The following is a 72,089-nucleotide window of genomic DNA, read 5'->3' as shown; positions in this document are numbered from 1 at the left end:
GAGTGAAGAAAAAGACACAGCCAAAGTACAAGACATAAGTGAGAGAGAATCAAAAGGAGATGCAAAATTGAAAAGGAAAAGAATACTGAGCAGAAGATATTCTGGTCCAGAATGGGCATACACAGCCACTAATGATTGGTCAGACGAATTTCTATCTCTCAGTCTTGAAAACGAAGAAGCAGAACGTCACTTTGGTACTTGAAAAGTGAAATTTCATGAACATTACCGAATAAGACATTGACAACCTGATTGACTTTTGAACCGGATAAGACATTGATAACTTGATTGACTTTGAAACCAATTTTGAGACAAAAGCTGCTAATCCGATAAGAGACTAAGGGGGTCATTCTGACCCCGGCGGTCTCCCGCCGGTTTCCCGCTGCCCTGCAGAATCCTCCATGGCGGCGGAGCGCGCTCCGCCGCCATGGGGATTCTGACACCCCCTACCGCCATCCTGTTCCTGGCGGGTCTCCCGCCAGGAACAGGATGGCGGTAGGGGGTGCCGCGGGGCCCCTGGGGGCCCCTGCAGTGCCCATGCCAATGGCATGGGCACTGCAGGGGCCCCCGTAAGAGGGCCCCACAAAGTATTTCAGTGTCTGCTATGCAGACACTGAAATACGCGACGGGTGCCACTGCACCCGTCGCACCTTCCCACTACGCCGGCTCAATTCTGAGCCGGCGTCCTCGTGGGAAGGTTGATTTGCCCTGGGCTGGCGGGCGGCCTTTTGGCGGCCGCCCGCCACCCCAGGGCAAATCCCAAAATACCCTCAGCGGTCTTTCGACCGCGGAGCGGTATTTTGGTGGGGGAACTTTGGCGGGCGGCCTCCGCCGCCCGCCGAAGTTAGAATCACCCCCAAAGGGCCAGATGTAGCAACTCAAAAATTTGCGAGGTGCAAAGTGCGAGTCCATGCGACTCGCAATTTGCACCTCGCAAATTGGTATGCAGTACGGTGTCTCAGACACCGACTGCAACTCGCTATGGGGTCGCAATGACCCACCTCATGAATATTCATGAGGTGGGTCGCAAATTGGGGCCCCATAGCGAGTATAGGCACTCGCAAACATGGAGGCCTGCTGTCGTCAGCAGACCTCCATGTTTGTGACTGCTTTCAATAAAGCAGTTTTTTTTTTTTAAGTGTAGCCCGTTTTCCTTAAAGGAAAACGAGCTGCACTTAAAAAAAAAAACGAAACCTTTAGTTTCGGTATTTTTTCAGGGCAGGGAGTGGTCCCTGGGACCACTCCCTGCCCTGAAAAAATATTATTGGGTCCATTCACAAAGTGGAAGGGGTCCCATGCATACCACTCAGACTCGCAAATAGGAAGGGAACACCCCTTCCTATTTGCGATTCCGAAATGCATATTGCGAGTCGGTACCGACTCGCAATATGCATTTCTGCATTGGGAAACGCGTTTAGCGACTCGCAAACGGCAATTTTTGCCTTTTGCAAGTCGCTAAAAGTTTCCTACATCTGGCCCTAAGCTGCTAAAGAAAACCGTGTGAACATTGAACTCGTTCAGCTTTATATATATCTGCAAATCTGATTTGATAAAGTGTCTTCAACTTTCTGATTCTATATAGATCATGCAAGGCAGTACTACAAAAGGACATAAAATGAAATGCTGTAAATACATGTGTATAGGTCTAATAACTGCATGTGTACTAATAATTATATCAATAGTTCTTGGAATGCATGGAAAGAATGAAAGAGATGCGAATGATGCTTCTACTTCTAAAACTACTACTGAATTAACTACTTTGCAGAAACTCGAACAAGATGACAAATATTTACACAACAAGAAAGAGCTCTCCTCGAACGTCTTCTATCGCTTGCTAAATGAGTATGTTGAGACAATGGATGCGAAAGATTGTTATGTGTGCACACAAATACCTACCTCAGTAATAGAAGGAGTGACATATCATAGCAAGCCTCTCACGTATGGAATTTCATGTAGTTTGTTACTAACCAGATTCTATAACCAGGAGTATATTCAATACATTTATTCCAATCAGGACGTCGTATTTTCATTTATCCCCATAATTGAATATTTGAGTAAAACAGCAAGAGATTATTATATAAAATTAGTTAGAGGTTTCTTTGAACCACTGTTGCCTTTTCCTATAGTCCACGCTCATAGAGACAACCTTACATGCTTACTTTCACCCGTAGAAAAGAGTTTTTTAGATCACACTGAAGATAGAAGGAAAATGGTAAAGGAGAAATTAGAAAGGGAATTACACAAAAGTTCATCTGTAGATAACTTTGATTTTGCCGCATTAAAGACACAAGGGAAATTAGCTTTAGATGCATCACATATAGGGAAACTTTGCATATATAGACCTAGATCATATTATGACACAATCTTTGTGGGAACGAGTGAATGTAAACATACGTTTTCGTTTCAGGCTAAGTGGACGTTCATGCTAAATGGACAAGACCCAGCTATTCCAGGGGTATATTATATTTGTGGACTTAACGCCTATTATCATCTTCCTAAAGAATGGTATGGGATGTGTTATTTGGGAATGGTATTTCCAAAGATTTATCAACTGGATGACTTAAAGAAGTTTCCAAAGTTGTCTGAATCACATCGCATTCAGAAAAGGGAGACAGCTTCTGGTGTGGTAGGAGATATATTTGAAGCGATGATTCCTTCCGTAGGAGACATATTGAATTCAATTAAAATACGAAAGTTGTCTACTATTGTGGATAACATGCTGACAAAATTCTCAGGAGCCATAATCCTGATTGATGCTGAACTTGCTACAGAAAGAGCTATGACTCTTGAAAACCGGCTTGCTTTAGACATTCTTTTAGCAAAGAATGGCGGCGTTTGCAAAATGCTTAGTGCACGTCACTGTTGTTCTTATATTCCGGACAACAGTGGGCAAATTAGGAAAATGCTTACAAATTTAACTAACGAGAGTGCAGATTTGAAAGAATTTAAAGAACCAGGAGTATGGGAAAAGGTTGGAAAAGGATTTGCTTCCGTGAGAAATTGGTTCAGCAACATTTGGAACGGAATATTACTGAAAATAGTAAAGGGATATTAATAATATTAATTTGCTTATTAGGTATTTGGGGAATATGGAAAGCTATTAAAATATTGAAATCAAGAAGCAAAAGGAGAAGAGAAGAGAAAGAACAAAATAAAATGGTAGAAATATACAGGGAAAAATCAAAGGGAACAAAAAGGAAGAGGGAATTGACTGAAGTGCCAAATTACTAAAACAGAATTTTAATGAAATAAAATTTGTGATGGAAGATTTGATGTGATGACATAATTAGTCATCAGAGGAGGGATTGATGAAGCAGAAAAGGAAAGGCTAACAAATATTCATATGTCATGTAACGAAATCGTATAAGGTAGTTTGATTTTAGCAAAGAAAAATAATGTTCGTGGGAAAATGTGCCCACTAGGTAGTTCGCCATTATTATAAATAAGCTTAATTAGTCATGAAGAATTGACAATGTAGTAATCCGTCATAATTGCAGATGTATTCCATGATTTTCTTGTTGAAACTGTTTTATGCTTAGCTTAAATTTAGCAGAGGCTTTGGCCTAGTTTGCCTGGTCTCAAATTTAACTGCGTGGTTTTCACTTGTATTAACAAAAACATATTTTTTTACTTTAAGGTTGTATTTTTCCAGTAGAAATAACTAATACACTTATCTCAAGGTTTCGTGCTGGGCTGGTTTCATCCCCTTTGAAGCAAGGTCAGTTTCTGCAGGTGCAGACAATAAAGACTCTGATACAGAAATAATTGGCAAACTTTGTTGCAACTTGTGTTCCAAGGCTCCAAGCACACCTTATGCATAAATGAGTACTAAGAGAAAGACACTATTCATTGGTCAAAAGGAAGCCACCCTATGAACCCTCCAATGGAAGACCCTGAAGAATTTGGAACGTTTCTTACTTAAACCCACCGGACAAAGAGAAGTCAGCCATTTTCTTTGATGCCATTTTGAAGCCAGATTCAAGACGCCATTTTAAATGACCCTTTGATGCCTTTTCTCTGTCGCAGAGAAAGAGACTTAAAGAATTCTCACCCTAGAGACTTTAACTTTAATTTTGCCCCGTCTTGTCCATGCAGTAACTTTTGCCCCATTCTCCTTGCTGCCGCAAGGAAACTTGCTTTAACTTTGCCCCTTTGAAATCTGCCCCATGCTGATCGAACCGGTACCTGAAGGACGAAGACTTTTCCTTGAATGCTGATTGTATTTGGTAAATATGAAAGGATAATTGTATTATGCATTGTGTTTTCCTTCTTAGGTACCAACTGCTCATTTTTACAGAACCCAAGTTAGAAGTTTTCTAAATTTGTGTTGACTAAATTCGTTTTGCATGAAGCCCCACATGCCAATGCTAATTAGAGGTTAGTTGAGGTATTCACTTGATGCACCATGCTAAATTGAAATCTTGTTATGCTGACCGATGTATGCAATTAGTCAAATTCAGTTACTTATATTAGTGATTTGTATTGCTATAACCAAGTGCATTATAATCCAGATTTTGCATAGATTGCATTTCTTCCGTCGCTATGGACAGCTAGTAATATTCGTATACGTATATCATTTGATTTTGAGACTTACTTATATTGTGTTAGCTTTGTTAATATAGGGAAATAAACTCATTAACTTTAATAAACTGGTGTGGTTATTCATGACTGAAAGGTCATGGTGCGTCAAAATACTGATTGTTATTGATTCTTAATGTGTTGTTTGATCTATTAATTGAGTATTGGGTATTGATAATAATGGTTATTGATTACTGAATTTGAGTGATCCGACTATTCTTGGATGAGGAGAACCCAACTCGGTTAAAAGGTTCACCGACCTCCAGCGTGTCCAAGTACAAGTAATTTATAAAGACTGGACGCGCTATCAGACGTTGACCGTTAATTCCAGTTTTTAGAGTTGTGTCCAGATAAGTACCTGAAATGAGATGAAAAGTGTAAGAAATAGTACTTTCACTAAGGCCACTTCTGCAGGGATACAGCTGATTCACAAACTCCTAGTACAGAGATAGCTAATGGTCTTAGTGATGAAAAGATTGTGCGCACATGAGTGGTGTTTCGCCAAAGTATGGTTCGGATTTAGCAGCTAATGCTATAAAATGTTTCACTTTGTGAACACACCCTGTCACTTTTGTAAACTGATATAGTGGGTTAGTACCGCACCTGCGGGCAAAATGGAGTGTGAGCAGTACTGGTGAAGCATGTTGCTGTCATCACCGCTTCGGTATTGGGAGGGCATTTGAGTCCACCTCGGAGTTCCCCTTCGCCTGCTCAACATCCCAAGAGGGCATTGTGTGCCCCTCCTAGGTAAACAACTTACTGGGGTGTTAATTTTCTCTTCTATTGTAGGCTACCAGCTGTGGGCTGCAAGCTCACCGAAAGTGGTGGCCATCCAAATCACCTTATTAGTAAACTACCACTAGGGCCTAAAGGCTGTCTCGCCACTGTTGTCAGTGTGACAACCCCTGCATAGCTTGAAAACAATGCCTGGAAAATGAATGTGTGGGCTTCAGTCAATCATATTATATTATTGTATTGTATTGTAATAGTATTTATATAGAGCTTACTACCCCTGACGAGGCGTCAAAGCGCTTTTCGGTGAGTAGCATCCTACTCTGGAACCCAACAAGAATTAGTGATGGATTAATATCGGGAAATAATGAGTTGAGTATAGTTTTAGTATTATTATGAGTTAATTTGAGCCGCAGATGTGAGAATTTGTTAGTTAGATTGACTGGAGTAATGGAGGGGTGGAGGAGGAAAGAAATCCAGAAGTGTTAATTGGGAGTATATCCTTCATTTACTCAGCCCAAAGGCTTGGGATGAGTAAAGGGGGATGGAGGAGGGAAGAGTATGTGGAAGGGTTAGGGAGAGCATAGTAGCAGGGTGAGATAAATGAGGGAGAATTTAGTAGGGTTGTGTGGGCGGTCATGGTAGTAGAGTGAGGTTTGGTGAGTTAGATGTGGAAGCGGAGGGAAGAGCTTAGGTAGAGTTATTTAGGAGATGAAAGTAGTAGAAAGGATTTGGGATGAGTCAGAGTGGGAATGGAGGATAGTTTGATAGAGACATGACATATGATGATGGGTAGATAAGTGTGATAAGATGAGAGCAGGAATTCATAGATATCTAGTATAACAACCCACCCAGGAGCCATGCAATGACCCACAAACATGCCAAGCACAGAAACAACATATACACATACATGCATACATATATATATATACATGCACACATACACACACACATACAAACACACATGAATACACACACATATGCACATACAATACATAATTAGAACCATGGGTAAATATACTTACTCAAACAGGTTTAAAGAGTGTGTGTATTTTATTGTTATGACATAGTAGCGATACATATTTTCTAAAGAACTATACATAACTAGAAATATACACATAATCAGAAAAAATAATATAATGTTTTTATATTGCATTTCATACTGTACTTTCGTTGGGTTTAACCCCTTAGCTGCTGGGCCTTTCCCACCCCAGTGCTGAACCCTTTTATGGCTATTTGGGGTAGTTTGCACTTAGGCCTTCATAACTTTTTGTCCAGATAAGCTATCCATGTGAAATATGCGTCCTCTTTTCCAACATCCTAGGGATTCTAAAGGTACCCAGAGTTTGTGGGTTCCCCTGGAGGAGACCAAGAAATTAGCCAAAATACAGCAAAAATGTCATTTTTAAAAATAAAAAAGGGAAAAAAGGCTGTCGAAAAAGCTTTATGTTTTTTTTTCCTGAAAATGGCACCAAGAAAGGGTTTGCTGTGCTAAAATCACCCTCTTCCCCGCTTTCAGGAACAGGCAGACTTGAATCAGAAAACCAAATTTTTCAACAAAAGTTTGGCATTTTACTGGGACATATCCCACTTTTACTATTTTTGCATGCTTTCAGCCTCCTTCCAGTTAGTGACAGGAATGGGTAGGAAATCCGTGCTGGATCCCAGACAGATAAAAATTTCTGAAAAGTAGACAAAATTCTGAATTCAGCAAGGGGTCATTTGTATAGATCCTACAAGGTTTTTCTACAACAAATAACAGCTGAAATAAAAAAATACTGAAATTGAGGTGAAAAAAATAGCAATTTTTCTCCATATTTTACTCTGTAACTTTTTCCTGCGATGTCAGAATTTTGAAAGCAATATACCGTTACCTCTGCTGGACTCTTCTGGTTGCGGGGATATATAGGGCTTGTAGGTTTATCAAGATCCCTAGGTACCCAGAGGCAATAAATGAGCTGCACCTGGCAATGGGTTTTCATTCTATACCGGGTGTACAGCAATTCATTTACTGAAATATAAAGAGTGAAAAATAGTTATCATGAAAACCTTTGTATTTCCAAAATGGGCACAAGATAAGGTGTTGAGAAGCAGTAGTTATTTGCACATCTCTGAATTCTGGGGTGCTCATATTAGTATGTGAATTACAGGGCATTTCTCAAATAGACGCCTTTTTTACACACTGGCTTACATTTGGAATGAAAAAATGTAGAGAAAGACAAGGGGCAATATCACTTGTTCTGCTATTCTGTGTTCCCCCAAGTCTCACGATAAAAATGGTACCTCAATTGCGTGGGTGGGCCTAATGCCCGCACCAGGAAACGCAACATGGACGCATCACATTTTACAGTGAAACCTGACGTATTTTTTTTAAAGTGCCTAGCTGTGGATTTTGGCCTCTAGCTCAGCCGGCACCTAAGGAAACCTATCAAACCTGTGCATTTTTTAAAACAGGACACCTAGGGAAATCCAAGATGGGGTGACTTGTGGGGCTCTCACCTGGTTCTGCTACCCAGAATCCTTCGCAAACCTCAATATTTGTCAAATAACAATTTTCCTCACATTTTGGTGACAGAACGTTCTGGAATCTGAGAGGAGCCACTGATTTCCTTCAACCCACCATTCTGCCAAGTCTCCCAATAAAATTGGTCCCTCACTTGTGTGGGTAGGCCTAGTGCCCGCAACAGGAAATGCCCCAAAACACAACGTGGACACATCACATTTTCCCAAAGAAAACAGAGCTGTTTTTTGCCAAGTGCCTAGTTGTGGATTTTGGCCTCTAGCTCAGCCGGCACCCAAGGAAACCTACCAATCATCTGCATTTTTAAAAACTAGACACCTAGGGGAATCCAAGATGGGGTGACTTGTGGGGCTTCTACCAGGTTCTGTTACCCAGAATCCTTTCCGAACCTCAAAGTTTGGCCAAAAAATCCACTTTTTTCTCACATTTCGGTGACAGAATGTTCTGGAATCTTAGAGGAGCCACATATTTTCTTCCACCTAGCGTTTCCCCAAGTCTCCCGATAAAAATGGTACCTCACTTGTGTTGGTAAGCCTAGTGCCCACAACAGGAAATGCCCCAAAACACAACATGGACACATCACATTTTCCCAAAGAAAACCTGAGCTGTTTTTTGCAAAGTGCCTAGCTGTGGATTTTGGCCTCTAGCTCAGCCGGCAGCCAAGGAAACCTACCAATCATGTGCATTTTTTAAAACTAGACACCTAGGGGAATCCAAGATTGGGTGACTTGTGGGGCTCTCACCAGGTTCTGTTACCCAGAATCCTTTCCGAACCTGAAAGTTTGGCCAAAAAAAACACTTTTTTCTCACATTTCGGTGACAGAATGTTCTGGAATCTGAGAGGAGCCACAAATTTCCTTCCACCTACCGTTTCCCCAAGTCTCCCAATAAAAATGGTACCTCACTTGTGTGGGTAGGCCTAGTGCCCACGACAGGAAATGCCCCAAAACACAACATGGACACATCACATTTTCCCAAAGAAGACAGAGCTGTTTTTTGCAAAGTGCCTAGCTGTGGATTTTGGCCTCTAGCTCAGCCGGCACCTAAGGAAACCTACCAAACCTGTGCATTTTTGAAAACTTGACACCTAGGGGAATCCAAGATGGGTGACTTGTGGGCCTCTCACCAGGTTCTGTTGCCCAGAATCCTTTGCAAACGTCAAAATTTGGCCAAAAACACTTTTTCCTCCCATTTTGGTGACAGAGAGTTCTGGAATCTGAGAGGAGCCACAAATTTCCTTTTACCCAGTACTCCCCCAAGTCTCCTGATAAAAGTGGTACCTCACTTGTGTGGGTAGGACTAGTGACCGCAACAGGAAATGCCCCAAAACACAACATGGACACATCACATTTTCCCAAAGAACACAGAGCAGTTGTTTGCAAAGTGTCTAGCTGTGGATTTTGGCCTCTAGATCTGCAGTCACCTAGGGAAACCTACCAGACCTGTGCATTTTTGAGTGGGTAGGCCTAGTGCCCGCCACAGGAATAGATCACATAACGCTCAATGTTGTTCCTTACATGAGGCAACTGTTGACCGCGGGGTGATCCATCCCTGACGCAGGCACTAGGTACAGGCACTCAAGTGGGGTAGTGTTTTCATCAGGACAGGTGGGGAAACACTGGGTGATAGGAATTTTGTGGATCCCAGCATATTCCTGTAGTTTGTATGACAGAAATGCAAGAAAAAATAGAGTTTTTATTCAACATTTCAGATTTGCAGGGTATTCTGGGTAAGAAAACTTTGTGAAATCCACACAAGTCACAACTCTGTGGACTCCCCTGGATGTCTAGTTCCAGAAATGTCTGGGTTTGGTATGTGTCCCTATATGGCCACCGAGCCCAGGACCAAAAACGCAGGTGCCTGCCTTACAAAACCAGTTTGTTTTGTGAGAGATAATTTTGATGTCTCCACAATACAATTTGGGCAGTGGAATTTGGGGCTGAACTAAATTGGGACACTCCCAAGAGAACACTCTCTTTGTGCTTGCTGCCGCATGCACCTGCTCTCTGGGTTAGGCTAACCTGCTATTTTCCTGTTGCATAAACTGTGCTTGCGAAGGGACAGCAGTCCTGTCCTCATCTCCTCTCTCCTAATCACTGGAAGAAGAGTTATCGAATGGGACCCCTCCGACTGAAAAATCACTCCCAGAGTCTGCGCCATTGTCCTATCCCTCTGATACTGTCTCAGTATCTGCTGTCTCAGTCTCTGATCCTACGTCAGAACTGTCCTGTATAACCAGAGTGAAGGCTTGAGCAGCAGTCATCCAATGAGATGCCATCTCTGCTAATCAATAAACTGTTGCTCTAAAACACTAGCCTACGTAGACAGTCACAAAATTGCTGGTGTGTGTGTGTGTGTGATACGTGCAACAGTAGAAGTCGCCTTACCTTCGCTTCTTCCCTCAATCAGCATGTTCTTTCAAGACACTCAAAAAAAGACACACTATTACTCCACCTTGTCACATACCAATCATCACAGTCTTCAGCGCCTCTAGCGCCCATTCCAACAATCATTATTGGTGCTCCCCTCCCATTACTTCCTCCTCGGATTCCCTCACTACTACCCAGCAAAAGTGCCCTTCATCTCTCCATAGCCCCCCGCACATACATTTAATTTGCATTATAGCGCAGGCAATGGCTGACTTTACTAATCTACTCAGCTATTTACATAAAATACAGATTTGATCTTTGCAGTAGGCATATAAACCTTCTGCACTACTTTATGGCATCAAAACTGCCACTAGACAAAAGTCTGATCCTTTTGTAGCAGAAACATAATCACAAGACTTGCTTGACTTTTTTATTGCTGCCTAAAAGCCACAGTTGGAACGCGTCAGTTGAAGTATGTGCATTGCTTTGAAAACGCAAGCTGTAACTGCAAGACAACTGCTGGTGAACATATATATATATATCGGCCCCCAGGGAAACCATACAACTATTGAAAAAAAATGATTGCCCCCACAGGGGGTTGCCCTGCTCATGGGTGACCCCCTGTCCATTTATTTTATTTAAAAAAAATTGTTTTAAAAAATATATATTTTTAAATCCCTGGGGGGCGCGTTCGGGCACAATTGCACGCCCCAGAGATACACCTACCTTTTTAAAAACAAAATATGCCCCCGGGGGGGCGGCCGTTTGCCGAGGGGGCTGACCCCCCCATGTGAAATCTCTGGTGTCGAGTGCGGTTTCCTGGCCCTCGATCACAGCTGTGCTGTGATCGAGGGCCAGGAAACCAGTTCAGGAAGGCCTCGTTTGAAAGGGGAGAGTCTACCCTTTCAAACAAGGATGGAGAAAACAGATAGTTTTCCGTGTCTTCCGGGGTATTTAAAATAATCCTCAGTGTGATTTACCCGAGGATTTTTTAACCCCCTCTCTGGTGTCGGCCACTGGCTGTGAGCCGCACCAAGGAGGTAGTGTAGGCGTCAGCCAGTGGCCGATCACCTACAAGACAAAGTAGGGGCTCACTCATAGGGAATTACCCATTGAACGGGAGCTGTTCTTATCTGTTGCGTCTCACAATATAGGAAGGACTAATATGATTTGCGAAAAATGCCTATTGAATTTAAAAGATTCAACCGCCTTAAATGATGTAAGGAGTCTATCAAGAAGTGATGAAGAGTAGCTTATAGGCATGCAGCCCGTGTGATGATGATAGCAGTAATCTATGGGCACACACTGGTTATAGACACTTAAAGGCCCTAGGTCAGAATCACAAATAAGAAATATAGAGAAAATGAGGCAAACAAACATGGTAAGTCACAAATCAAGGAAGCTATGGCCTAAGTACCAGCCCAAGCAAACAACAGTGACTCCTGTCTATCGATCAAGGTGTAGGGAGGTGGGGCTGGTGCTAGAGAGCCCGGTTTCAAGATAGCGTTCACTCCTTGATGCTCTGCCTGCCGGGCAGACAGTCCGTCAATAATCCATCCATATTGCCAACATTTTCATCTGATCTGCCTCTATGGTGTCTCCCAGACAGAGTGGGCTGTCGATCAATCACTGTTGTCGACCCATTCCCCAGGGAAGAGGTGTCTCGAGGGCTGCATCCTGTGGCCTGCAGCTGGGGGCGTGCAACAGAGGCACCTCCTCACAGAGGCAGATGAGCCGCAGGGCATCAGCAGGATTTGCACCTTGCCATGCTGCCAGTGTGGATGGTTGAGGTGGCGGCTACTCCGTGCTTCTAATCTCCGTGACTGGAGGACTGTGCTGCTGGAGCGCCGCTGAGTCACTAAGATCTGCTTTGACGAGGAAGCCTCCTCTGCCTCAGATGAGCTGCAGTGTGATCTGATTCCACACGGCGGGCCACAGATCATGGCTGCCACAGCCTTTGAGGTAAGGTAGGAAGTGCCTCATGGGCGACCATGTATGCTCTGAGATCTAGTGTTATAGGGATTTTTTGCAGGCTGATTCGATTGACTGAGGGTCACTGGGAAACTGCATGGGGACTGGCTGTACCTTCCTGTCTGGTTGAGCCTGTGGTGGCTCAGCGCTGACTAGCCCTGGGAGGTATTTATCTGAAGGTTGGACCCAACGGAGGACGGACATGAATGTGGTGCCTATTGTTTGCCACATGGTTTGCTCATTCCCCTCTGTTACTCTGCAGTGAGGCAGGACCAGTTGTGCCCTGACATGATGTCTGTGGAAGCCCCACGAATGGTGGCTGCCATGCTGGAGAAGTGGTGGATCTTGTGGGGTGCTGTGCGCCCGGTTGTGCCAGCAGTGCAGGTGATGGTATCTTGTCCTGTTGCTCTGGACTTACTGTGGTGCCCCTGTGGCCTTTGCACTTGCCAGCTGCACTGGTGCCCTTCAGGGGTGGTTCTGCCCCAGGCCTGTGGTCTTGGGTGCTAAGTGCTTTGATGGCTGTTTGGAGGGCAACTAGCAACCCTCCATGCTGCTGTTAGTGGAACCGGGAGTTCAGCTGGACTCTGGGAGCTGTTACTGACTGGCTGCTCTTGAGTTCACCGTGGGGAAGCACGATCAATGACAGGCAAAACTCATATTTGAGAAAAAAAGACCCCCATGACTAGCCAGTGTGGACATGACTGAGCATCGGTCCCTGGATGGGGCCTACAGCAGCACCAGTGCTGACTCTGACAATAGCATCCTCTTGTCTGAGATGCTACACAATATGTGCACTATTGATCACAACATCAACATCCTCACTAACAGACTTGACCTAATGAATGACAAGATTGATAATCTTAGTCAACTAGAATACAGAATATCTGACCTCGAGGACGACAGCATAGAGTGGAATGATGGAACAAATAGGTGCTAAGGACGGAAAGAGTACTGAAGGTCATCAAGGCCAAAAATGAAGACATGGAGGCCTCCTCCAGGAGAGACAACATCAGAATCATGGACCTCCCCAAGCCCACTGCAATCTGCAAAATCAAACTCCACATAGAGGATATACTGAAGTCCATATTCAGCGATAAGCTAACTAGCTTGTTCTTGTTGAACATGAGCACCGCTAGCTGGGCCATCGACTGCCCCACCCTGAGGCAAGCTTTCTCCATTCCAGGACATGGGGCACTATTTTTCAGATTTCGAAGGAGATGAAGGACATTCAACATCAGAGTAATAAGATCTCCATCTACCTGGATATCACACTGGCTGATCAGACTGCACAGAAAGACTTTTTGCCTGCACAGAAGCTACTGCTCGAAGTGGGCTTGCCATATGCCTTATGTACCTGGCCAGATTGCTGGTCATTGTGCAGGGGGACACACTTTTTCACATAGGCCTTCTGATAGTGCTGACGTTGTCGCCGAGGGCCCTGAGAGTCACCTCTGTGATAATGACTGATGTTGTATGAATCCCTCTCATGGTTACCAGGTCGTTTTTGGTTACTGTCATGAGCTGGCTGACCGTTGTCTGAGATGCTTGACTGGGATCTGTTTTCACTGTCTGCAATGCATGCCATATAAACTCTCATATGTAACACACACTTTGATCTGTCCTCTGCTCTGCTCTTACTTTGCCACCTGGGGAGTGTTTACCTCACCAGCAGGCTGCTGTTTGCCAGCAATTTGTGCCCTCCTGTTTGTACCTTTTCAATTAATGTTCAGTGTTTGTTATCGAATGTGCTGCCTCTGTATGGGTGACTCAACTCTTGTATAATTGCTATGTTGGCCCTGGTTTTTTGTCCCGGTCACGTGGTTGGTTCTCATTTGGCACCTGCTGGTTCTTCCTGGTGGGAGCCTCGAGTTCTCTATTTGGGTTGACTGGAAAGGGTATGCCTCCCCCGGTTTTGGGGTACTGAAGTGGGTGGAAATGAGAGGGTTTTCATTTATGTTTCTGTTGTTACACTGTGTGAATTTGATACTCCTGTCTCTCCAACTAATGATAAAGAAACCCAGTTTAAGAAGCAACGTAAGGCCTGGCATTTCAGCCGGTGGTGTGTTTCTCTATTGGTTCCCTTTCTTACTTTAGATTTAGGACGCCTTGTAGGCAGCTATTGTGCTCTAAAAATGTCATGATTGTTTGATTGCTTTTTCCCAACACAGCTGGGACATTTTTATTTCAGTATATTTCAGTATATATTGCAGTCTATTTTCAGGATGGTAACTGAGCTCGGTTGTGACTGGGTGCAGATCCCCAGTCAGTGTCCTATTGGGCGCTTCTCTCCCCTTGGCTGCATCTGAAAGAATGACTGGAACTATGCTTATGTTGTGGAACGTGTGTGGTGTCAGTGATCAACAAAAGATTAGGCAGGTGTTTGCTTACCTCAAGAGACATAGGCCCTCATTACAACGCTGGCGGTCGGTGATAAAGCGGCAGTAATACTGCAACAAGCCGGCGGTAAAAAAAATGGAATTATGACCACCGCGGAAACCGCCCACACAGACAGCCACTTTAACACACCAACCGCCACGGCGGTAGCAACAAGCACGGCAGCGGTAACCGCCAACAGCCAGGCGGAAGACAATGTACCGCCCACACTGTTACAAGAGGCCTATCCGCCACCTTTTCCAGGGTGGTACCAATGACATCAAAAGCACGGCGGAAACAGAACACAGAAGATCAGTCAACAACAAGCTTTATTCGATCAGTGATCATCAAAGCAATACATAATCAATAATACCATAAATTAATATAAATATAAATATAAAATACAATTCCATCCCAGAAGCATGACATCACATGGTGACACCACCTAAAAGAATAAAATACAAGTCTATCCTAAAATCATAAAAAGGAGATCACCTCCTCTGGCCTTGTAAGTCAGGAGGGGCTTATTCCGCTAGTTTTTACTGGTGAAGATATTCCTTATGCGCCATGCTGATAATAAGTATTTACTGACAGAAATTATTAGCATTTTAGTGGAATCACTTTATAAAATTCTCAGTGCTAGTGCACATTCCCTGAGTCCCATTTCTCGACATAAATCACGGATCCACTTAGATCTTGGAACCATGTATGCAGGGCAAAAGAACATAAAGTCCGCCACTGTTTCAGAGTTAGTACCACAAACAGGACAAGTATCATTAGTCACATTTGAATCCCATCTGCGCACTACGGTCTTCAAAGGTAAGGTCCCAAAACGAAATCTGGCATATAGGCTTTTACCTAAAATATCAGGTATAACGTCCAGATAAGGTTCGAACCTTGGGTACCATTTGATGTCAATAAATGAATTAGTTAGACGACCGCATGATTTGTTAGTAATTACATCATTCCTCAAGTAAGACCAATAAACACACTTCAGTGCTTTGAGATGGGCTTTCTCGAGTTTGTGAGGGTTCTCCCAGTAGTCTCCTAACCCCAATGTCTTAAACCAGGTGGATACGTGCTTGACCCACGGAATAGAAGCTGAATTAGTAGATGTTAGCAGATCTAAATGCGAAGCTTTGTAAATGTCTAGTTCGGGACGGTCCATAGCCTGACCCAGTACATCAAAGGTCTTAGATTTATCAGGTCGGCTATCCGTTTGATACCCAGGTCCAAGAACAAGGGGATCAGTGGGGTACTAGGAGGACAAGCACAGAGGGCCCTTGCGAAACTATTTTCCCCAAGGGTAAGTCTGTTGGAGTCGGAATATCCCCATACTTCTGCACCATACACGGCGGCTCCCTGTGCCTTTGCTGCATAGATCTTAATAGCTGGGGTGACCATTTTTGTGGTAGTGCTCCTATAGAAGCGCAAAATGGATGCTGCACTATGCTGGAGAAGGCCAATGCTTTTATTAATCTGTTCTTCCCAACGTAAATTGTCGGTTATTCTTACTCCTAGGTAATCTATGAGGCTGACCTTTTCCAGAGGATCACCATTAAGATGGTGCACTTCTTCTGTTTCCCAGAAAGCAACACCATTAGCTTCGTTTTCTTGTGATTTAGCTCTAGTCCATAATCCTGGCAGAATGCACTGAATCTGTCGGTAAGGATTTGCAAACCCATAGGAGTCTTTGAGATTAGGAGCGAGTCGTCAGCAAAGAGAAGTATGGGGATTTTCTGGGTCCCTAAGGTGGGGGCATCGCTCTGGCAGGTCATCATGACTTGTACCATCTCATTGATGAAAAAGGAGAACAGGAGCGGTGCCAACACACATCCCTGGCGAACACCCCTATTTATAGCGATTTTGTCAGTCAGTTCGCCTAGGTTACCCCAGCGAACTTGCGCGTAAGTATCCTCATGCAAACGCTTTAATAAGGAGACTAAGGCCCTCATTCCGACCCTGGCGATTTCAAACCGCCAGGGTGGAGGGCAGAGGAAGCACCGCCAACAGGCTGGCGGTGCTTCCCGGGCCATTCTGACCGCGGCGGTAAAGCCGCGGTCAGAAAAGGGGAACCGGCGGTTTCCCGCCGGTTTTCCCCTGGCCCAGGGAATCCTCCATGGCGGCGCTGCTTGCAGCGCCGCCATGGGGATTCCGACCCCCTTCCCGCCAGCCTGTTCCTGCCGGAAGAGGCTGGCGGGAACGGGTGTCGTGGGGCCCCTGGGGGCCCCTGCACTGCCCATGCCACTGGCATGGGCAGTGCAGGGGCCCCCTAACAGGGCCCCACAAAGATTTTCACTGTCTGCTTAGCAGACAGTGAAAATCGCGACGGGTGCCACTGCACCCGTCGCACCCCTGCAAATCCGCCGGCTCCATTCGGAGCCGGCTTCCTCTTTGCAGGGGCTTTCCCGCTGGGCCGGAGGGTGATCTTTTGGAGATCGCCCACCGGCCCAGCGGGAAAGTTGAAATGACCCCTGCGGTCATTTGACCGCGGTGCGGTCTTTGGGCGGTTTCTGCCCGGCGGGCGGTGCCCGCTGCCCGCCGGGGTCGGAATGACCCCCTAAGTTACTAGAAACCCCTATTCTAGATAGCACTACCCACAGTTTCTCCCTTGGGACCAGGTCGAAGGCAGATTTCAAATCAACGAATGCAACATATAGTGGTTGATTAGCAAGAATAGTATGTTTCCAGTACAACACAGCTAGCCTGAAGACCTGGTCCACTGTGCTAATTCTGGGTCGGAAACCTGCCTGGAGGGGTGATAGTACCTTGTGTTCCTTGGCCCATTGCATTAATCTGCCGAAAAGTTGTTTGGCAAAAATCTTTTGTAGATTGTCTATAAGACTGATCGGCCTATAGTTTGCTGGCAGATTGGCATTACCCTTTTTGCAGATAGGTATGATCTCAGCACCCTTCCAGGTTGAAGGGATCTGACCCCCTTCAGAAATTTTATTGGAAAGTACATTGATATACCAGGCCCATATAGAGGGCTTCGATCTATAAAGATCCCCTGGAATCCCATCGGGTCCAGGAGCCTTCCCAATTTTTAGCGAGCGAATTGCCAATGATGTTTCTTCTACGGAGAACCGGATAGGGACCTCGATGTCTAGGCAGCCCCCTCCCAGTTGAACAGGTGGGGGTACAGTGTCTTGGAGGAGATCATGGTCTTTTTTCGTGCCATGGTTAGTGGGAACCTCTGGGATGTCGATTTTGCCATAGAGGGAAGAAAAATGATACACCCAACTTTCTGGTTGGATGTGGTTCATAATAGTAATTCTACCCCCACGCTCTCTTTGGGGTAACATTTCCCAGAATAAGCCATTGTTGTTGGATTTGGTTGCTTTTACCAGCTCCTGCCAAATTGAGTCCTCCCAGGTTTTTTTAGCTTATGAAATGGACTCCTTGTATATACGTCTGGTCAGCTGAATATCCCCTATGGACCCTTTCATAATAGCACTCTTTAACCCTAACTTAGCCCTGGAGCATGATTCGTCGAACCAAGAATTATTAGACAGGGTCCCTCCTTGCGATCTTACCCTACTCTTTCTATAGAAGATATCTTGAAGTTTGCCATCCATATTTCCATGAATATGGAGAATAAGGATGTCTTGGGGGTCATGATCTTGGTAGGGTGCCAAATTGTCTAAGAAAGATGAATAAATTGCATGCAACAAGTAAGGATTGTACACCACCTTTGGCCATCTGACCTTCATGGATGATTTCTTCACAATAGGAGTAGGAACCATAGTGACTAGGTTATTGGCAGATCGACAGAATATATCCCCAGAAAACGACAGTAGCAACGGATAGTGATCGCTCTCACTCCTAAGATCAACCTTCATGTCTCTAAGCTGTGGCCACAGTCTTACATCGACCAAAAAATAGTCTATTATACTTGTACAAGTGCCTCGTTTAAAGGTGGGGGCAATATCGGGGTCAGAGGGCATGCGGACATTGCAGGCCCTAAGATCATGTTTCAAACAAAGTGTGGCCAATTGAACTGCTACGCGGGTACGGGGACAGTAGCGATCAGAATTCAGTTGCGCAATCCCCCATATTAGATCCTCCTCCATGGTTAGGCCACTTAATAGTGTTGATGGTTCGAATGTACAGTTTACGTCCCCAGATATAACCAAATGACATGAGGGTTGAATGGTATTTAAAATCTCAAGGAGCTGAATTAGGGTCTGGGATTCTACTCCGCGTGAAACTGATCGAGCATAAACATTGATGAGAGTTATAATAAAGTTCTGGTGAAATATTATTTGCAACCCCATCAAATCGACACAATCAAATTGTAAGATCTTATAGTCACATTGTAGTCTTTTGTTCAAAAGAATTAGCAGCCCCCCTTTTGCACGACCTGGTCCTTTTTCTGATGGTTGGGCAGGGACATTGAAGGAATGAAACCCATCAATAGTAATCATGTCCTCGGCCCAGGTTTCCTGAAAGAGGCAAATATCTTGGGTTTTTATATATGAGCACCAATCCTTGTCGTCCAGTTTTCTCCCAATGCCGGCTAAGTTCCAAGACAGTAATGATAATCCACCACTGACATCACACGTGGTGCTAGTTAATTGTGGGGCATCCTGTGGTATTGGCTCGATAATAGGGCTCAGGGATGGCTCCTCGATTTTGTCCCCACTGGGAGCTTCTAGGCATGTAGGCAGTCATACAGGCTATGGCAAGATGGTATCAGCATACCCACATAGAGTAGTATTATTAGTTGTTTGCACATTAGTTTGGGCCGGGAAAGCGTCGATTTCCCCAAACTCTAAATTGATACCTCCCCTTTTCCCTTTGAGCCAAAATGGGCAGGTACGAAAATCAAAAGCAGTGAGATGGTCAATCAGGGAGTTATCATAGAGCTCTATGGAAAGGATATCGTAATTAGACTCCAGGGGGCTTAGCCGTATGGCATTTGAAATGTCCGAACGTACGACTGATAGACAGCCCCGTTGGTTTCGAAGCCAATAGATGGCTTTATTTATCCTGGACTCATGGTCCTCTTTCACTCCTAGCGGCAACCTGGGAACATTGATCATATAAAGGGGGTGATTCTGACCCCGGCGGTTCCTTACCGCCGGGGCCAGGGTCGGCGGGAGCACCGCCAACAGGCTGGCGGTGCCCCGCAGGGCATTCTGACCGCGGCGGTTTTGCCGTGGTCAGAAGTGGAAAACCGGCGGTCTCCCGCCGGTTTTCCGCTGCCCTGGGAATCCCCCATGGCGGCGCAGCAAGCTGCGCCGCCATGGGGGATTCTGACAGCCCATACCGCCATCCTGTTCCTGGCGGTTCTCCCGCCAGGAACAGGATGGCGGTATGGGTTGTCGTGGGGCCCCTGGGGGCCCCTGCAGTGCCCATGCCGATGGCATGGGCACTGCAGGGGCCCCCGTAAGAGGGCCCCACTTTGTATTTCAGTGTCTGCATTGCAGACACTGAAATACGCGACGGGTGCCACCGCACCCGTCGCACCTTCCCACTCCGCCGGCTCAATTCTGAGCCGGCGTCCTAGTTGGAAGGGTTTTTGCACTGGGCTGGCGGGCGGCCTTTTGGCGGTCGCCCGCCAGCCCAGTGCAAAAGCCAAAATACCCTCAGCGGTCTTGCGACCGCGGAGCGGTATTTTGGAGGGGGGAAGTCTGGCGGGCGGCCTCCGCCGCCCGCCAGACTTAGAATGACCCCCAAAATGTGTTAGGCCCATGTTTATGTTTTTGGCTTTTTTTCAGCAAGCTGGAGGCAGTAAAGGCTCTCTGGGAAAAGGAAGGATAAATGGGTTCAGAGGTAGATGCAAGTGGCCCTCTAAATTTCAAGGGGGAACACCCCCTACATATCTGGAGTTACCAAGTTCTTTGAGCCTTCCGGGTCCCTGCAGACTTGGTGGAGGAAGGGGGCATCTGGTAGGGGCAGCACAGTTTGTCGGGCGGCCTTCTCAGGGAGAAGCTGTATGTTGCCCAGCTGAGCGTAAGTAAAATTGCCTACAGTGTCAGTTCTGGTTTCCCCTTGCTTTGAGTAAGGGTTAGCTTGTAATCCAGATACTACCTTTGGTTGCGAACTCCAATCGGTTTTAATGGCTTCGCCTCTCCCCCTTTCCTCACTTAAGCAACACATACATCCAGATAAATTTGCCGGTCTTTCCTGAACAAAACGTGTCAGTCGCTGCACCATACTCTTGAGTTCGTCTACTCTCAGCAGGATGAGAGACATATTAGATTCCAGGGAATGTTGGACCAGCTGGGGTTTGGTTGTTAGAATAGGCGGAGGATTATGGATCCTGGCGTCTGGGGCTTCTATCAGAGAGACATGCATCCTAGGTATAGTAAGCTCCTTGAATAACGGCTGGAACCGGTTGCTGCAGGGGATGTTTGGAAGCACATTAATCACAGGACTTAGCGGAATGGGAGCAAGAGGCAGACTTGCCTCTTCTGTTTGAAGTAGGCTTAGATTAGGAATGCAATCCTCCATTGCATCCTTTGCTTCACAGACTGGAGGAGGGGTTGAGGGGAGCGCATTGGATGGAACCCTTGCTCCATTAGGTGGAGGGTTAAGTTCTAGAACTGGATCCTTGTTTTTCTCACAAAAAAAGTCTTGGATCCTCTTGGGTTGAGCCGGGACCTTCTTGGTACCTACAGTGCAGTTTAAAATGGCCTCCACCTCCTCAAACAGATGGTCTATCTCCTCAAACGGCTTAAGCCCACCGCATTTTGGCTTACTGGTTGTCTTGATGGAACGTTTGCTTCATCCTGGAAGGATGGGTGAGTGGATGCCTTCTTCCACTGGTTCTGGAGGGGGCTTTGTGCCCAGTGTGCTTCATTCTGGCAAAGATGGAGTCAGTGGATGCCTTCTTCCACTGGTTCTGGAGGGGGCTTGGGAGTGCAAGGTCACAGTCTCTCACCTGGGTGTCAGACCCACACGATGTGCAGGATGCATTACAGTCCATGGAGGCAGGATTACACACTGCCTGCCGGCGGAAATGGCTGCTCAGTGGTGACAGTGCCGGTGCTGGTGTTGGTGCCGCCAGTGGTGGGGGGAGGCTCCAGCCCTTCCCCTGCAGCCTTGGATGGCTGCCCACTGGGGCTGCTGCTGCTGGCAGCAGTGCTAGTGATGGTGCAGGTGGCGGTGCTGGTGGCGGTGCTGGTGTCGGGGTGGCCAGTGGTGGGGAGAGGCTCCAGCCCTTCCCCTGCAGCCTCGTACAGCAGCCCACTGGGGCTGCTGCTGCTGGCGGCGGTGCTGGTGCCGGTACAGGTGGCGGTGCAGGTGGCAGTGCAGGTGGCGGTGCTGGTGTCGGGGCTGCCAGTGGTGGGCAAGGCTCCAGCCTTCCCCTGCAGCCTCGGACGGCTGCCCACTGGGGCTGGTGCTGCTCACGGTGGTGCTGGCAGCGGTGCTGGTGGTGGTGCAGGTGGCGGTGCAGGTGGCGGTGCTGGTAGTGGTGCTGGTATCAGGGCTGCAAGTGGTCGGGGGAGGCTCCAGCCCTTCCCCTGCAGCCTCTGATGGCTGAAGCGCCACGGTTGGTGGTGGGGGCTCAGAATCAGTCCCAGCACCAGGCCCCCTGTCCTTCCTGCCTGCAGAGGCAGGCCCTTTTTCCCTTGCCATCTGGTGGTGCCTCCTTGCCATCTGGTGGTGCCTCCTTGTCCTTCCCCTTGTAAGCTGGTGGTGCCTCCTTGCCCATGCCAGCTGGTGGTGCTTCCGTGCCCTTCCCCTTGGCAGCTGGTGCTGGCACACTGCCAGTGCTGATGGGTGTTTCCTTGGAGCCTCTCACACCTGCAGTAGCTGCCGGTGTGAGAGGCCTGGGTGCCTGAGGTGCTAGCCTGAATTCTGAACACCCTGGCCCGATGTGAAGGACGGGGGGAAGGGGTAGGGAAGAGGTCAATGGCAGAGAGGAAAAGCTTCTTAGGCACACTGGGGCAGGAAGAGGGTGAAGGTTTGGGAGTGGAGGAAGAGGGAGTGGTTGTTGGAGAGGTCTGTCTGCTGTGTTTGGGTGCAGGTACATGGGCTGGATGCTGTTGTGAGGTGGATGGCTGTTGGGTGTCTGACTGCTTGCGTTAGTGTACTTTGGGAGGAGGGGGCACAGGCACAGTGGGAGAGGACACAGGGGACGTGTGCATGGATGAGGGGGTGGGGCCTGCAGGTGAGGGGCGTGTAGTGATAGGTGTGATGGTGATGGAGGCAGTAAATGTGGATGTAGTGCATGCATGTGTGAGTGTAGACGCTACTGGGAGGGAGGTGGACGAGGAGGAAGAGGAGGACACAGTGGAGGCAGTGGATGTAGGTGTGTCTGCATCTTGATGGTGTTTGTGTGAGTGCCTGTGGGATGATGTGTGGTGCTTGTGTTTGCCTGAGCCATTCCTTTGTGTTGTCTTGGGTACATGCTGGTCTGAATGTGTGCTTGGGATAGGTTGGGGTTCAGGGGAATGGGACTGGGCAGAGGAAGTTGGAGGGGGGAGGCTAGAGACAGGAACAATGGCTGCCATCAGGGAGGAGGCCAGAGCCTGAATTGATCTCTGTTGGGCCTCCGTGCCAGAGTGAATGCCCTCCATGAATGCATTTGTTTGTTGCAACTGCCCTGCCAGCCCCTGGACGGCATTCACTATTGTTGACTGCCCAACAGAGATGGATCTCAGAAGGTCAATAGCCTCATCACTCAGGGCAGCAGGGCTAACTGGGGCAGGGCCTGAGGTGCCTAGGGTGAAGGAGATGCCCACCCTCCTGGGGGAGCAGGCACAGGAAACTCGCTGAGGGGCTGCTGGGAGGGCAATGCTGATACGGGGGTGGCGGCTGTACCGGTAGTTGGGGTGGCCACAGAGCTGTCTGCCACTACTATCGGAGGAGGTATCACTTTCCGAACTGTCCCCTTCTGTCTCTGCCATGGTGCTCCCCTCGCCCTCCGTCCCACTGCTGCCCTCACTGTTGGTGGATTCGACCTCATGGGCCCTGTGGGATGCAGCTCCCTCCGTCGTCGGTGCCTCTGCTCCTCTGCCAGATGATGCTAATGCACATAAGGACAGGATGACAAAACAAAAAGGAGGGGAAGAGACAGAGGATACACTTTGTCAATGGCAGCAACAACACCACCATTGGCGTACATGAGACACACACACACACACACACACACACACAGGGAACCTCCCTACGCACTAGACAATGCACTACCAGTCACAATGCTAGTCACCAGGCCAAGGACAATAATACCTAACACCAATTGCAGCATACCTGAGACCCACAGAGCCCTGCCCAGTAGTGGATGCCCATTAGCTTGGTTGGAGGTCATCAGCCCCTGCCCAACATGGAACCTACCCTGCAATGTCTGGCCTGGCCTAGGGGCACCAACAGACCCACATCCCCCACCCGAAGGCCACTCCACCACGCACAAGTAGTATAATGTGAAACTGTACTCACCCCCTTGTGGCTGCTGTGATGCCCTCAAGGGCCCATCCAGCTCCTGATAGGCCACTACCAGTATACTGAACATCGGGGGGGGGGCAGGATTCGACGGGCACCCTTTCCTCGTTGGGATTCCATCCCCAGCTGGGCCTCCGCCGTCTCCCTTGCCCAGCGTCTCAAGTCCTCCCACCGTTTGCAACAGTGGGTGCTCCGCCTGCCATAGACCTCAGGGTCCGCATATCCTTGTCGATGGCACGCCATATACCCTTTTTCTAATGGGCGCTGACCTGCAGAGAAATACACATAGAAAAAAGGTATCAGTCATACCGTCCAACCTGTTACACTCATGGCTCACCACATCCCTCCCATCTCCTTATGCACAAACATTGCCCACCATACATTCAGCACGCTACCCAGGACCCCTCAACTATCCCCCCTTACACGAGGCCCTCACATACAGCACTCCATGTATTCATGCCCCATGCATTGTGCTCACAGTGTACTCACCTGTTGGTCTGGAGGCCCATACAGCATTCGGTACTGGGGTAGGACCCCATCCACCAGTCTCTCCAACTCTGCCGCGGTGAAGGCAGGGGCCCTTTCCCCATTGACACGAGCCATGGTCGGTTCCAGACACAGGTCACAGCAGCACATGCAGTGTAGGTCCTCTCCTCTTGAAGGTCAGGTAGCAAGTGAGTGAACAGATAGAAAATGGCGGTCACGTCCGCGGCAGTGCGTACCGTCACCGCCGGCGTACATCACCATTGGCTACTGTAACCCATAGAGCCCAATGACAACCAATGAGGAGTTGCTTGGCAGCACTCGACCGCCTCCTGCAACGGCGCACAATGTCAGCAGCATTACCTCATTTCCACATGTCCATCTACACTGGACAGGCGGACGCCATTTCAGGGGGGCAGGCCATGGCACCTAACTGAGTCACAGCACACATAGGCACCATTTGGGCCTATACAACAACATACTGTTTCAGTCACAACATGCAATGCACTGTACATTTTGGAAATGTTGAATACTGACTGGATGCTCATCGTTTTGCCCCCTAGATTGTAACTGCTGCAGATGAATAGGAGATGGAGACATCCCCCCGTGTACAGGCCTCTGGTGGATTTGGCAACAATGGAGGACAGGCACATTATCCTCACCTACAGACTTGATAGGGCCACAATCCAAGAGCTGTGTGCCCAATTGGAGCTAGACCTAATCTCCATTATCCGTCACCCCACTGGGATCACCCCTCTTGTTCAAGTCCTATCTGTGCTCCATTTCTTGGCAACTGGTTCTTTCCAAGTGACAGTGGGCTTGGCAGCAAGAATGTCACAGCCAATGTTCTCAATAGTGCTAACAAGAGTGTTGTCGGCCCTGATGAAACACATGTACAGCTACATTGTTTTCCCCCAGGTGGAGGATTTGGCCATAGTGAAAGCTTACTTCTATGCAATGGGACATATCCCCAACATAATTGGGGCAATTGATGGGACACATATTGCATTTGTCCCCCCCTTGGCAAAATGAACAGGTATTTAGAAATCAAAAGGGTTTTCATTCCATGAATGTCCAGATGGTGTGCCTGGTGGACCAGTACATCTCCCATGTCAATGCTAAGTATCCTGGGTCTGTGCATGATGCCTTTATTCTGAGGAATAGCATCATCCCAAATGTGATTGCTCAACTACAGAGGCACTGGGTGTGGCTAATAGGTGAGCCCTGGTTCCCACCCAGTGGATGTTGGTGTATGGGTATGGTGTAGGCCATATGGGATAGTGTGTGGCTAAATGTTGTCCCTCGATATTTGCAGGTGACTCTGGTTACCCCAACCTATAATGGCTACTGACCCCTGTGAGGAATTCCAGGACAAGCGAAGAAGAACGTTACAGTGAGGCACATGGGCGTACAAGAAGGATAATAGAATGCACCTTTGGCCTCCTGAAGGCAAGGTTTTGGTGCTTCCATCTGACAGGTGGTTCCCTGTACTACTCACCCAAGAAGGTCTGTCAGACAATCCTGCCATGCTGTATTTTGCAAACTTACCTTGAGACACCATGTGGCTTTTCTGCAGGAGGAGGAGGCTGGAGATGGCTGTGTGGCATCAGTGGACGATGAGGACAACAGAACTGCAGTGATCAGACAATGGTGGTCATTACAACACTGGTGGTAAAAGCCGCTTACCGCCATGCAGAAAACCGCCAACACACCGCCGTGGAATTCCGCCACGGTCATTATGACCCACAGCTCAGAATATGCCAAAATCCAGAAACCCACACAAGTCCGCCACACCAAAGGTCAGTGATAAACTGGCGATAACAAAACCTCCACCGTCACGCCAACAGGAATACGCCCACACTATCACGACCCACGAATCCACGCACATTTATAAAACACTACCACATTGGACATTTCGAAATACACACATCTGATACACATACACACACCACTCCCACACACCCAATACAATATAAAACACACACCCACTTCACCTACAAAACCTTACGTCAACAATTGCGACTGAGGGCCAGAGAGAGACACCACCATCTACAAACTAGCATCCACAGGCACTCCACACCATCACGCACACAACATCCACGAACCTCACACAACACACCTCTAAATATCACCCCACACATCACAACACACCACCCCACACATCACCCACACCACCCCATTGCCCCACAAAGACACCCCAGGTTCTCTGGGGAGGAGCTCAGGGTTATGGTGGAGGAAATCATCCGGGTAGAACCACAGCTATTCGGATCACAGGTGCAGGACACCACCATAGCTAGGAAGATGGAGCTATGGCGAAGAATCATGGACAGGGTCAACGCAGTGGTACAGCACCCAAGAACTAGGGATGACATCAGGAAGAGGTGGAACGACCTATGGGGGAAGGTGCGTTCCGTGGTCTCAAGACACCACATCGCGGTTCAGAGGACTGGCGGCTGACACCCACCTCCTCCCCCACAACTAACAACATGGGAGGAGCAGGTCTTGGTTATACTGCATCCTGAGGGCCTCGCAGGAGCAGCTGGAGGAAGGGACTCTGGTAAGTCAAATCTTAACTATTACATCCCTCACCCACCTGCATGCTAACACATACCCCCACCCTCGCCCTCACCCCATCACTCCAACTCCTCACGTATGTCCCAGTATCACAAACCACACATCCCAAACTCGAGCCCTGCATGTAACACCAAAGCATGGACACCCATCACCAATGCATGGCCACTACACATACCCATATACCCCCCTAAACCATTATCACACAAGGTCCTACACAGGAATGCAAGCACTGGGGTACACAGTCAACCACCTATTGCACACCATGGCATACAGAGATGCAATAATCATGCCTTTACACCCCTGCAGGACCCCTACCCAACATCACCGGACAGGAGGGTCCAGATATGTCCACTCCACCCACAGAAGAGGCCCACAGTGATGACAGCAGCTCTGTCCAACTGGATCTAGATGACCAGCCCGGCCCATCTGGGACCTCGGGACAGTTGGTTCCCCTCACACTGGCACAGGCCACTACAGAGCTTGCCCCATCTGGAAACACCAGCGCAGCACCCACCCAACGGGCCCATACCTCTGTCCCCAGGACACGTCAATCAGCAGTGTGTCCACCACTACAGGGAACCCAGACTAACCCACCACCTCAACAACACCAGGGAGCTGGGGGCAGTGGTAGTGGGCACACGGTTCAGGGAACAGAGGCCCAGGAACACAGGGGAACTGGGAGGGCTGCTGTGCGACAGGGGGAGGACAGGCTCAGGGAACCCACTATCCATGAGGCCCTCTCCAACATCGTGGGAGCCTACCACCATTCCCAGGAGACGATGGCAACGGTACTGGCCAAGTTTCAGGAGGCCCAGCGGCTGCAGGAGGAACAGTATTTGGGCTTCAGGGAGGAACTCAAATCCATCAATTCCACCCTGGGCACCATTATAGAGGTGCTGAAGGAACTTGTGAACACAAGGAGGGACACTGAGGCACAACAAGGGGCCCCTGACACTAGCCTGGATGATGAACTGCCCACCAACTCCGCCGGCACTAGTGGACAGGAGGCACTGCCACAGGACCACCACACCAGCACCCCACCCCCTGCAGATGGAGAACCACCCCGCAAGCAGTCCCTGAGATCCAGGACAAAGACAGAGAACAATGCCAAGACCCTCACCAAGAAATGAGACCACCCTGATTGTCATCCTTCTGTCCCACTTTGTCACCCTGTCCATACTTAAACTACCCCAGCTCCACTTCCTATGCCCCTTTGGACAATGCACCTGTGAGACTAATAGACTGGATTCTGCCATGGACATTCCTCCACCATCACCCCTGACCATTTTACAACCCCCTCCACTATTGAGCACTTAAATAAACACCCTTAAATCAAAAAAGAATCTGGAGTCAGTCTGTGCTTTCAAAAATGTGTATTTGCAATAACAGTGGCAAAATGCTATATCAAATGTAATGTCAACATACCTATGTCACACAGCTCTTGTCCATGCGGAAACAAAGCAGATGTCACACAGTGTGACACACATCTGTGAAATCGTAAGGGAAAGTGACATCTCAGTGACCATACGCTGGGCAAAAATGACAGACAGATGAGAGGTAGTATAATTAAATCAGATGTAGCAGCCAGTGTTGTCTTCTTACCTGTGTCTCACTGGAAGTATTGCAGGATCACCGTGTTCCTGTTGTCTATGTCCTCTTCTTCTGCTTCCTCGCCTTCACTGTCCACAGGCTCCACAGCTGCAACAACACCTCCATCTGGACCATCCTCCTGCAGAAAAGGCACCTGTCATCGCAAAGCCAAGTTGTGAAGCATACAGCAGGCCACGATGATCTGGTACACCTTCTTTGGTGAGTAGAATAGGGAACCACCTGTCATATGGAGGCACCGGAACCTGGCCTTCAGGAGGCCGAATGTCCTCTCTATAAACCTCCTAGTTCGCCCATGGCCTCATTGTAGCGTTCCTCTGCCCTTGTCCTGGGATTCCTCACTGGGGTCAGTAGCCATGACAGGTTGGGGTAACCAGAGTCATCTGCAAATGGCGAGGGACAACTGGTAGACACACACTAACTCATAGGGACATCCCCAGACCCAGAAAACTATTCACACTGTATTGGGTCCATGTCCTCACCTAATAGCCACACACGGTGCCTCTGGAGTTGCCTCATCACATAAGGGATGCTGCTATTTCTCAAAATGTAAGCGTCATGCACTGAGCCAGGGAATTTGGCATTCACATGGGAGATGTACTGGTTTGCCAAACACACCATCTGCACATTCATCGAATGGTAACTGTTCCGGTTTCTGTACACCTGTTCACTCCTGCGGGAGGACCAAGGCCACATGTGTATCATCAATGGCACCTATGATGTTGGGGATATGTCCCAGGTCATAGAAATCACCTTTCACTGTAGGCAAATCCTCCACCTGAGGGAAAACGATGTAGCTCCGCATGTGTTTCAGCAGGGCAGACAACACTCTGGACAACTCGTTGGAAAACATAGGCTGGGACATCCCTGATGCAATGGCCATTGTAGTTTGAAATGACCCACTTGCTAGGAAATGGAGTACTGACAGCACCTGCACTTGAGGGGGGATTCCTGTGGGATGGCGGATAGCTGACATCAGGTCTGGCTCCAACTGGGCACACAGTTCCTGGATTGTGGCACAATCAAGTCTGTAGGTGATGATCACATGTCGCTCCTCCATTGTCGACAGGTCCACCAGCGGTCTGTACACCGGAGGATGCCGTCATCTCCTAACATGCCCCAGCGGAAGGTGCCTATGGAGGAGAACAGCGAGCAGAGAGTCAACCAACTCTGAGGTACGTAAACACAGCTTACTCTGAAATATTGGCAAATCGACATATGCCTGTATGGGTGTTTAGGCAAGGCCTAGATATGTGTGACGCAGTCCAAAATAATGGCATGTGGGTCCATGAAATGGCGGCTGCCTGACCTGTAAAGTGGGACAATGGGATATGAGGTAACTGCGCTGGCGTTGTACACCGTTGCAGTAGGCGGTCGAAGACCGCGGCACAATCCTGCTTTGGTTAACATTGGACCCTATGGGTCCCAGGAGCCAATGACGATGTACGCTGGCGGTGACAGTACGCACCGCTGTGGACGTGATTGCCATTTTCTCTCTGTTCAATCACTTGATACCTGATCTTCGACAGGAGAGGACCTACACTGCAAGTGCTGCTGTGACCTCAGTCTGGAAGAGACAATGGCTTGTGTGTCTGGGGAAAGGGCCCCTGCCTTCAGCACGGAGGAGTTGGAGAAACTCGTGGATGGGGTCCTCCCCCAATACACGCTACTCTACGGTCCTCCAGACAAACAGGTAAGTACACTGTGAGCATGCTGAATGGGCAATGCCTGTGTGGAGTGGTGTGGATGAAAGATAGGGGGGTGGGAATGAGGCGTGCATGAAACGACAGTGAGTGCATGTGCGTCATGGCAAGGGTAGGGATGTGGGCCAATTACTGTGACGCTGTGGACGGTAATAACTTCTCTTTTTCCCCTGTACTATTCCTGTAGGTCAGCGCCCACCAGAAGAAGGGCATTTGGCGTGCCATCGCCAAGGAAGTCCGGACCCTGGGGGTCTACCACAGACGGAGCACCCACTGCCGGAAAAGATGGCAGGACTTTCGCTGCTGGAGCAAGAAGACGGCGGATGCCCAGCTCGGGATGGCCTCCCAACGTGAGAGGGGTGCCCGTCGCACCATGACCCCCCTGATGTTCAGGATCCTGGTGGTGGCATACCCGGAGTTGGATGGGCGCTTGAGGGCATCACAGCAGCCACAAGGGTGTGGGCACACTCTCATTCTGCTTATTCAGCGTGCATTGTAGGTGTCTGGGTTGGGGAGGTGGGCTGTGGGTTCCCCTAGGCCAGGGCGAGTTTAGTAGACAAGGACCCCTATTAAGGCAGGCCCTGTGGCACCCCACCCCACCTGTGTACAGTGCCAAATCCACCTAGTCAGGCTCCTGTGACATCCATGTGCGCAGCAATCGGGCGTAGCCTTGCAACCCATGTCTCTGGAATTGAATAGGGAACTCCCAAGTGCACGGCTTAGTGCAGGGGGCTTCTGTGTCTGTAGTGTCCGCCAATGGAAGTGGTATTGCATGCACTGAACATGTCTTTCTTCTGTCTTTCCCCCCCTTTTTGTGGTCTCCCTGTTCTTGTGTGCATTAGCATCATCAGGCGGAGGAGCAGTGGCACCGGAGCAGGAGGGAGCTGCATCCCACATGGCCCTGGAGGGCGACAATACGGAGTCTGAATTTACCAGTGGGACGGAGGGCGAGGGGAGCTCCACGGCGTGGACAGGAGCTAAAACCAGCGATACGGACTCCTCCTCTGATGGGTGCTCCCTTGAGGGTCCATCTGTGCCCCCGCATCTACAGGTACAGCCGCCACCCCCCCTACCAGCACTGTCCGCCCAGCAGCCCCTCTGCGTGTGTCCCGTGGCTGCTCACCCAGGAGGGTGGGCATTTCCTTTGCTCCAGGCACCTCAGCCCCTGCCCCTGTCACCCCTGATGCCCTCAGTGAGGAGGCCATTGACCTCCTGAGGTCCCTCACTGTTGGGCAGTCTACCATTTTGAATGCCATCCAGGGTGTAGAGAGGCAGTTGCAACAAACCAATGAATACCTGGAGGGCATTCACTCTGGTCAGGCAGCCCATCAGCGAGCTTTTCAGACTCTGGCCTCAGCACTGATGGCAGCCATTGTCCCTGTCTCTAGCCTCTCCCCTCCAACTTCCTCCACCCAGACCTAAACCTCTGTACCTCAGCCTCTCCCAATCGCACCATCAGACCAGCAGGCACACACCTCAACACACAAGGGAAGCTCTGGCAAACATAAGCACCACACATCCCACAGGCACTCACGCAAGCATCACACACATGCAGACACACCAACATCCACTGCCTCCACTGTGTTCCCCTCCTCCTCATCTCCCTCCTCCCTCCCTGTCTCGTCTCCACTCACACCTGCATGCACTACATCCTCAGCCACTACGTCCATCACCAGCACACCCACCACCACACCCCACTCACGTGCAGTCACCACCCCCACTACCATTCACACGTCCCCTGTGTCCTCTCCCAGTGTGTCTGTGAGGCCACCTCCCAAGGTACACAAACGCAGCCACACACCCACCCAACAGCCATCCACCTCACGACAGCCTCCAGCCCATGCACCTTCACACAAAGTCACCAAACGTACACCTCCTACAACCACTACCTCTTCCTCGACTCCCAAACCCCCTCCATCTACCCGCCCCAGTGTTCCTAAGAAACTTTTCCTGTCCAACCTTGATCTTTTTCCCTCACCTCCCCCACCACTTCAGTCCCCTAGGGCCCGACTCTCCAGGTCCCATCTCAGCACCTCAGCCACAACATCTGCGGGACCAGTGGTGCCAGTAGTAACCGGCTTCTGGAGTGCGCCAGGCAGCAGGGCAGCCAGTTTGGCAAGGAGCCAGAGCACGGACAGTCCCCCACCAGTACAGCATAAAAAGTTGGCCAGTGCCCCGCGGGAGAGGGGAAAGAAATCAGCCACTAAAGCCGCTCCCAGGGATACAGTTGGGGGTGTGGAGACAGCTGTGCCACCAGCCAAGGTGGGGAATGGGCACAGTAAACCGCCAAGTCTGGGAAGATCTGCACTGCGGACAAGACCGCCACCAGCCCCACTGCCCATGACACCGCCGCCAGCAGCACCGCTGCCCAGGACACCACCGCCAGCAGCACCGCTGCCCAGGACACCGCAGCCACCAGCCCCACTGCCCAGGACACCGCCGTCAGCAGCACCGCTGCCCAGGACACCGCCGCCAGCAGCCACGCTGCCCAGGACACTGCCGCCACCAGCCCCGCTGCCCAGGACACCGTCGCCAGCAGCACCGCTGCCCAGGGCACCACCGCCAGCAGAACCGCTGCCCAGGACACCACCGCCAGCAGCACCGCAGGCCAGTGAGCACCAATGATTCCGACGCTACTAAGGCCGCCACGGGCAGAATGAAGCACTCTGTGCACAAAGCCCCCTCCAGAATCAGTGGAGTATCACATCCACTCACACAGTCCTTGGTAGGATGAAGCACTCTGGGCACAAAGCCCCCTCCAGAAACCAGTGGAGAATGTTATCCACTTGAGAGACTGTGGCTTTGCACTCCCCAAGATTGAACAGTGGGCAAACCACCCACAGTAGAGACTTGAGAGACTGTGGCTTTGCACTCCCCAGGATTGAACAGTGGGCAAACCACCCACTGTAGAGACTTGAGAGCCTGTGGCTTTGCACTCCCCAGGATATAGCAGTGGGCAAACCACCCATTGTAGAGACTTGAGAGACTGTGGCTTTGCACTCCCCAGGATTGAACAGTGGGCATGGAGCCCCCTCGTGGATCTGGCGTCGTGCACTCATCCAGCTAAGATGCCCCCCCTTACCTGCCCCTGAGGTGCCTGTTTTATTTCTATCTGATGCCCCAGCAGTGTTCTCTCTGTCTTGTTCAGGTATTGAGTGTGGGCCTCGCCCATACCTTTTGGGCCCAGTGGTCCACGGACTATGATAGTGGAATACCTTGGACTTGGATTCTTGGTATATATATTTGTTTATAGTGTGAATATCTTAATATATGTATATATTTCTGATTACTGTCTTTGTATATATTACAATCATTCAACTCATTTCCTTTTGTCCTTACACTCTTCCAGGGGGGGGTTGAGGGGTGTAACTGTGATGTATCATGATGTATTAGTGTGTGTGTTGTCGTGGGTGAGGGTGGGGGTGGGAGTGTTGCGTGTTGCGTGTGTGTGCCACTGTTTTTTCCCTCCCCTGTGTCGTAGGTGCAGTACTCACCGTGGTCTTCGCCACCAGCGTTCGTGCTCCTGGTAGAGGAGCAGGAAGATAAAGGCTGGAAGAATCCGAAGTTCCGGTTCCATGGCGTCTTGGTTCTTTGTGGGATGTGTAGAGGTGAGCGTTTCACCTTCCAAGTCCTGTTTCCGCCGGAAAAGGTGGCAGATTGGTGGCTTGTAATAACGTGGGCGGTACATTGTCTTCCGCCTGTCTGTTGGCGGTTACCGCCGCGGTGTTTGTTTGTACCGCCTTGGCGGTCGGAGTGTTAAAGTGGCTGTCTATGTTGGCGGTTTCCGCCACGGTCGTAATTCCATTTTTTTTCCCGCCGGCCTGTTGGCGTTTTACCGCCGCTTTAACACCGACCGCCAGGGTTGTAATGACTACCAATATCTCCAATGACACACAGGTAGGACAGTGTTACATCATCTTTTGTTGACATTTTCTTGTTTATCTTTGTCACTGTCATGCTGTTATTTCCCACTTCTATGCCCACTCACTGTACCCTTTGGTAACTCATTTTGCAGATGTTGGTGCCCCACTATCGCTCCTGGTGTGATCACTGCAGCCAACTGCAGGTCTTTCCAATGTGAAAATTACTGTACATTTTAAATGCAATGTTTGAACCTGGTTAAACAAATAAATACTTAAATCATTTGACATACTCCATACTTGTATTTTTTCAAAGGGTGTTTATTTAAGTGCTAAGAAGTAGGGGGCAAGTGCATTGGGCTGCGGTGATGATGGAGGAAAGTCCAGGGTATAGTTCCAGTCTATTGGTAGCACAGGTGCATTGTCCAAGGGGCCATAGGAAGGGGAGCAATGGCAGTTCAAGGTGGACAGGGTGACAGAGTGAGACACAAGGGTGACAATCAGGAGTCTCATTTCCTGGCAGGGGTCTTGGCAATAGTCTCTGGCTTCTGCCTGGATCACAGGGAATGTTTGCAGGGTGGTTCTCCTTCTGCAGGTGGAGGGGTACTGGTGGCCTGTGAGTCATGTGGGGGGGCCTCCTATCCACTAGCGGCAGCGAAGGTGGAAGACAGATGTCTGTAGAGTGCCAGGGGCCCGCTGGTGTGAGACTGCTTGCCTCATAATGTTGGCCATGTCTGCCAACACCCCTGCTAGGGAGACCAAGACTTCCCTGATCCCCTGGTACTGTCCCTCCTGCAGCCACCTATTCTCCTGCACGTTGTTCAGGATCTGGCCCAGCGTATCCTGGAAATGTTGGTATGCTCCCAGGATCTCAGTGAGTGCCTCCTGGAGTGTCAGATCCCTGGGCCTATCCTCCCCCTGGTGCACAGCAGTCCTCCCAGTTTCCCTGTTGTCCTGTGCCTCTGTCCCCTGAACCATGTGCTTACTGACCCCAGGTCCCTGATTGTCTTGGGGGTGAGATGTGCCCTGCGGTCTCTGTAGTGGTGGACACACTGCTGATTGACGTGTCCTGGGAACAGAGGTATGGGTACGCTTGGTGGGTGCTGTGGTGATGTTTCCTGAGGGGGGAGGCTCTGTGGTGGTGTGTGACTGGGCTTGGGTAACCAACTGTCCAGAGGTCCCTGATGGGCCAGGTTGGTCATCCAGATCCAGAGTCACTATCATCACTGTGGGTCTCTTCTGTGAGGGACTGGATATTGCTGGCACCTCTTCTCCACTGACATTGGCTGGGGTACCTGTGGGTATATGAATGCAGTGTTATTGTTTCAGTGTGTGACATATTGTGCATCCATGAGTTGCCCTCTTTGGTTCTATTCGCCCTGGCAGCTTTCAGTTGTGTGAGTTGGTATATGGTGGGCTAGCTAAGTCTCTCTAGTGTGCATGCTTTAGTGATAGGTGTCCATGCAGGGCTGTGAGTGTTGTCCATGCATTAGTATGGCATGCAGGGCTTGGCATCGGGATGGGTGAGATGTGATGGAGGGGTGTTTGGGAGGTGGTGGAGTGATGTGAGTGAGGGTGAGGGTATGTGATAGCATGCATGTAGGGGGGTGATAGTAATAGAGAGTTGACTTACCAGAGTCCAGTCCTCCTGCTACTCCTGCTAGGCCCTCAGGATTCATGATTGCCAATACTTGCTCCTCCCATGTTGTTAGTTGTGGGGGAGGAGGTGGGGGTCCACCGTCAGTCCTCTGTGCAGCGAGTTGGTGTCTTGCTGCAATGGAACATACCTTCCCCGTAGGTCATTCCACCTCTCCCTGATGTCCTCCGTAGTTCTTGAGTGCTGCCCCCGGCGTTGACCCTGTCCACGACTCTCCGCAACAGCTCCATCTTCCTAGCAATGGATATCTGCTGCACCTATGCTCCAAATAGCTGTGGCTCTACCCTGATGATTTCCTCCACCATGACCCTTAGCTCCTCCTCTGAGAATCGGGGGTGTCTCTGTGGTCCCCTGGGTGTTCTGTTAGTAGGTTGGGTGAGGGTGTGTAGGGTGATGTGTTGGGGTGTGTGATGTAAGGTGCGTGGGTGGTGTATAGGTGGTGGTGGTGTGTGGCTCTGGCCTTGTCTGTCTCGTGCCAATGGTTTGTAATGGTAAAGGGTTGTGGATAGTGTGGGTGTGCGTTTTATAGTGGTTTGTGTGTGTGGGTGTGGTGTGTGCATGGGTGTCAGGTATATGTAGTTTGAATTGTCCAATGTGGTGTTGTTTTGTTTAAGTGTGTGTATTTTGAGCGCGGCGGTATGTATCGCCAATGGTCTACTGCCATTGAATGTCCGCTGTGGTGATTTGTGGGTCATAATGTGATGGGCGTAGTTCTATTGGCGTAACAATGTGGGTTTTGATACCGCCAGTTTATCACTGACCTTTGGTGTGGCGGAATTGCGTATGTGGCTGAATAGTGACGGATTGGTGTGTGAGTGTGTGTCATAATATGGTGAGCGGATATCCTCGGCGGCTGTGGTATGTTGGTGGCAGTCAGCGTGGCGGTAAGTGGGATTTACCGCCAATGTCATAATGAGGGCCTAAGTCCCTTATGATGGGTGGCTGGGTGTGTGTGTGTACACATGAAGCTGGGGGTGCTGGGGGACCTGCAGCCTGACAGAAACTTCATTGTGCTACATGACTTACAGTCAGGCACTTATATTTTTTTTTATTATCACCTGCATTGCACCTGTAGACAAGCATATGCCACATTATTATGACACCTGTCAGTCTCCTGGTGCTGGATTGTATCTTGGCCTCACCCTCCACTAGAAGGCTGATTACATGGCTCTACTTAGTTATGCAAGACAGTGTCCCCATCTCTGAACCCATGGTGCCCTCTGGGTGGCAGAGGAAGGTTGGCATGAGCATCCTGAATCCACAATTGTGCTACTAATACACCAGAACCAGTGCATTATCCCCTAATTGCAGACTGGACTTTAGACATGTCAAGTTTCTACAGAGGCTCTACTGCACTCACCTTCAATTGCATAGATTGGGACTAGTGAAGGAGGTACGTTGTTGCGATGTGGTGTAGATGGTGCAGATTTGTTTACACTTTGCTTGGCATTGCAAGAGTGTGGCTGAATATCAGACCCAAGCAGTGCTTAATTTGTAAATAAAAACGTGCCGGTGCTCAAAGCCCTCCTCTTAAACATGCGGCTGCTGCAATAAAATGTGCTAACACAGAATACTGAGGCAGCGTAATCCCTATGCCATTTCGGGCCTCTTCAAGCCCCTCCGTGACCCTTTAGCTCACTCTTGCAGCTTTCTGCTTTCTCCCATTGTGAAGCTTTTTTGTGTTTCTCTTCCCCCGTCTTTCCCAAATGTGTCTTTTACTCGTTGTAAATGCTTGAGGCAAAACAATAAGCGCCGGCACTCAAAAATAAGTGCCGGTGCTTAGCACCGGTTTTAACAAGCACAAATTAAGCACTGGTCCCAAGTGATTGACTGCATAGAATAAGTCACTATTGTTCCGGTGCCCAGGCTCCCCATAGTGGCTGTACTGGGCTTTGTAAAGAACATCCTGCTTGGGATGCACAAGTTCACCAGCATAATGTTTCTGCTAGGGCCACTAGGGGCGTAGCCCTATCCCCGAGTAGACCAATGCTACAATGTGTTGTATACTGCCACAAAAAGCTGGAAGACTATTGGTACATTATGCCAGCCTTAAATAGGCTGAAAAATATCAGGGCTTCTTTTGAAGTTTACTTGGCCAACAGTAGCAAAACAATGGGCAATCACCATGATAGAGGTGCATTTTGCAAATTAGCTGCTTGGCTGCATGCATAATTCAAGCTGCTGGTCCTGCCCCATGCTTTCCTGTTCCCCTCTTGTTCCCTTCCACCCGCCCCACTTTGCAGACAGTCACTGCTTGTGGATTCTCTTCTGGCATGGCTGGAGGCTACTATGGGACTTGATCATTGTCTTCATTAACCATATCCCCTAATGTATGAGACTGAATGCCCCACAACCATTTCCTTGCAGAAGAAACATGATCATGATTTAGGGTTGATATGCTTTTATATGTCGATGTAAAGCAATCCACCATTGTACTGGAAATGGAGATTTAGTTGTTCTTTGTCTGTTACTAAACTTAAATAATAAAAAAAAAAACTTTAAGAAAAGTTTTGTTGGAGATGTCACACCCCAAATATCACAAGTTCTGAAGAAGTGAATTTTTGGAATCTACATAGGTGTAAAGGAGAAAGACACAAATATTACAACAGGCGGTAAGACAGTAGGGGTCTGATGTAGGAAAGAATTTGCGCCTCGCAAACAGCGAAAAACGCCGTTTGCGAGGCGCAAAAGCCTCTCTGCGATGCAGAAATGCATTTTGCGAGTCGGATCCAACTCGCAAAATGCATTTCCGACTCGCAAATAGGAAGGGGTGTTCCCTTCCTATTTGCGACTCGCAACGCTATGCAATTTCATTTGCAACCACGAAAGCGGTCGCAAATGAAATCGCAGTTACCATCCACTTGAAGTGGATGGTAACCCAGTCGCAAAGGGGAAGGGGTCCCCATGGGACCCCTTCCCCTTTGTGAATGGAAACAAAAATAAGTTTTCAGAGCAGGTCTGCTGCTCTGAAAAATACCGAAACTAAAGGTTTCGGGTTTTTTTCTAAGTACAGCTCGTTTTCCTTTAAGGAAAACGGGCTGCAGATAGAAAAAAAAACTGCTTTATTAAAAAGCAGTCATGGACATGGTGGTCTGCTGTCTCCAGCAGGCCACCATCCCCGTGAGTGCCCATACTCGCAATGGGGTCGCAAACTGCGACCCACCTCATTAATATTAATGAGGTGGGTCTTTGCGACCCCATTGCGAGTTGCAGAAGGTGTCTGAGACACCTTTCTGCATTGCAAATTGCGACTTGCAATTTGCGAGTCGCACGGACTCGCAAATTGCAAGTCGCAATTTGGTTCTTTCCTACATCTGGCTCTAAGAGTCTATGAGATGCACCCGGAGCTATTGAAGATGCAGCCCTGGGATTACAACATGGACCTACATAGAGTACCTACTGTGTCCACTTAGAAGCTGGTAAAACACACCCCAATGAGAGTCACGGACACTTCAGTAGCCTTTAGTGTAACACCTAGAATCGGTGGAGGTGCAACCCATTAAAACCTCAATAGAAGGTCTATTGGTTGATCTTGAAGTGGTTACATTATTACTCAAGGAAATTCATAAACACGTCAGTAGAGGGCCTGCGTTGTACAGCCCAGCAGCAGTGGAGGTGCAACACACCAACACTTCATTAAAGGGTCTATCAGGTCTCCATATAGAGGTTGCAGCATAACTAAGGTGTTGTTCAATTTACGACATTGCCAAATGACCAATTTGTCATCTGCTACTTTATCTGAACACACCCCACATTTGGTTCAAGCTTCCATGTAATGGGGGTGTAAATTACTATATCCTAACATAGTTATATGTGAAAAAAATATTGAAGGGACAATGGATAATGTGCATTTAAACTGTTTATGACGTGGAAACCATAAGTCATTTATGAATTTATTAATTAAAGAAATTTTGACTCATCAGAATAAGCAGGTCAAGTTGTATGTTCAGTGTTATCCATGATGTATGCATCCATTTTGAGGTTTATCCATTGCTTAATTTGCAAGCAAATAGGTGCAGGGGCTGAAAGTTTTCTTAGGAACCTGCCACTGGTCTGCAGATTAAGAGTTGCCATCTGTAAGGCTGCCTAATTTTGATTCGACATCATACCTTTTTAGATAGAAGCCTAGCAGACAGTGCAGCTGTTTGGTTTTCTAACAACAACTCGGGGACCTCCAGAAAGCTTCCATGGGAATGCGTTCCACCCATTGCTTACCACTGGCTTTTTGGTTTGTAACTCAGATTTGCTTGCTTTCTATTTGGTGCTAATATTTGTTTTAGGCCGTTTTGCTTTTGTTTGTCTCCTCCGTTGCCCAAGCACTATTTACTGCATTCTTCTATAAGTGCTCGATTTATGTAAACAGCCTTTAGATGTTGTTTGTATCTTGTCACATTTGCTGTGCAATCAAGACAGAAGTCAAATGTCAGGCTCTGTCTTCCAGTGCGCTTGGTGTTTACTTTTCTTTCTGTGACTTCAAAGTAACAGGAATTAAGTGACAATCATGCTGAGTGCTGGGGGGGTGTTGAGGAAGGCTGTCTGATGTTAAATTTCTCAAGCACACAACAAAATCTAAATGTCTGTAAATAAACTGTGAAGCTATTTTAGAATATATGAGAATTAGAAAAGCACAAATGAAGAAATGTTTTGGGTAATTCGGAAGTGTGGTGAAAACAAATATTTTAATATGATCAAAACAAATCAATATACTAGGTGATGCAATTTCCACACATTTTCATGTGTACGCTGTATACTTTTATCAGTAAAATTGTATAGCTGTGCAAATGTAATAGTCATTTCAACTGAAGATGTTTTGTCTGTAATGGCAGCATACTACCACACCATAAACACCATTCCACTCTACTGTGCACCACTCCATTCCACTGCACTCTACTCTGTACCACTCCAATCCACTCCACACTGCATCACTGCACTCCACTCAATGCCACTTTACTCTACCATTCTGAACTCTACGCCAGTGCACTCTAAGCTACTGTGCACCTCTGCAGTCTTCGCCCCTGCACTCCACAACACTCCACTCTGTGATACTCCACTCTATGCCACTCTACTCTGCAACACTGCATTCTATGCCACTGCACTCTATGTCAATGCACTTTACGCTGCACCGCTCCACTCTACACCAGTGCACTCTATGCCAATCAACTGTACGCCACTCAAATCTACTCTACACTCTACGGCACTGTACTCTATATGACTGTACCCCATCAAGCACCACTCCACTTTATTCTGACACGATCTACTCAATGCCACTGCATTAGGTGCCATTCCATTCAGCGTCACCCCACTCTGCACCACTCCACAATGCACCACTCCACTCTACTAGGTGACACTCTACTCTTCTCTGCGCCACTTCACTCTACTCTGTGCCACTCCACTCTGCACCACCTCACTCAAAACCAATGCATTCTACTCACAGCACTATATGCCAATCTACTCTGCATGACTACACTCTACACCACTATACTCCATTCTGTAAAACCTTATGCCACTACACTCTATGTCATTGTACTCTATATCACTGCACTATACAACAATCTATTCTACTCTGTACCACAGTACTCTATGCCACTGCACCCCACACCACTCTAATGCACCCTGTGATAGTCTACTCTGCAACACTGGACTGACTGCCACTCTACTCTATGCCACTGTGCTCTACACCACTACCTTATAGCACTGCACTCTGCCCTGCACTACCTCACGTTAACCTGCATCACTCCATGCTATGCAGCTTATGCCACAGCACTTTACACCATTCCACTCTACTCTGTGCCACTGCACTCCATGCCACTGCACTCTGTGTCACCTCTCTCCACACCGCACCAGTCTCTGCCACTCTACTATACTCTAGACCACTCTACTCTATGCCACTGCACTCTACGTCACTCTACTCTAAACCACTTCACTGTAAGCCAATGCATTCAACACCACCTTCATCAGAATCAATGCACTCTACGTCACTGCACTTGATGTCGACTACTCTGAACCACTGCACTCTACGCTACTCTATCTTGCAACACTCTGCTTCATTGTGCTCTATGCCACTGCACGCTATGCCACTGCATGCAACACCACTCTACGCCATTGCAATTGCAAGGTGTGTGTCTTGGTGCAACTCAAAGTGAAAACATGCCATGGCACACAGCCTGTGTGCCATGTACCCTAACACTGCATGCAATATATGTAAGTCACCCCTACAGCAGGCCTTACCGCCCTACAGCAGGGTGCATTATATTACCTGTGCAGACGTATTTGCATGAGCAGATATGGCCCTGATATGTCTTTGTCGGTTCATAGACAGAGTGGGTGAACAAGGAAGCCATTTTAAGTCCATGTGGTGAACACTGGTCACTATGAGTCTAGTAGCTACATGATGGTTTTGCCAAAAATAGGGATGTTTAATAACAAACAACTCATATTAATGAACCATCACTGATGCCAGTGATGAATTTAGTAATATGTGCACCAAGAGGGCACCTTAGAGGTGGTCTCTGAAAACCTACAAACTAGTCCTGTGGGGACTGACTAGTTTTGGCCAGCCTGTCACCATCAGACAAAAATCTGACACCCCCTCCAACCCAGAGTGAGAGCCTTTGCTCTTGAGCGGTCAGAGACAAAGCCTGCTCTGGGACAGGTGCTTGCACATCCTGCCCAACAGGAGGACCTGTGAATCTGCATTCCAAGGCGGGGAGCTCAAAAGAAGCCCACCACCTTTGGTATGCAGATCTGGCTACACTCAAAGGATAGTTGCTGCTCCCCTGCCCAGGGCTCATTTAGCATCCGAACAGACGGGACATTTAGTATTCATGGTGATGTGTCCACCCCTCAGGTCAGTCCCACCCCTAAGATGCTCTGCCTGAAATCTGCCATCATGGTGTAGCATATTTAGATCTCTTGGACAGGGTTATGCCCATTGCCCACAGGATGTGGTCATATAGGGGGTTTAGTGAACCCAGGGGCAAGTAGTCCACTGATTTCTACCCTAGACTCCCCAAAATGCCTCTAAATGCAGTATTTAAGGGAGGCCCTGGCACCAGGAAAGCAAATTCCAGCTGATTGATGAAGAAGGACACCCAAGAGCTGCAAAAGCAAATCCCATGGAAGAAGCACCTGACTTTGCAGCGGCTATGTCAGCCTGTCTGCTTTTCCCACCAGTTTATGCCAAAGTCCACTCACCCTGCAAGCTGCTGTGCCTCTGAAAGCCTGGGTGGCCTGCCTGCCTTCAACGAATACCCAGAAACTCCTGTGGAGCAGCAAAGCTGCTCCCTGCATCTTGTAGGCACCCCAAGGAAAACTGAGAGAACTCCGGACCTCTGCAAATCGACACCTAAAAGCACCACTGCACCCATGCTGCCTCGCTTGAGTTGAAGTGGACTAATGGTGCCAACATGGTCCCCCAGCCCTCCAGAGACAAAGCCCACCTTGAACTTGTCAACTCTGGACTGTCCGGCGCCACCTGCAGCATCTGCACGCAGACCCCCTCAACCACAAGTATTCTGGTGGAGAAAATCTGACTCCTCAAAACACCTCTGCACCCCTTACCCACGGTCCGTGGAGAAGAGAACCTGAGGTGTCTCCATGTCACCAGACATCCCAAGATTGGATCCTACTTGTTGGTACCGCAGTCCTCACCTTCAGCATTTTTTCGACCCACCTGATCCCCATTGACTAACATTGGGCACCCAATGCCATACTACACCTCTGCAACCGGCCACCCCAGTGCCACCTGGTGTGACCTATTGGTGTGGGTCTGACCCTTGCTCAATACTCACCTTATGTCCAGGAGATTGGTCCCGTAAGTTGCTGGACTCTCTCTTCTTGCTGTCTTTGTTTTTCTTCCATAGGATAACATTGCAGCTTCCAAAAATTGCACTGTCGACTTTTCAAAACTGTAAAGATTTTTCTTGCAAAAAGTACTCACCTGATCAAATTGATTCCGGTGCCGGCATATATAGAAAGATACTTGTCATTTTTGTAAATTGGTGTGGATCTCCTTCTTGAGTCATGTGTCTTACTTATGGACTTTGTGTGTTTTTGCAAATGTGTCATACCCCTCTCTGATGAGCCTAAAACTGCTTGACCACGCTGCCCTCTAAAATGAGCACCTTCAGATTGCTAGAGCAAGCCCCTGTCCACTAGTAAGGCAATCCCTGGACTCTTTGCACAATATATCTCTTTTTGATATATCTTTAAAAAGCCAGTTTCCTACATACTCCACTCTACAATGCTCTAAGCACCTTCCTCTATGCCACTCCATGCCACTATACTCCACTCTGTTCTACAACACCCTATTCCACTCTACTTCACTCCTCATCTCCATTTTATGTCCCTCCACTCTATTACACTCTATGCCACTCCAATCCACTTTACACCACTTGACTCTACAACACTCTACTCCCCCCTTTACCATTCCACTCAACTAAATTACTGCACTATATGCCACTCCACAGCAATCTACTCTTCTCTATGTCAGTCTATTGAACTTGATGCAACACCCTGTACACCACTCCACAACACTCTATGTCACTCCACTATATGACACTTCTCCACTCTGACACTCTCCTCCACCCAAATCTGCTCCACTTAACTTCCTTTCACTATATGACACTACCCCCTTCACAAAACTCCACAATTCGTCACACAACTCCATGTTACTCCATGACACTCTACTTCCGTCCACACCACATTAAGCCACTCCACCCCACTCCATAACACTCCACTCTACATTACAACACACCACTTTCCTTTAAACCACTAACTTTTTGCCATGTTAAACAGCAGCCACGCTGACCCAGTTAAATCAAGTATTCACTTATAAACCACACATGCAAGCATGTGCAGTTTTGATGCATTTGAAACTTGATCCTGGCAGCTGGCTCCATCACCACCCCAGAGGGGTGGCTTCTATTGGTCCAGTTTATGCAGGGGACTGGGGCCCAGAGACCTCAGGGATCCAGTGAAGCCTTATTATTGCAGTATTTTATAATTCAAACAGCAGCCAGGGGACCCATTTCCTTCTTTGGGCTAAGGCCCATGCCACACTAGCTATGCTACTGTGCCACCCACGTTGTGTGTAAAAATCCATGTATTGATACAGTATCTCTCACATGGCATGAACTCCGCTAGACAGAATGTTACATCATCAGGTTCTAAGTTGGTATGTACTTATCTAGGGGATTTATTTGTGGTACAGTTGTGTCATGTGTTGAAAGGTGCTCCAATAACCTCTCTGCTGGCATTTGATGAGGTAATTGGAATGTGGAGGGGGTGCTTCGAACCATTATTTTATGTTCAGGAACAATCCTGATTTAGGTGTGGTAATTGTTTTGTGACTGTGGTTTATCATTTGTATGACTGCATGTGACCACGAAGAGCAGAACCTATGAGGATACCTGACAAAAATACATCTACGGTTTTACATTGTCACCGCCCTGCCATGCTCATGTTTTTGAGTTCTGTAACTTGCACACTGCAAAAGGGAGTCCTTGCAATTTATACAGAAACTAGGGTGGATGTCTCCGAATATATTTAATTTGTGATGCAGAGCATCACAAATTAGTGTAAACAGTAGTGCTGACAATCTGTTCCATGCAAAATATGGTTTTGAGCCTAAAGGTATTTTCCTCGCTACTTAGCGAACAAACTGAAGCTTTTGCAAGGCGTCAAACCATCACAAAATGTGGAAGCCATGTTGTTGTAGCCTCCGATCTTTACGTAGGCATGACTCATGGCTTAATCTTTTTCGGGTACTGCGACCAGAATATGGAACTCCTTACCCCTGAAACTACGCACCACCACCTCATTGCCAGTCTTCACAATGGAGCCAACTCCCTTTAGATAATTTACCCACCCCAAGACTGAGACTGATTGCACTACCCCGTGTCACCTAGCCCAACCTTACTGCTACTACCTACCCCACCTCCCTCCTCTTTCAATCTGTAAATCTGTGCCTTTGTAACAATCGGAATGAGCAAATATCCAAATGCTTCGACTCACCACCTTGAGGCTTTTTGTAATGATTATAACTAGCAACTTTTTGTAACTTTGTGTCTCTGCTAAGGAAACCTGCTTTATTATAAAGCGCCCCAACACCTTTGGGATGTGTCTGCAATGTATAAAAATGCATAAATTAATAAATAACTAGGTAATTAAAGTTAATATGAGCACAGTGCCCAAAGCTTCTGCGTTGTAAATCGAAATATCCCCAAAAATATATAGAAAGAGGGTGCGACGAGGTGGGAACACTGCAAATACCCCCTACTATACTATGCAAAGCGTAATCTACTGAGCTAATGGTCAGCTGTAGGCAAATCCCAGACATAAAAAGGTTTGATTTTAATCATATGAGTTTGGAACAAACCTGAGAAGGTGCTAGCTCACATGACTGGATGAAAAATTCTCACCTGCATAGATGTAAAAATTGATGAGTTATAATATGGATCTGTCAATCATTTACCTGTTTAGAAATATCACTTAAACCAGTAGGTCTTAAGCCGTTCACAAAACCACAATAAATATGACTGTGCCTACCTCAGAGCTGTCACAATTACTGGGACTAAGCTTACAAGATGAATCCTGTATTTCGGAAAGAGGTGGCTGTTATGATTATTGCCTTTAAAAATTAAGCCAATTTCCAATACATTACTAAAAGCAGTTTTCATGAACATTGCTTTAGCTTTTAAAAGAAATGTAAAATCTCTTTGTAGGACGAAAAAGATAATTTACCCAGGAAGAATGCTACTGTGAAGTCAGAAAGTAGACAGGAAGCTGGTGAAGTTCTTGATAAGCTTTTTCAGGAGCACACATTCTGCATCTCTTTCTGCAGCAAGCTCCAACTTCAACTGCTCATTGTTGGAGTTGGAACCCATGGAGAAAGTATGCTGGAACACGAGAGCATTATAAATGTAAACAGAGTGGGTATCCAAGTTGAGAGAATGGCTAGCAAGAGTGTGCCAGCACATACACCATAAAGGTAGGACTGCTAGCTAGTTGAGAGAATAAATGCAATTCATAGCACTACATCATCTCCCCCTCAAAAAAAAAAAAAAAAAGTCCTTAATTATCATAAACATATTAAAGAATAACACTTCAAGACCCTGAAAACAATGCAATAGACTATAATACCATCAATGCATGTAATTTCTTTAACTTAACTGTCATAGAAACATTGCAAGAAATTCTAGAAGTTTGTTCTGGAACATTGTAAACAGCGTAGTCACAAGCCGCATCCGAGTTACCTGAAGAGGAATAAATTGGGGAACCAGCCAGAACGCTTGAACGCTCATACGTATCAGATTTTGGCTCCTAGTAGCTTAACCCCTTCGCTGCAAGGCCTTTTCCCCCTCCTGTGCCAGGCCTTTTTTTGGCTATTTGGGGAAGTTCGCCCTTCGGCCCTCATAACTTTTTGTCCACATAAGCTAGCCAAGCCAAATTTGCGTCCTTTTTTTCCAACATCCTAGGGATTATAGAGGTACCCAGACTTTGGCCCATATTTATACTTTTTGACGCTAAACTGCGCTAACGCAGTTTAGCGTCAAAAAGTTTTGCGCCGGCTAACGCCATTCTGAAGCGCCATGCGGGCGCCGTATTTATTGAATGGCGTTAGCCGGCGCAAGCAGACCGGCGCTGCCTGGTGTGTGTGGAAAAAAAACACGTACACCAGGCAGCGCCGGCGTTGGGAAAAATGGCGCTAGGGCGTCTTAAAAATGGTGCAAGTCAGGTTGACGGAAAAAATCGCCTCCACCCGTTTTGCGCCATTTTTAACGACGCCCAGACGCCATTTACATGACTCCTGTCTTAGTAAAGACAGGAGTCATGCCCCCTTGCCCAATGGCCATGCCCAGGGGACTTATGTCCCCTGGGCATGGTCATTGGGCATTGAGGCATGTAGGGGGGCACAAATCAGGCCCCCCTATGCCAAAAAAAATATAAAAAAATATATATATTATACTTACCTGAACTTACCTGAATGTCCCTGGGGTGGGTCCCTCCATCCTTGGGTGTCCTCCTGGGGTGGGCAAGGGTGGCAGGGGGGTCCCTGGGGGCATGGGAGGGCAGCTGTGGGCTCATTTTGAGCCCACAGGTCCCTTAACGCCTGCCCTGACCCAGGCGCTAAAATCCGGCGCAAATGCAGGGTTTTTTGCCCCGCCCACTCCCGGGCGTGATTTTTGCCCGGGAGTATAAATACGACGCATTTGCGTCGCAGTCATTTTTTTAGACGGGAACGCCTACCTTGCATCTCATTAACGCAAGGAAGGCGTTCACGCAAAAAAATGACGCTCTTTCCTCATACTTTGGCGCTAGACACGTCTAACGCCAAAGTATAAATATGGCGTTAGTTTTTCGCCGAATTTGCGTAGAAAAAAACGACGCTAATTCGGCGCAAACGGAGTATAAATATGCCCCTTTGTCGTTTCCCCTGAAGGAGGCCAAGAAATTATCCAAAATACAGTGAAAATTTCGTTTTTTTTTTTAAAAAGGGGAAAAAGTGGCTGCAGAAGAAGGCTTGTGGGTTTTTCCCTGAAAATGGCATCAACAAAGGGTTTGCGGTGCTAAAATCACCAGCTTCCCAGCTTTCAGGAACAGGCAGACTTGAATCAGAAAACCCAATTTTTCAACACAAATTTGGCATTTTACTGAGACATACCCCATTTTTACAATTTTTTGTGCTTTCAGCCTCATTCCAGTCAGTGACAGAAATGGGGACAATGCTGGATCCCAGAAACCTAACCATTTCTGAAAAGTAGACAAAATTCTGAATTCAGCAAGGGGTCATTTGTGTAGATCCTACAAGGGTTTCCTACAGAAAATAACAACTGAAAAAGAACAATATTGAAATTGAGGTGAAAAAAAACCAGCAATTTTTCTCTACGTTTTACTCTGTAACTTTTTCCTGCAATGTTAGAATTTCGAAAGCAATATACCGTTACGTCTGCTGGACTCCTCTGGTTTCGGGAATATATAGGGCTTGTAGGTTCATCAAGAACCCTAGGTACCCAGAGCCAATAAATGAGCTGCACCCTGCAGTGCGTTTTCATTCTATACCGGGTACACAGCAATTAATTTGCTGAAATATAAAGAGTGAAAAATAGCTATCAAGAAAACCTTTGTATTTCCAAAATGGTCACAAGATAAGGTGTTGAGGAGTAGTGGTTATTTGCACATCTCTGAATTCCGGGGTGACCATGCTAGCATGTGAATTACAGGGCATTTCTCAAATAGATGTCTTTTTTACACACTCTCTTATATTTGGAAGGAAAAGATGGAGAGAAAGACAAGGGGCAATAACACTTATTTTGCTAATCTATGTTCCCCTAAGTCTCCCGATAAAAATGATACCTCACTTGTGTGGGTAGGCCTAGCGCCCGCGACAGGAAACGCCCCAAAACGCAACGTGGACACATCACCTTTTTTTAAAGAAAACAGAGGTGTTTTTTGCAAAGTGCCTACCTGTAGATTTTGGCCTCTAGCTCAGCTGGCACCTAGGGAAACCTACCAAACCTGTGCATTTTTTTAAACTAGAGACCTAGGGGAATCCAAGATGGGGTGACTTGTGGGGCTCTGACCAGGTTCTGTTACCCAGAATCCTTTGCAAACCTCACAATTTGGCTAAAAAAACACATTGTCCTCAAATTTTGGTGACAGAAAGTTCTGGAATCAGAGAGGAGCCACACATTTCCTTCCACCCAGCGTTTCCCCAAGTCTCCCGATAAAAATGATACCTCACTTGTGTGGGTAGGCCTAGCGCCCGCACCAGGAAATGCCCCAAAACGCAACGTGGACACATCACATTTTTTTAAAGAAAACAGAGGTGTTTTTTGCAAAGTGCCTACCTGTAGATTTTGGCCTCTAGCTCAGCCGGCACCTAGGGAAACCTACCAAACCTGTGCATTTCTGAAAACTAGAGGCCTAGGGGAATCCAAAATGGGGTGACTTGTGGGGCTCTGACCAGGTTCTGTTACCCAGAATCCTTTGCAAAGCTCAAAATTTGGCTATATGAACACATTTTCCTCACATTTTGGTGACAGAAAGTTCTGGAATCAGAGAGGAGCGACAAATTTCCTTCCACCCAGCATTCCCCCCAAGTCTCCCGATAAAAATGATACCTCACTTGTGTGGGTAGGCCTAGCGCCCGCAACAGGAAATTCCCCAAAACACAACGTGGACACATCACAATTTTTGACAGAAAACAGAGGTGTTTTTTGCAAAGTGCCTACCTGTAGATTTTGGCCTCTAGCTCAGCCGGCACCTAGAGAGACCTACCAAACCTGTGCATTTTTGAAAACTAGAGACCTAGGGGAATCCAAGATGGGGTGACTTGTGGGGCGCCCTGACCTGGTTCTGTTACCCAGAATCCTTTGCAAACCTCAAAATTTAGCTAAAAAAACACGTTTTCCACTCATTTCGGTGACAGAAAGTTGTGGAATCTGAGAGGAGCCACAAATTTCCTTCCACCCAGCGTTCCCCCAAGTCTCCCGATAAAAATGGTACCTCACTTGTGTGGGTAGGCCTAGCGCCCATGAAAGGAAATGGCCCAAAACACAACGTGGACACATCACATTTTTTCACAGAAAACAGAGGTGTTTTTTGCAAAGTGCCTACCTGTGGATTTTGGCCTCTAGCTCAGCTGGCCCCAGGGGGGCAGAAATGGCCTAAAATAAATTTGCCCCCCCCACCCTCCCAACCTTTCCCCGGGAGCGACCCTTGCCTACGGGATCGCTCACCCGCGTGACCTTGGCGCCAAAAAAGAAATCCCCGGTGCCTAGTGGTTTCTGCCCCCCTGGGGGCAGATTGACCTAAAATTGGCCAATCTGCCCCCAAGGGGGGCACAAATGGTCTAAATACAATTTGCCCCCCAGGCGAGCAACCCTTGCCTAATGGGTCGCTCCCCATCTCTAAAAAAACAAACACTCTACTCCCCCCTTTACCATTCCACTCAACTAAATTACTGCACTCTATGCCACTCCACAGCAATCTACTCTTCTCTATGTCAGTCTATTGAACTCGATGCAACACTCTCTACACCACTCCACAACACTCTATGTCACTCCACTATATGACACTTCTCCACTCTGACACTCTCCTCCACCCAAATCTGCTCCACTTAACCTCCTTTCACTATATGACACTACCCCCTTCACAAAACTCCACAATTCGTCACACAACTCCATGTTACTCCATGACACTCTACTTCCGTCCACACCACATTAAGCCACTCCACTCCACTCCATAACACTCCACTCTACATTACAACACACCACTTTCCTTTAATCCACTAACTTTTTGCCATGTTAAACAGCAGCCACGCTGACCCAGTTAAATCAAGTATTCACTTATAAACCACACATGCAAACATGTGCAGTTTTGATGCATTTGAAACTTGATCCTGGCAGCTGGCTCCATCACCACCCCAGAATGGCTCCTAAGCCTGCTTGACTGGCATCAACAGTAAGTATGCATTTATGGCCAGCTTTAAAAGGAGGTAAAGCTGGTACTTCAATAATCAAATCTTTAATTTTTGAAAATGCCTGATTCGCTGAATCATTCCAGTCAAATTTTACACCATGTTTGAGTAAGCTGCGTAAAGGTTGGACAACAAGAGCATACCCTTAAATAAACTTGGAATAATATTCACTCGTATATAAGAATGATCTTAATTGTGTCCTTACCTTTGGGTGGCGCTACATCTTTTATAGCCTGTATAACAGACAATTTGGTGTTAATTCCATCTTTAGTAATTTGATGACCCAGACAGTCTCATTTATTTATCATGTTTAAATGTTATGCCAACATCTTTGAAGACCTCTAATACCTTTTCAAGAATCACACTATACTCCTGAATTGACTTAGCAAAAATTAATACTGGTAGGCTTGGGTTCCACCATTCCAGATAAGTTAGTGCTCATCAATTTTTGGAATACACTTGCTGCAGATGCTAGGTCGAAAGACAAACGTAGGAACTTATTAGCTCCAGACCAAGTGATAAAAGTAGTTCATTCCTGGGAGTCTGCAGCAAGTGGACCTCAATGGTACATGGAATGCAAATCTAATGGGGAAAATAACTTTTCATTACCAATATTAGCCACCAAATCTTGTATTTTTGGCAAATGGTGGCAGTCTATAATTATATTTGTGTTACGTGTGCGTAAGTCTGTGCATAGCCTGACATCTCCTGACTTTTATCACACTACTACAATGGGGCGGACCCATTCTGAAGAGTCAGTAGTGGTTGTCGCACCCTCTTCAGTCAGCTTCTTGAGACATTTTTTGAGTTCTGCTGTAACACTTAACGGTACAGGTCTGACTTTGTGGGGAATTGGTATTGCATTTTTCTTTAGTTTGATCAGATGCTCAATTTTTATGTACAGTACAATTATTTTGCATTAAATACTTCTGGGAATTTGTGCATAATTCCTTTTGTTGTTTTCTTATTTCTGTCTACTGTTGAATCAATAAAAGTATAACAGACTTATTTGAACGGGGCACAAGCATCAAACCTAATCTGGTGAAATCTTGCCAGTCTGCAAAGTGTTTTCCCTTAATTGTCATATATACATTTGTTATTGTTTCTCTGCCAAGGCACACTAAGTTATCTAGGAAGTAGTATCCCAGCATATCTATATCCTGATCTCCATATGCTTTAGTATATACATTTGGACCATTGAGAGTTTTTCTCTTGGCCAAAAATTGACCATATCAGAAATAAGAAATTATCGTAATGGGTGCCCTAGATTCTGCCATCACATGTAACTTAATGTCCCAAGAATACACATTACACAATGAACTTTTGACAAGTTTCACCTCAGAATGTTAGACTCTAGCGTAAGAACTAGTTTTGAAAAGTCATGTGTGCATTCTCCAGTATCCATGTCCAAACTGCAAATTTGAACATTGCTTTTTTTTTTTTAAATGCAATTTTATTAGTTTTGTGTAGCAATGTAAAACCCAACAGGGCACAACCACACTTTGTTGATGGAACATTGCACAAGTCCCATGCAGGTAACAGAGGCATATGATCAAGAGCAGTCGTAGTAGTCAAAGACAGCGCACACAACAATCGCTACATTGTCAGCAGAACAATCTCCCCAGGTCCCCACCCATTTCCCCCACACTCTGTTGTATTTAGCAGGGCAGCTTCTCGCCTCATATACTAGTTTTTCCTGTTGGGCTCGCAAGTCTACCCCTCGCCGCCATTTGGCAATTGCAGGCACCGTCTCCTCCTCCCAGCCCGCTGTAATTTCTCTGTTGGCCACTAAACATGCCACTCCCACAAAGGCCAGTTCCGCTCTACTGGACCCCATCCCTTCCAGGACCCCAGTAAAATTGGCAACGGGGTAACCTCAACCTCCGCCTGCAGGACTCTAGAGATCTCTGTCACCACTGCCTGCCAATAGGTTGCTATGTGAGGGCAGCTCCACACCATATAGTAGAAGTCTGCATCAGGGCCTCCACAGCGAGGACAATCAGCCTGGGGTAGGATACCCGCTCTATGCAACCTGTCAGGAGTAATGTAAACCATGTGGAGGTAATAGGTCAGCACCACCCGAAGACAGGAGTTCATTGTCAATGTTCTCGGGGCCATCAATGCATCTTTCCAGTCCTCGTCCTCCATCGGACCCAACCACTGCTACCACCGCTTTCGGAGTTTGTCAAATGTCAGTGCTATGTTAATGACTAGGGTGCGATATATGTGCGACACTCCCCCTCCTACCCAACCCACCCATCAGTGTCTTGGCTTCGACAGGACTAAACTCGGGAAGGACCACCCCTGCCTGAACATGCACGTTTAATGTGTGTCTAAGTTGTAGGTATCTATGGAACTGGGTCCTAGCACGCAAAAACCTCTGGTGAAGCTCCTGGAAGGACCATATGTGGGCACCCACCTAGACGTCACCCAGCAGCGAAATGCCTATAAGGTCCCATTTATGGAATCCCTCTAGTGCCGAGACCTCCCCCAGCCATGACCCATGCCACAGCGGGGTTTGCTGGGTGAGACGGCGCCACCAACCAGTCACCCTCTGCGCTGCTCTCCACCCCATCAGTACCACCCTTGTCACCTCAGGGACCCTACGCGGCAAGAGGTCACCATACAGCATCCCGAACAGGCTGGAAGAGCAGATCGTCAAAAGTTCTAGTTGGTATGCAGGATCCGACCAGCCCCGCCCAACCAGTCATTAACTACAACTAGGTGCATCGCAAGGTAGTAAAGATAGAGATTAGACATCTCCAGACCACCTTCATACACATCACCCTGACAGGCGTGAAACGCCAGCCAGGGGCAGGAATTATTCCATAAGAATTACCACGCAGCAGCTTCCATTTCCTTGAATCACCGCTTGGGGATGTGGTAGGGGAAGTTCTGAAGCAAATAGAGGGATCAGGGAAGTACCATCATTTTATACAGCGCTATGCATCCCAGGATGTTGAGGGGCAGAGACCGCCATCTCTGGAGGTCCTCCTTGACTCTCCGGGTAAGTGGCAAAACATTAAGTGACCATGCCAGTTCCAGTAGCAGAGGTATATTCACCCCCCAGGTACCGGAAGCTGTTGCGCCAGATAGGAATGGCACTCTGCAAATCATAACAATCCCTTGTGGGGCATAACGGAACTAATAGTGATTTACTGGGGTTAATTATCAAACCCGAGACCTCTGCAAACAGCCCCAGCAGCTGCATCACCCTAGGTCCACTTCTGGCCTGATTGGCCAGAAACAAGAGTACATCGCCGGCATATAACGGGATGCGGTCTTCCCTCCCGGTGGGCCAAGACCAACCGTCGATCAAGGGATCCTCCCTTATGAGCTTCGCAAGCAACGCCATCGCCAATGCAAATAGGAGCGGGGACAGGGGACAACCCTGATGGGCTCCCCTGCGGTTAGGAAACTGGTCTGACACTGCCCCATTTACCTGCACCTGGGCCGTTGGATTAGAACAGAGGAGTCTCCCTAGTCCTCGGAATCGAGGGCCAAACCCAGCGCTTGAGAGCACCCGCTGAAGATAGGCCCAGTCTACTGTGTTGAACTTCTTTTCGAAGTCCAAAAGAAGGAGCGCCAGGGGAGGGGTTAAGAGGGCCCGGTTGGCCAGCGCCACGTGCAGTCGTCTAATACAATGTCTAGTACTTCTAGATGGCATAAAGTCGCACTGATTCAGGTGGATCAACGAGGACAACACTCTTTTCAATCTAGTGGCTAGTATCGTGGACAATATCTTAATTTCGGTATTCAGGAGTGAGATGGGGGTGATACGCAGAACAGTGCTGTGAGGGGGCGCTGGTCTTGGGAATCACCACTATGGTAGCCTCGTCATGAACATAGCTTTTAGTACTTTTGCCAACGCATTGAAAATGACCCACTTTGTGACACTTATTACAGCGTTTACCAAGTGCTGGCATGAAACTTGGTTACTGAAATGTATCTCAGATCCACATCTTAAACAATATGGGGAATCTTTATTTTGTAAATTTTTTGTAACTCTGTCTTTATAGGATATGGTATTAATTTAACCAAATGCCTGTACTGAATTAATTGGATTCACTTGCTATACATGTACTAGAAATAATGGCATGTTCTATACTTTTGGCTATGTCTTTGACCTCAGACAATGTTGGACTCCGAGAGCTCAGTAGTTCCTGAATTTTCTTCGAATTCCACCTATATACTGGCCCCTTACCTACATTTCCAGGGAACTTTCAAAGTTGCAATTCAAAGCCAAAATCTTTGGAGAAATACATTCCTCAACTGTCTCTTCCTGTGTCTGTTTTCTTTTGAACTAATTAAATCTTTCAAGCAAAACACTTGGTTGTCCAGTGAATGTATTCCCAAGCCTGACAACTGATTCTGAATATTCATTCCAATCTTCAAAATCAGCAGATGGCATGACTTCAGGTAAGTTGTCAAAGATTTGCTGTTCCTCTGTTCTAAAATTACTAAAGAGAATAGCTGCTTTCCTTTTGGGTCTAAACCTCTCTGCATCAATTGTTATTAAATAATTCTCAAAAGATCTAAACCATGTTTTCCTGGAAGTGATAAGAATGGTTGTACCTCTATCATTTGATTTATGGAACTAATGGTAAACAGTATGAAGTATCAAAGAAATGAAAGAATGAGTTTTGAAAAAAATTATTTATATATATATATATATATATATATATATATATATATATTCACATACTAAGTATCCAATGTTCAACAGCGGTGATCAAAATTCCTGAATTAATGCAAAATTAAACAAAACCCTCAGCTAGATTTGAAGGCGATGTCCAAAAGTCTGTTATTGATGTTGCTCCATAATGAAAACAGCGGTGAAATCTGAAAACACATAGAGAATAAAGGGATTTGCTCCCAATCCAATATGCTGTCATACACAACGCTCTGACATCACAGGATCATGTGACGCATTGAGTAGGCTGCCTATATTCCGTAACAGCGTGTCAGGGCTCGTGTGCGTGTAACCAATCCTCATATCCGTTTCATTCGTGCATGTGTGTCCAATTCTCATGCTTGTTACGCTCGTGCCCTGTCTGTTCCCTGTGTCATGCTCACACAAGCATAGAGATAAGGGAAGTCAGGGCTGCACTCACAAAGTCAGTGAGTCCGGGCTCACTGTCCCCCTTGACATTGACCAACACCAGGAAACGTTCGCCAAGCAGAGTGCGGACAGGTGGGATGGTCAAGAGACATAGGTTTGGAAATAAAATATCCTCATTTGTTGTTTAATCTTCAATGGTGAGCTCCTGGGAGCATGGCGATAACTTGCCACCAAATGTAAAGTCCGGAAGTAGAGAGGAAGCTGGTGAAATTTTTAATACGTTTGAGAGCCCACATCCTGCAGCTCTTTCTCCCGCGAGCTCCAACTGCAACTGCTCAATTTTGGAGATGGATCCCATGGAGAAAGAAGGCTGGAACACAAGGGTATTACAAACGTACACAGAGTGGGTAGCAAGAGTGTTCCAGCACATACAACATAAAAATAGGACTGTGTACACATTGAGTGAATGAATGCAATTCATAGCACTACAGCTGCAGAGTTAAAAATCTTTCCAACAGTCTTACAGAAAAGTGCAAATGCTCATCCAGAGCACAGCAGACCCAGTGATGTAGTGAGTATGTGCCCCACTGAGCCACAGGACTAGTGCTTAATTTGTGCTTGTTGTTTCCGGTGCTGAGCAGCGGCACTTATTTTTGAGGGCCTGGCGCTTATTCTTCTGCGGAGGAAGGGTAAAACGAAAAAGCGTCACAAAGGGAGAAAGTAGAAAGCTGCAAGAGTGAGCTGAAGGGACAGGGAGTGGCTTTACATAAATTGAAGAGGACCGAGATGGCTTCAGGATTACGCCGCCTAGGGATTCCGTGTTCACACATCTAATTGCAGCAGCCGCGTGCTTAAGAGGAGGGCTTAGGGCACCGGCACCTTTTTCTTTACAAATTAAAAACTGTATGGTGTACTATCTGGAACGGGGCAAATACATACAGGAAGGTCACTGATGCCGGCCAAGACAGTGGCGAAATCCCTGGGAAGGAGCAGACTGGCCATCGATGATGCAAGGTTAATGTTCAGTTTGCCAGCTACGTTGAAGTCTTTTGGGTCAATTTCTTCCCGATTTCGGAGCATTTCACTACTATTGAACGCATTCATCCATATTTGCTTCATGAAACATAAACATAAGTTGCATTGTGCAGGACACCACTCGTGCTGCAGATTCTTCTTTCCACTCACCTTCTAGCCACACAAAGGCACTTCAACAAAACTCATATCCATGGCTTTCAGAGAAACAAGGGGCATCCTGCCTGAGTTGCTTTTGAACTCCCAGTCTGCTCCTAGCCGAACAGAACAGACAGGACCTATTTGTGCACTTAATATGCCGAGCTGGTTTTGGGCCTTGGGTTAGGTATTACAGTGCCTGTGAGAATGAGTGACGAACATTTTTCAGTCCATCCAAGTATGTGTCAGAAAAGGATTATACAGACGGGTTCTGTGACACACACCCTAGGAGAATGAGGCTTGTTTATATTTATTTATCGTTTTCAAAGAAGAACAAGGCATATAGTAGAGGATCTGTAATGAGAGGCATCGTCCTGACATAGCAATGTGACATACAATGGAACATTTGATTACGCAGTCATTTCGTGCGCATTCATTCACTCGGTGAGTACTATTAGAATGATAAATCACTGATAAGTCTAGCAAACCAGCCATGTCATCAGAGGGTTTTGTGACAGAGCGGGCTGGGCTGCAATTGTTGTGCGATAGTGTCTCAAACGCCCACAGACGTCTTTGGGTCTGGGGGGCAGTGTTAGCAATTCCGCATATACATCCAGCTGCTAATAATAGGTGCTCTATTATATTAGAGAGTTCAGCCATTGCTTGAATTTGGATCATTTTCTCCTACCCAACAGCACACCACCTCTCTTCTGGCCATCAATAGCGCAAGAGCAATAAACATTTTATGTGATGTGTATAGGTCCCCCATCCAGCTTATTAGCACATTTTTTTAGGTCTGTCTCTATCATGAAGTCCGTCATGCAGGGCAGATAGCCACTACCTCCAACGAATATAAAAATAACCCATTGCACGCCCAGGTCAAGTAAAGGAAATCCACTTTTGGTGCCCCACATCTTGGACAAATTGCATGTTCTCGGAGTCTGCCATTTGAGTCTCCCAGAAAGCCAGCCAGTGTAATGAAACAAGTATTTAAACAAACATACCCCCAATTATGTATCCCTAGTCTCCTCAGTTGAAGGCTTGCCTGAAGTTCATGTGTCATTGGTATTCGTGGATGGTTGTGTATAGGTAGTTTAGATGAGTGCATAATATCCTGCCGGGCCTGTCTGATATTTTATACAAGGTGTGTATGGTGCATCCTGTAGTGCTCGAGATGCTCCTTGCCTTGGGGACAGCCCACCCAACAGAGATGGGAGTGGCAGAGGTGTCATTTTTTTCAGCTCCCCCACGATGTGTGGCATGAAAGGAGTGAGGGTGACCTAGTAGTGAGCATAGAGCACCCGGGCATGCAGCGAGTATATTTCAAAATCTGCAGCCTCAAGGCCCCCAGTAGGAATAGTAACGTCAATGTTTCCCACAGCTCTCTTGACTGTTTGCCCACCCAATCCAACCTAATCAGCAATGTCCTAAGCAGACTGGAGAATAAATTATGAGTTTTAATGGAACTTTGACAGACAGATAAAGTAATCTGGGTAGGATGACCATCTTTATTAGTCCAATCTTTCTTGCCAAGGATAAGAGAGCAACACCTAGCATGTAATCTGGTCTGTGATCCTATCCAGTTCAACACTAGTTTGCTCGTATGACAACATTCATATCTTGTTTAATCCGTACCCTGAGGAATTTTAAGCAAGTCTTCGCACCACTTTAGCGGGTGGTCCTGTGTGAACCTTGGCATGTTGTTTGGTAAGTGGGAAGATCTAGGATTTGTTCCAGTTAATGGCAAATCCAGATGGGTGGCTAAACCTAATTTATTCTCCCATTATCGGGTTAAGACGTTGTGGATGGGGGGCGTGGCCGGCAGCCGATGAAGCTGCACGCCTAGTGTGACGCTCTGTGGCCGGGACTGGGACACAGCCAAATCGCAGCATCAAATAAACCCAGATTGCACAATAATCTGCAACCCCAGCACCGGAGGACGGCCGAGCTGTAGAAGGGTCGGCACTCGCTAGAATTGGATGAGCGGCTGAGGAGAAATCCGCTAGTGTCTCCCGCGACCTCCTAAATCCAAGATGGTGGCCGCAGCTGCAGGCCGGCTCGCCTGAGGAGCCGCTAAGCGGAGAACCGGATCAGAGTTCAAGGGCCGCGAATCCAGCATCCCAGCACCGCCGGAGCAACCCAGAAGTGCCAGTAGGACACTTACCTCCCCTGATGGGGAGGGAAAATTGAATGCGTGGAAGTCCAGGCATGGAGAACGATCACCTCGACGCAGAGGCAGAGAACTGGAGCAGCCGCCCCAAATTAAAGCAGCAGCCGGCAGCCTGTGGCCAGATCCACAGCTCTGTGACACTAAAGAGGTGAGGAGTCGCGACTATAAACAGAACTCGCCAATGGGCTCCGGGCCAAGATTTACTAAAGGGGTGAAAAGAGGGGTAGAAAGTCAACAATAAGAAGGAGGGGGGAAAAAAAAGGAAGCAAGACACCCGATTCAACGGGCAGGACACTCGCCGCTCATAAAAACACAAAAGAAAAGACCCCCCAAGCAGAGTGTCATCCCCCACAAAACAGGACTGGGAGCGCGCCCACGAGTCGACAGCCGACTGACTCCCGCTGGCCCTAGTGGTGAAATGGGCACCAGAGGGGGTTGGCCCCTCTGCACCCCAGACCGGTGGTCGCCGGTCGCCCAATAGAAGCCTCAACCAAAAGAGGAAAGACCCATCCTAACCCCCCCAGACAACATTAACGCCCCCTTGCCCGGTCAGCAGGAATTGAGCACTGGAGAGTGCGTTGATGCCCTTCTGGTAAAACAGCCCAAGACTAAGAACCCCTGACCATCTCAACGGAGGAATCCGCCCTCAATATTCTCACATTAGGGCACAACAATGGGCAAATCCAAAAAGCGTAAAGGACAAGATCTGGAAGACTCGACGGCAGCCAAGATGCCCGGACAATCTCCAAACGTGGTCCCCCAAGGTGCCCCTGCTCAACAGGAAACAACACTGGACACCGTCCTCCAGGCCATCAGAGACTCCCGCAAAGCACTCAAACAAAAAATGGAGAACCTTTCAGTGGATCTATCACTGCTGTGCGACGACCACCGCAAACTTACGGAGAGAGTGGGTGTGACCGAAAGGACACTAGAAACGGTGACGTCAACGCATAAGGCATCATCAACCGAGTTAGTTGACCTCACATCCCGAAACAAAGGTCTTGAAGCCAGAGCAGAGGATGCGGAAAACCGCTCTCGCAGGAGCAACCTTAGACTAGTTGGGGTACTAGAGGGAGTGTAGCCCTCGGCTGCAAACATGGAATCCTTCCTGGAAAACTGTCTCAGAAACACTGTGCCCCTGAGGGTCTCTCATCGTTTTTTGTGATAGAAAGAGCAAAGAGCTCTCAGAGTAACTAGTAGACCTCCTCCCCCAGGAACTAGACCTCGACCAATAGTGGCAAAACTATTACACTTTTAGGACAGAGATTATATCCTCTCACAAACCCACCTGAAAGGTGAAATAACGCTAAATAACCAACACATCATGGTTTACCCGGACTTCACCAAAGGAACTCAACTCCAGAGAGCTTCCTACAAAGATCACAAATACACTCTATGTGGAAAGGGCATAAAATACGCAATGATCTTCCCGGCCAAGCTCAGAGTAGAATATGAAGGCAAAACACACTTTTTTACATTACCGCAACTGGTAGAAGACTGGCTGGAAACCCTGAACATTACCTCACAGGGCCCCCGGCCCAGATCGCCTCGTCCATCAGGAAGGAAACGGAGTAGATCCACCAAACAAATTTTGGAAGTTGCACCTCCTAGACACCAAACTCTCCAAGAAATGCGCGAAGCAGTAGACGCAGCAGCAGCATTAAGTAGTAGAGCCTTCCCCCTCTCCCAGGCTTCTGGAGACACCTCGGACCACGACTCAAGCTGCGGAGGCTCCTCAACTTCCTTGCGGAGCACCCTCACTAGTCTACTAAAAATAACCCTGAGATCAGTGGAAGAAATGATCTGACACCCCACCAAATGAGCTGAAAACTCAGGAGTAACACCTCGAACATAACCAACTAACCTGTAAAACTGAACTGAAGAAGTATACTCAGGAACCACGAAAAACGGCAAACTCCGACAACACTCTCTGGGCTGCAACTATATCCTCACAGGGTCCCGGGAACGGCAGGGAGTGTAAGCTCTCAGTCTCTGGCGCGTCACCCACCAATAGGAAATTAAGATAAGTTACAATGGTTTGGAGGGGGAACGTTTTAGTGTCCGGTCCTGGGAGAGGGATTTGGGAAACATATTTGTTAAGTTAAAAAAAGGGGTACCTCAGGCACATATCTCTTCTGAAGCTGATGATTCTCGAACTAAAACTTTGCCTTTAAATCGCAAATTCCAACATCACTACTCACACACCCACCCTAGCCAACGCAAGCAAAAAACACCAAGATCATGGTTCCACAGTATAAAATAATAACCTGGAATGTCAGAGGCTTAAATAATATGTCCAAGCGGTACAAAATGCACAGCTACCTCAAACGTAGAGGGATACACCTCGCTCTTCTACAGGGAACCCACTTAGTGGAACAAGAAGTTAAACTCTTAAAAAAAAGATAGAGAGGTCAAGTGATTGCCACTAATTACTCAGCATATGCCCGAGGAGTACTACTCTGGGTCCGCCCTGGGGTCCCTTTCCAGGTACTTCACAGTTAATAGACAGGGAGGGAAGGTATGTAGTAATCACCAGGAGATTAGAGGGTAAAGAAATAACCATAGCCGGGACATATGCGCCAAATCACGACCAAGGAAAATTCTTTGACAAGCTATCCCTAGAGTTAGGCCCATTACTCGCAGGCTCAAATATAATAGGGGGTGACTTTAACTGCATGGCAAATATTAACCAAGATAGATCACACCCGCCTCTATCGCAATCCCAGATCCTAAAATCCGCTAAATCCTTCATGGATTGGCAACACCATTGGCAATTGGGGGACAGCTGGAGGAAACTCCATCCGCACTCTAAGGACTACTCATATTATTCAGCTGTACACGATTTACATGTTAGGCTCGACTCCTTCTTAGTGTCCTCCGAAATTCAAAATGACGTGATAACAGCTGAGTACCTTAGCCGTACAATATCAGATCACAATCCCTTGTTGCTCTCACTGTCGTGGGGGAGGGAGAGACCAACAATACCAACCTGGCGCCTTCGGGCAGAAATGCTTGAGGACGAAGCGTTTAAACACACACTACAAGCAGACATTGTTGAATTTTTTATACTGAACACGGGGACGGCGACTTCTAGATCCATAGAATGGGAAACATTCAAAACAGTAATTCGGGGCACTTGTATTACTGAAAATATAGGAGTTCGGAAATCAATCGAATCCGAACTCCAAAAACTGGAAGACTCTCTCAGAGACATAGAGCGTAGGCGACCCACACAACCTGACTCCCCTAATAAACGAAACCAAGGCCAAAATAATTTAATTGCAAACAATGGATTAGCACGATTCGACTACAAGCAATACTTAATTAGACAGCATTCAGAAGGCGATAAGGCAGGCGCCCTACTAGCCTGGCTTGCCAAACCCCCAAAACAACAAACAGTCATAGTTGAAATTGAGGAAACTCCCAGTAAGAGCGTCTATACCCAAAAAGAGATAAATACCAACTTCACTAAATACTATACAAAATCATATGCACCTCCCGCCAAAACACTACGCATCTTCCAGATGCAGGAGCTGGAGGAGCTCGTCCTCCCCAACTTGTGCTCTGAAGAGAGCTTAGCCCTAGCAGCACCCATATTGATCGTAGAAATTAGGTCAGCGATCCAGAGCATGGCGAGGGGCAAAGTCCCAGGAGCAGAAGGAATACCCTTGGAGTTCTATCTCTTATACCAAGACTTGCTTGCCCTACACCTTTGCACACTATACGCAGAAGCATGGCACATCAATAAGTTACCCCAATCAACTAATGAAGCCATTATGATACCCCTACTGAAACCCGACAGGCCCTCTACCGACGTCCTCTCCTACCGCCCATTGTCCATGCTTAATATAGACTACAAAATACTAAGCCGGATACTAGCTAACAGACTCCTTCCTCAGATGACGTCTTTAATTCACCAAGACCAATCAGGCTTCATTCCACAGCGCAGCACGGCCCAAAACATCAGACGCTTAATATTGGTTCTCCACTCTACACCCTCGACCATGCCGCATGCAGCGATTATCTTGGTCGACATTGAGAAAGCCTTCGATAGCCTTAGGTGGGACTACCTAGAACAGGCCATGATAAAGCTGGGGCTTGGTGAGGGATTTGTAAGATGGACAAAACTCCTGTACACTAGCCCCACTGCAAGAGTGCGAATTGGCAATACTATATCTGCCCCATTCCGGGTTTGCAGGGGCACAAGACAGGGGTGTCCACTATCTCCCCTCCTCTTTGCACTAGCGGTAGAACCCCTAGCTCAAATGGCCAGAACCAGACAATACTTCAGGAGCACCTTAATCAATAATTGGACCCATCACATCGCCCTTTACGCAGATGATATGCTGCTTTTCCTCCGGAACCTGGAGACAGATCTGCCAGGAGCAGCGCTGATGCTAGAAAACTATGGAGTGGCCTCCGGTCTCCAAATCAATTGGAAAAATACTAAATTTTCCCAATGTTCAAAGACACTCCTGAACCCAACAACACAAGGGGTTTGCCCTGGTCTCCGAACTCATTTAAGTATCTAGGAGCAAATATATACCACAAAATAGAGGACGTGCTTGAAGGAAACATACAAAGAGCAATCAGAGGGATTAGAGGCAATATGCGCTTCTGGGAGACGCTACCCCTGACGGTCACAGGAAGAATTGCTCTGCTCAAAATGATAGTGTTACCCAGAATGCTATACTACTTCTCCACCATCCCACTCATAATCCCGAAAGCAGTGCTCAGGGAAATAGAATCTATGACTACGAATTTCAGATGGGGATCGGGTAGGCACAGGATCGCATTACACTCCCTCCAAAGACCCACCGCAGATGGGGGATTGGCTGCCCCAGATCTGGAGATATATTATTGGGCTGGGCAACTACAATGTCTAGCAAAATTACTTAGCGAACCTCCGGTCATAAATGAACTACGACTCCCCTTAAGCTGCCCACTAGACAGAATACTGGGTATATTACTGAACCCCAAGAAGCCAAAATAGCAGTTACCAGTGGTGTGGGAATCAGTAAGACACTGTTGGTAACAATGCCTAAAACGTACACGTACAAAAGCTCCGTACGCACCAGAAGACCCCCTGTCCTGTTTGAACCATATCACAAGAAACCAAATAATTCCAGGTTTTAATAAACTAGTGACACATAATATCACAAAACTGGGAGATCTCTACGGTGAAGGGAAGCTTCATACATACACTGAACTACGAAACATGTTTAATCTCCCACCCGGATTATTCATCACACATAATGCTATTATAAGAAGTACTCAAAAGGCATGGAGAACTGGGACTCTTGAACCACCAGCTCACAGAGTCTGTAACCTTCTCTGTTCAATAGGGGGACAGAAGGGAATAATATCAGGAATATATAAATCCCTACAAGATAGCATACGCTTACCTCTAAACAAACTCAAAATTAAATGTCAAACAGAGTTAGATATCGTTCTTGAAGAAGCTCAGTGGGAACAGATCACATCCCATATCTACTCAGTGTCCAGGAACGCCAGATTCAAGCTAATAAATCTACACATTTACCATAGGGCCTATCTAACCCCGAAAATGATCTCTAAAATTTACAACACCAGTGACATAGGCTGCCCCGATGTGCCGAACCCGCAGCAGGCCTACTGAACATGCTATGGAACTGCCCCCAACTTAGTTCATCCTGGGCAGAAATATTCCAAAAACTCTCTACCTGTACCAACAGGGTGCTGAACTTATCCCCAGTGGTGGCCCTGCTGGGGGACTTTCCACGTCCTTCTGCTCTCAAAACATCCAACAGATTTATTGACCTAGCCCTGGTCCTCGCCTGAAGAGAAATCACCTCACACTGGAAGTCCACAGCGGGCCCACAAGTAACCAGATGGCAAAACACCTTTGAAAAATGGGCAGAAATTGAAGGAGCTGTATTGCTACAAGAAGCACCACAGGGAAGGAGACCCAGAGACAATGCCTCGCAATGGGACTCAACTCTGGAAAGCCTAAAGACTCCAGATGTCCCCGCCCCAGAAGATGATACAACTACCTCAGTCTCTGAATCCGAACTGGCCTCTTCACATAGAACATAAATCTTTGTGTACTTAATATCTAGCTTAAGCAAGAATAATCAGCTTAAAGAAAGAATGCGTTAACACAAAGCATGTATGGGGGGTGGGGGGTGTAGTGGAATTTGTTGGGGAACTCAATATACCAATGTCATTGACAAGTTAAAAAAAAACAATAAAATATATTAAAAAAAAAAAAGACGTTGTGGATCCCGAAGGTATGAAGTCATGTCATCTGCATATCAGGCCATAAGGAAATGACAGCTAATAAATCACAATGCACAATTTGAATAGTTTTGTTTGAGCCTGGCTGTCAGAAGTTCTAGTGCAGGCAAAAAGAGTATGGCTGGCAGTTGGCAACAGTGGGGACTCGCACAGGAGTTCTCAATCACCCCAGAGATGATCCTATTTATCTGAACTTTAGCCAGTGGAGACACATACAACAATAGGATCCAGTCTATGAATCGTTGCTGTATTCCCATCCTATTTATTGATGTTAAATGGTATTCCCATTGTAAGGAATCAAACACCTTTGCGGCACCTAGAAATATGGCTGCAGCTTCTAACTCTGGTTAAAACTGCCTAATGTAGCAAAAAAACATGCCACTTTGCAAGCTGTGAAACATAGCTACAAAACCATCTGGCATTAGTAAGTTACGTTGGTCAGAAATCAATTTAATTAATATTTTGCCATCACAGTAAATCAATGAAAGGAGCCAGTAGGAATCACACTTTTAAGGGGGCTTCTCTGACTTCGCTAATGCTATTGTTATGGCCTCTCTCAAAGTATGAAGGTGACTTCCTTGCTCTCTTGCTTCATCATACACCACAAGGAGTTATGTTGCAAAGATGTCTATACACTGTTTATAAAATGCGGCTGGCAGGTCATCAGACCTGATTGCTTTACCCGTTGGGAGCTCTCCTATCCCATTTTTTTTATTTAGTCGAGTGTGAATGGTTGACTCAGAAATAGCCTCTGCATCACCCAGTCAGATCAGGGTGCTATCCCCTACATATTCAGCTACTTGCAACCAGGAGCCTGGGCACTTAGTGGTGTAGAAGTCGTCAAAGTAAGTTAGAAAGTGTTTAGTATTTGTGTGCAGTCTTTGTGACAATCAACCAGTCAGTCTTGAATCTCTAAAATTTCACTGTCTGCCCACGGCATTTAAATTAATGTGGCTATGAACATACTAGGTCTCTCATCTTCCCTGTAAGCTCTAACTCTGGCATTTTTGCCACCGAACATAGGACGTGATTTAGATCTTGATGGTATCACTGCCAATCAGCTGCCTTGGCGGGCCCAAGTGCTCTGTCAATCCAACAGCGCTCTGCCTACTGTATTTGCCGCTGACTGCCACAACGCAGTGCTCTTTCTAGCTGTGAGGCTGGCAGGTTCCCTCTGACCATATTTAGATGTTACAGTTCTACAGGCGGTGTACTGGTGGTAAATTGCTGATGTAAGGAGGACAAACACATACTGTACCTTAGCCATATTCATCACCCTGTACTACACACTATACAACACACCAAATACACACTGTTATCCATTGCCATTACACCACAACACAACACGTACATGCTGAAAACACTCATTGCCATACATCCATGACACAACATACATACACTATCAACACTACACCCACATGCAACACAATCACGACAACCAACAAAACTACACACTCATCTACACACACACACAAATACTCACACAATATCACGATTGCACACATCACATCAACCACCACCACACAGCAACCACACTCCCCTGAACATCACACACAGCAACACAACCACACATACACAACAGTAGACCCACTTGCAAGTGGCACTCAATCTGACACAACCACATCACCCACTACACTTCCCTCCACCAGCCACTACAATTGTATACACACACACATAAACATACTGACTCACGTACACAACTGGTAGCACAACATTACAAGTACATGTCCCCTTCCAATGTGCACACATGGACATAGTTAAAAAGTGTGATTGTGATGTCTTTTTGGTACCAGTATTCATTGGCAATAAATACTGGCACCACAATGACATTTGTGTACCAGTGAGATGAGTGCTGTGTGCTCCCATCCGTGCCTGCAACACTTGTGTTCCTGACATGTATATGTCACAGTCATTTAAAAAAATGACTGTGACATTATATGACTGCAGAGGTCCCGAGCTCATGTACAGTGACCCCACAATGTACACAGCCTATGCAGGTTCCTACTTGTGAGCCTAAAGACAGGGTGGTTGTGTTTTCTCTGTGGTCCAGTGGCAGCAGTGAAAGCAGGTCCTGTCCATCCACGTCCAATCAAAAACGGAGGTGTAATTGGGAAAAGGGAGAGTTTTCACCACATTCCCCTCATCCCGTCAACTCAGAAGTGGGAGGTAAGGCACATCCAAATCTGCGTGGCGGCAAGAGTGGCTGGAGTCCCGCCACTAGACACTTTTTCCAATAGTGCCATCGCTGTGGATGGGAATGCTTGGTGGAGTCGGTGGGACTCGGGCGCATTATTGTCTATGTGACTGCCAATATCTCAATAGGGTGAGCAGACCACCAGGCCAGCAGATGGGTTTTCTGTTGAAAAATTGGAAGCGGACCCATTACCACCAAGATCTAAATCAGGCCCTTAGTCTCTCACTCCTCCACTTTAAGTATTCTGTGATCTTGCCTCTAATTTGATCCTTATAGACCTCCCAAGCTATGCCACTGCTACTCATCAACCTCATATTGCGTTGCAAATTCTGTGAATTCTGTTTACGGTTCTCTGCAGAACACACTATCTGCCAGATTTTCTACACCTCTACAGTGCTGGTGCCTGGTTAGATATGTTAATGCAGGGATCTCCAGTGTCAGCAGCACTGGGAAGTGGTCCAATAATGTACAGTCATATGCATGACCTCTCCAACCCAGGATCCCACATCGGTGTTCACCAGGCAAAAGTCAGGATTTGACCACATGTCATGCAGTGTTGAATAAAATGTGCCTTTTTTTTTTCGCCTGATGTCTATGGCACCAAACTCTACTGACTGCATTTTTCCCTCATGCTCTCATTTAGGATCTATCTAAATCCTCCTACTAGATGTAGTTGAAATATCCACCCTCTATCAGTATTTGCTGCTCCGTACTTAGTATCATTCCTCTTACGGATGTATACAATGACTGGTCATCATAATTCAGACCATAAAAATTCACAAATGTAATGTGCATTCCCTGTGAGTCAGTTTAGTGAGCTTGCTATGTGTTCATCTTGTATATTAGCTCGAATGAATGGATGAGTGAAGGCCTTACTTTCAATGACTTACTTTCAATCCTCTAATATCATCTATGTTGTACAACAAACAAAACAATACCCCAAACTTCCACCACCCATTCTGGATGCCCACTCCCACCAGGACATACCCCATTTGAACTTACGAACCAACTTTCAAATTGCTCAGTGTGCCAAACAAAAAAACGCAGAGAGTATTCCAACAGTCATAGTTTAAAAGGTACTACTCTTGGAGATGTCCAAGAGGGATGGTGGTTACCTCCTGCAAGAAGAGTCGGGCAGAGAATCAATATTTGCGCCCAGTATGTGTGTGGAGTCTACATGTATGGTGTCGCACCTGGGTCTTGTATGACACACTGCTACTTTCTGGCATTGGAAGCAGGTGGATGGATTCATCTAACCTCTGCTGGGCTCTGCAGAATGTGAATAGTAGTATGTCAGAGCCACTCTAGTTCACTTGCGGTTCAGTGACACTTGGTGAGTGCCTTTTAGGCGGGCTTTTTTAGATATTTTTTTCACAAATTCTAGTGTCTAGTGGGGTGCATCAAAAAATATGTTGTGTACCATCCATATTCACCTTTGAATACATGGGGTACACATTGGTATATTGGATGTTTGCATGAAGGAGCTGTTTCTTCACATAGATGAATTTCCATCTTGCTTCTTGGACAGCCAGTGTGAAGTCTGGGAAGAAAGAAATGTTGTTCCCATCATATGATATGACGCGTTTACATGCGCCAACCTAAGGGCCGTATCCCTAGCTCTAAAGTTGAGCAGGCATACAATTATGAGGCATGTGAGTGCCCAGGGGGAGGTTTTAGTAGTCAGTGATCTGTGCTCGCTTTCCATCACAAAGAGTTGTGTAAAAGCCTCTGGGCCAAAGATCATCAGAGGTAGTTTTTCAATGTAGCCCTCCATTTTGTCCCTGTTGGTGTATTATGGTCTAGCCAGCATACGGAGATTGTTACACCTTGATCATCTTTCCAGGTCGTCATTGCAGCTTTGGTTGTCTGGCGTCTGATTTGCCAATTTTTCTTGGGTTGAGTGTGGGGCCTGGCCCTTCCTGCGAGGTTTCCAGGGCATGATGAGTGCCCACAGGTGTCTTCTAGGGCATTAAGATGTGGTCGTATCAGAGGAACCTGGTCTCATTTTCCACAATATGTTTGGGTCACTCTGCTGCTCGGTACAAAAATTGGTCTCAGAAACTTGCGATGATTGCATTGCTTTAAGGGAGTCATGTTCCAGCCACCCCGTCTTTATGTATGTGTGGGTGAGGTACCCACAAGCAAAGTCAAGTTTAGCAGCAGTCTCAGTCTAGCAGCAATCCCTTGGTATGTCTCTATTCGTGGGTGCACATCAAAATGAGGAGCACATTCACCAGGGGGTGTGTAGGCCACACCCTGTAGCTAATAGCCTAGCAAGTTAGGCCGGAGCGTATGTGTGTACCATATGCTATGTTCTGGTGTCCCTGGGTGTTAAGATTTAAGATTTACCCAGGGGCATCAGATTAACATGAGCTTAGAGAGCATTATGGTGGATCTGGCAAGTGCCCCACGCCAGTGCAGTCAATTTGTTCACATTCCCTTTGGCGTTCCTACGAGAAGGAGCCTTGAGTGAGGGTAGGTGTACTTAGAGAACAAAGACTATCCTGTGTAGCTGAGTATGTGGTTGAGAAGTGTATATCAGTGGGAGAAAATATTGCAAGATATATACATACACATATACAGATGCATGTACAAATGTGATGGTTGTACACTGCAAAAAGGTTACTCACTCATAGATTTTTGTGTGAGTAAATCTCTTACTAAGGCAGGAATGCTGTTGAAGCTCGGAAATTTCCAAACCATACTTGTTTGAGATATTCACACATTTATCGCAGCTCAAACACATTATAGAAAGGGCAAGAGATTTTTTCCTCTCAAGGGGTGGAGTAAATCTGTTTCAATGATAGGAATAAGCAAGGAACACCCACACAACTTGAAACAATGTTTTATCTGTGAAGGGAAAATGTTTTGAAGTACAACTGAACCCATGCAAGACATTTTCAAGAGTGTAATTGTCCGCTGTGTGCAATTAAGCATCTGGAAATGTCTTTGCATAAACTGGAATGTTGGAACGTTTGTCAGGAATAATTTTTGAACACTCTGAGTGTCATAGATTGCTAGAAGAATGCTTAGAGAACAAATGAGAGTTAAAACAAATCTAAATCCAAGCTCAAATGAGGAATGACACCAACACCGAGAGTGTAGGTTTACCCATTTTTCAAACAAAATTTTATTAGAATCTTACATATCATTGGCCAAAGTGACCGGGAGGACATTTATGATAAAGTATGGAACAGTACAATAACCAAAACCCAAAGGTTGGCACGAATAAGTCCTAAGAGCGCCTGTTCCGTACAAATAGCAGAAGAGATAAGAAAATAACAGCAGAGTTGTATATTGCCTCAGGGAGTGGACAGCCAAAAAGTATGCATTTTGCCATCTATGCATTGGTGAGTGGTTGCCCAGGAGCCAGAGTGATGCCTCTATAGTTTGCCCACCTCTGCCAGATTTTTGGATTCTTTTGAGGGCAATCACTCACCTGATATACAGCTATCTCCATACCCATGCATAAGCCTAGTCATTGCTTCCAAGAAGCAAGGGAGGGGTGCTATCGCCTTCCAAGCTTTGGCTATGTCCCACTTGGCAATTGTGAGGCTCAGAAATAGTACTGCATGCTTCTATCTGTTACCACTGAGGCCCATCGTAATATGAAGGAGAATTAGTTGGGGGTCCAGGGGGATGGCCCACACCAGTACCTGCATCAGGCGTACAGCAAACCCCCCTCCAAAAACTCACCAGCCCTGTGCAGCTCCAGACAGTGTGTAGGAAGGTGCATTGCCGGGAGGCTATATGTCTCATGCTCCATAGTCGGTGTCTTGTGTAATATGCCCTGTGTATGTATTTTAATTGTATGAGGCAAAGGAGAGCCTAAATGGCCACCTCCCGGGGAGAACATGAAACGTCTGACCAGTCATTGTCCTCCATCTACCTCCCAGGCATCCCGGAGGCCTGACAGG

The sequence above is a fragment of the Pleurodeles waltl genome, chromosome 9, assembly GCF_031143425.1.
Source record: "Pleurodeles waltl isolate 20211129_DDA chromosome 9, aPleWal1.hap1.20221129, whole genome shotgun sequence".
Lineage (NCBI taxonomy): Eukaryota > Metazoa > Chordata > Amphibia > Caudata > Salamandridae > Pleurodeles > Pleurodeles waltl.
The sequence above is the reverse complement of the archived record's forward strand: the minus strand, read 5'-3'. Positions refer to the sequence as shown.